The following is a 72,089-nucleotide window of genomic DNA, read 5'->3' on the forward strand; positions in this document are numbered from 1 at the left end:
ACCCTCCTCCGCTGTTAAATTGACCCCAGCTACGAGCTGGAAACGCTGCAACACTGGTGTGGGGAGACGTCAGCGGGCCGTGCTGAAGCTCATCAGCTTGGGGGCCAGACAGCACACTGCCTACAAAGTGAGTCATGCCATCCTCGATGAGACGGCAATGTGGTTTTTGCCACTGCACCTGGGCCCAGGCATGTTGTCATGTGTGATAATGGCCGTAACCTGGGATTGGCTCTGTAGCTTGGCAGCCTGCAACATATTCCATGCCTGGGCCACGTTTTTAACTCATTGCTGCTAATCTTTTGAAAAAGGTACCCCAATGTTCCTGAGCTACTGGTGAAAGTGTGGCGCTTGTGCGGATAGTTTTTAAAGTGTATAGTTGCCGCTGCTAGCCTCTATGCACTCCTACAACGCCTGTACCTGCTGGAACAACGGCTGTTGTGCGACGTCTCCACACTGCTGGCACTAAACATATCATGTGTTGAGCAGAGTGTGTGAGCAGCACAGACCTTTGATGTAGTTCCAACTCCAAAACCCTCGGGTTCGTCAAAGTCAACTCCCTCAGTTGCTCAACCATGAGTGGCCATGGGTGGCAGACTTATGTGAAATCCCATCCCATCCATTGCACTGGACACGAAACATTAGCATGCGCTCAGCACAACTTCGGATATGGCAGATGCGTTAAGCAGGGTGCAGGGTACAACACAGACCAGGCCCGAGCACCAGGAACAGGTGTTAGAAATACTGCAGCATCTGCCATTTCCTTCCAATTTTGGGGTTTTGGACCCGCCACCGACTTGTCTGGACCTAAGTGGGGATCATGAGACACAGTTGCCATCAAGGCAAGCTGTGGTCATGTGCGGTTTGCAGTAAGGGGGCAGTGCGCAATTGGAAGAGGAGTTGGTGGATGACGAGGCCACCGACCCCACATGGACAGGGGTGATGTCTAGGGGCTAAAGCAGTGTAGATGTAGAGGGAAGCTAAATCAACAAAAAACCTGGGTAGAAGCAAAGGCATAAACTGGGGTGATGTTTAGGGGTGAAAGCAGAGTAGATGTGGAGGGAAGCTAAGCAGCAAAAACAGTGGGTAGAAGCAAAGGCATGCAAAACTCTACCCTGTTGGAAGACTTATTCCTAGGTCTGGAACACGTTAATGGCCCCCCTGGACAAATTACTGCCACTCAGGGGCCTAGTGTCACCAGGAGGGACAAGTATAGGCGCATGTTGTGGGAATACCTGGCCGACACCAGCTCTGTCCTCTCCGATCCCTCTGTGCTCTACAGCCTAAACTTATTTTCTCATCTTTTTTTCTGAACTGCACATCTCTTGCCTGCTTCCTTTGGGATCTTAGAAATGGTGGTCCACTTCCACAGATGGTAACTTCAATAGACAGTGTAACGGGAGTAGCTGAGGGATCGCTGTCTTAACCACTTTTTGGCACAAAATTAACTTCCAAAGCCAAATATGGTGCAAGTATATGATGCAAGGACACCTACACACCTATCTCTGACACATTGGGGAGTTCACCCTCATGCGCCCTTTTGGCCTGCACCATCATGCGCCTCTTCCCAGCCACTCCACATTTCCCAAGCTTTTCATTGCAGGCAGAAGTACAATACAACCCACCCCCATGCCCAAGCCTGTAACAGCCTCATCGATAAACTGCTGGCCCTGGAGATGTTGGTGTTTGTTTATGCTTCTGGAGACCCAGGCCTTCCGTCAGCAGATGGCAGCTGGGGCACCTCCCTATGCTGGGCCTAGCCGTTACTACTTCTCTTGGTGTGCTGTCTCTGCCTTGCGCCTGCATGTGTCCCATAACATCAGTCGGGCCCAGAGCTCTGCGCTTTGCTGCAAGGTCCACTTGACCACCGACACATGGACAAGTGCCTGTGGTCAGGGATGCTGCTTATCTTTAATGACAGGCAGGGTGAATGTGGTGGAGTCTGTTCCCCGGGTGCAAACTGGGGTGGCCTATCTCCTCTCCCAGGCCAAAATTCATGGCAGGAGTAGACTGAAACCCTACGAAGCTGCAACCTCCACCCCAGCTACTAGCGGAAAACACTGTAACACTGGCATGGGGAGATGTCAGTAGGCCGTGCTGAAACTGATCAGCTTGGGGGACAGACAGCACAGTGCCTCCGAGGTCAGGGATGCCATCCTGGCTGAGATGGCATTTTTTTTTCCCTGCTACACCTGGGGCCTGGCATTTTTGCGCCTGTGATAATGGCTGGAACCTGGTAGCAGATCTGGAGCTTGCCAGACTCAAACACGGTCCACGCATGGCCCACGTTTTCCAACTTGTTGGTGCCATGTTTCTTTGAAACCTACACCATTGTGCCTGATATACAGGTCAAAGTGGGGCCATTTTCGTAAGTGAGAACTAGCCTCTGCTAGGCAGAAAACATTCAGAGCACACTCCTCTCATCTTCGCACCGTTGGCTGGCGGAGGAAGACGAGGGGGTTGGAGTGGCATCTGATGTCCCTATCCCACACGAGGCTAGAGGGTGCACTTCAGTGCATCCCATTGCTTCACCACAAATGGTGTGAAGGGGAGTGGAAAATGGAGGAAATGGAGAGTGACCCTTACAGTTGGGGCCAGCAAAGGCATGCCAAGTAACACACTGGCACACATGGCTGACTTCATCTTGGGTTGCTTTTCAACACATATTTCACATCATGAAGAACAAATAATACTGGATTTTTTCAAGCCTCGAACCCCGGTCTAGGTCTAATGTCTGTTCCTTTCTTATATTAGGGGAGAGGGAAAAAAAATTACTTCAGTGATACGTTTAGCGTACATAGACTGACTATTAATGTGTATCCCACTTAGTGTTGTTAGGGTTACACACCGTCACAACCTGGCTAAAGCTTCTATAGCTGTTAATAAAGTCAACATAACTTTACGGTATCCAAAAAGACAGCTGGTACCGACAGAGAGCAAGACAAATGTCACCCAAAGCTGTGAGCTCTGAACACCCACAGTGACTTTGGCGTCATCATCATTATAAGGGAGCGGGTGGTAATAAATAACTTGGCAGTGCCTAAAACCCAAAAAGCTTATACAACTATATTTACATTAAGATACACAAATGAAACTTTTCAGTAGCATGTCATGAGACAAGCTGATAAGCTCTTCCTTTGTGCAGTGCTATTTGAAAGTTAAACGCTGCCTTTATTTTAATTCTGGAGAAGGTGCAGACATTAGATTTAGAACATGTTGTCTTCATTGTCCAAATCCTCTATATAGGTAACGTGTTTTTCGGGCCGAGCTGTCTGGGAATGAGCTGGTGCAGCACTGACAACCTGGGTGAATATGGCAAGAGCCTGAGATGTAGGGTGAATGAATCCCCAAATTATTTGTGGAATTCCCAGTGAGACAATGGCACTGTATACCAGTATTAAAAATTGTGGGTGCACATAACCCCCATATATTCTTTGAATTCCCAGTGAGACAATGGCACTGTATACCAGTATTAAAAATTGTGGGTGCACATAACCCCCATATATTCTTTGAATTCCCAGTCAGACAATGGCACTGTATACCAGTATTAAAAATTGTGGGTGCACATAACCCCCATATATTCTTTGAATTCCCAGTGAGACAATGGCACTGTATACCAGTATTAAAAATTGTGGGTGCACATAACCCCCATATATTCTTTGAATTCCCAGTCAGACAATGGCACTGTATACCAGTATTAAAAATTGTGGGTGCACATAACCCCCATATATTCTTTGAATTCCCAGTCAGACAATGGCACTATATACCAGTAGTAAAAATTGTGGGTGCACATAACCCCCATATATTCTTTGAATTCCCAGTCAGACAATGGCACTGTATACCAGTAGTAAAAATTGTGGGTGCACGTAACCCCCATATATTCTTTGAATTCCCAGTCAGACAATGGCACTGTATACCAGTATTAAAAATTGTGGGTGCACGTCACCCCAATATATTCTTTGAATTCCCAGTCAGACAATGGCACTGTATACCAGTAGTAAAAATTGTGGGTGCACATAACCCCCATATATTCTTTGAATTCCCAGTCAGACAATGGCACTGTATACCAGTATTAAAAATTGTGGGTGCACATAACCCCCATATATTCTTTGAATTCCCAGTCAGACAATGGCACTATATACCAGTATTAAAAATTGTGGGTGCACATAACCCCCATATATTCTTTGAATTCCCAGTCAGACAATGGCACTGTATACCAGTATTAAAAATTGTGGGTGCACATAACCCCCATATATTCTTTGAATTCCCAGTGAGACAAAGGAACTGTATAGCAGTATTAAAAATTGTGGGTGCACGTAACCCCCATATATTCTTTGAATTCCCAGTCAGACAATGGCACTGTATACCAGTATTAAAAATTGTGGGTGCACATAACCCCCATATATTCTTTGAATTCCCAGTGAGACAAAGGAACTGTATAGCAGTATTAAAAATTGTGGGTGCACGTAACCCCCATATATTCTTTGAATTCCCAGTCAGACAATGGCACTGTATACCAGTATTAAAAATTGTGGGTGCACATAACCCCCATATATTCTTTGAATTCCCAGTCAGACAATGGCACTATATACCAGTAGTAAAAATTGTGGGTGCACGTAACCCCCATATATTCTTTGAATTCCCAGTCAGACAATGGCACTGTATACCAGTAGTAAAAATTGTGGGTGCACGTAACCCCCATATATTCTTTGAATTCCCAGTCAGACAATGGCACTGTATACCAGTATTAAAAATTGTGGGTGCACGTCACCCCAATATATTCTTTGAATTCCCAGTCAGACAATGGCACTGTATACCAGTATTAAAAATTGTGGGTGCACATAACCCCCATATATTCTTTGAATTCCCAGTGAGACAAAGGAACTGTATAGCAGTATTAAAAATTGTGGGTGCACGTAACCCCCATATATTCTTTGAATTCCCAGTCAGACAATGGCACTGTATACCAGTATTAAAAATTGTGGGTGCACGTAACCCCCATATATTCTTTGAATTCCCAGTCAGACAATGGCACTGTATACCAGTAGTAAAAATTGTGGGTGCACGTAACCCCCATATATTCTTTGAATTCCCAGTCAGACAATGGCACTATATACCAGTATTAAAAATTGTGGGTGCACATAACCCCCATATATTCTTTGAATTCCCAGTCAGACAATGGCACTGTATACCAGTAGTAAAAATTGTGGGTGCACATAACCCCCATATATTCTTTGAATTCCCAGTGAGACAATGGCACTGTATACCAGTAGTAAAAATTGTGGGTGCACTTAACCCCCATATATTCTTTGAATTCCCAGTGAGACAATGGCACTGTATACCAGTAGTAAAAATTGTGGGTGCACGTAACCCCCATATATTCTTTGAATTCCCAGTCAGACAATGGCACTATATACCAGTATTAAAAATTGTGGGTGCACGTAACCCCCATATATTCTTTGAATTCCCAGTGAGACAATGGCACTGTATACCAGTAGTAAAAATTGTGGGTGCACATAACCCCCATATATTCTTTGAATTCCCAGTCAGACAATGGCACTGTATACCAGTATTAAAAATTGTGGGTGCACATAACCCCCATATATTCTTTGAATTCCCAGTGAGACAATGGCACTGTATAGCAGTAGTAAAAATTGTGGGTGCACGTCACCCCCATATATTCTTTGAATTCCCAGTCAGACAATGGCACTATATACCAGTAGCAAAAATTGTGGGTGTATATAGCCCCAATTCTATTGCTAGGGGACTTGCAGGGTATTTCTGAGGTGAAGGTGGGGGGGCACACCGTTGGAACGGGGATTTGGGGTGTATATATGGGGTATACGGGAATACACTGTCAGTGTGTTCCATTCAGGATCCTGGGAAAGCTGGGTTGCGGCGATTGAGCCCGTCAGTGCCACGTTACACTGACAAGCTTCTCCCTGGAATTGAAGTTATATGTAAGCCCAATATATTCTTTGAATTCCCAGTCAGACAATGGCACTATATGGCAGTAGCAAAAATTGTGGGTGTATATAGCCCCAATCCTATTGCTAGGGGACTTGCAGGGTATTTCTGGGGTGAAGGTGGGGGGGCACACCGTTGGAACGGGTATCGGGGGTATATATCGGGTATACGGGAATACACTGACAGTGTATTCCATTCAGGATCCTGGGAAAGCTGGGTTGCGGCGATTGAGCCCGTCAGTGCCACGTTACACTGACAAGCTTCTCCCTGGAATTTAGCTCTTATAAGAGCTGTTGTGGTTGTCTTCTCCTTCCTATCTAGCCTGTCCCTGCCTACCCAGAATCTAACCCCTAGCTAACTGGACGGAAACCTCCGTCCTCGGTGAATTGCAAGCTCAGAATGACGCGAAGCTGGGCGGCGCTGTTCTTTTAAATTAGAGGTCACATGTTTTCGGCAGCCAATGGGTTTTGCCTACTTTTTTCAACGTCACCGGTGTCGTAGTTCCTGTCCCACCTACCCTGTGCTGTTATTGGAGCAAAAAAGGCGCCAGGGAAGGTGGGAGGGGAATCGAGTAATGGCGCACTTTACCACGCGGTGTTCGATTCGATTCGAACATGCCGAACAGCCTAATATCCGATCGAACATGAGTTCGATAGAACACTGTTCGCTCATCTCTAATTATTTTTTAAATAATTCATATACCAAAATATAAAGATACTAAATCATTAACGAAAATGTTTCATAGACAGGAAGAATATACAAACTTTTGGAAGTGCAAGCAATTCAGGCAATCTCTACAGATGGAGTAACTTCTTGGTTTTCTTACAAAACACAAATGATGTGGCCACCGTCTTATATATACTTTTTATCCTTATTGTATTATATCCTTATTATATATTTTGTACCAATCAGTAATTCCCTTAGTGAAATGTTGACTCTCCCAGCTCATTTCACAAATAGGCTTAGAGACCTTGTGTGATAAATCATCTATTTTCTCTTGGTCTAATTTTTAACTTCAGAAATTGAAGTCTGAAAAGCAATGAAAAGGTGATGGTTTATGTTTCAGGTTTTGGTGGTTCAGTCCAAAGATTTGTTTTGGATCTCGTATGTTTGTCATAAATCAGCATTAAAAGTGACTATATATATATATATATATATATATATATATATATATATATATATATATATATATATATATAGACAGTCCTATGAAAAAGTTTGTGCCCCCCTATTAATCTTAATCATTTTTAGTTCATTTCAGTCTGATATATCTAATAACTGATGGACACAGTAATATTTCAGGATTGAAAAATCAAACTTTTTGGCAAGGCACATCAGCTCGTTGTTCACAGACGGAAAAATGAAGCATACCTTGAAAAGAACACTGTCCCTACTGTGAAACATTGAGGAGGCTCTGTTATGTTCTGGGGCTGTTTTGCTGCATCTGGCACAGGGTGTCTTGAATCTGTGCAGGGTACAATGAAATCTCAAGACTATCAAGGGATTCTAGAGAGAAATGTGCTGCCCAGTGCCAGAAAGCTTGGTCTCAGTCGCAGGTCCTGGGTCTTGTAACAGGATAATGACCCAAAGCATACAGCTAAAAACACCCAAGAATGGCTACAAGGAAACATTGGACTATTCTGAAGTGACCTTCTATGAGCCCTGACCTAAATCCTATTGAGCATCTTTGGAAGGAGCTGAAACATGTCGTCTGGAGAAGGCCCCTTCAAACCCGAGACAACTGGAGCAGTTTGCTCATGAGGAGGCCAAAATACCTGCCAAGAGGGGAAGAAGTCTCATTGACAGTTACAGGAATCGTGTGATTGCAGCGATTGCCTTAAAAGGTTGTGCAACAAAATATTAAGTTATGGGAACCATCATTTCTGTCCAAGCCTGTGTCATGAGGTTTTATTTATTTTTTTTTAATTCTGTTGAAGTGAAAAGCAAAGTCTGACTTTCATTAGCTCATTTTTATAGAATTTTTATATATTATTGCTTTTGTCAGATTCAAGTTATTTTGTGACCATTGCGTATATATATATATATATATATATATATATATATATATATATATATATATATATTGTATTGTAGAGGCTGATGCTATAATTAAATGGATTACTGTGGAATTGCTTTAGAAAATTCGCCAATGTAATGAGTCACGTGTCTGCCATTGTGGTCTGACCAGACTTTTCCATTCCTCCAAAGGGCACTTAAGAATTGAAGGCTCATATACAATAAATAAAGGGATCACTTGCTGATGCTACAATTGTTCCTGCTGATGAATTTTGAGGCTTCCTCAAAGGGCTTGAGAGGTGACTGTTTTTAACCACATAAGAAATCTGAAATGTGAATACACTTTTCCAGCCATGAGCAGCACCTCCTTTAAACCCCTATATAGAGTAATAAAGCAGCATACCACCAAATTCCATACATGTGCCCAGGGGTGAACATGGGCTTTCTGTCGCCTGAAGCAGACGTCAGAATGCCCCCCCCCCCCGTGGAGGGGGCGGATCACAAGAAAGGGGCGGGGCCGAACGGAAGGGGCGGGACCGAGCGGAAAGGGGTGGGGTTGAGCGGAGCGCGCGACGTTCGCAGGCAGAGAGCAGGCAGGGAGAGGACCTGCTCTCTGCCTGAGTGTGAGGGTCAGCCACTGGAGCAGCGCTGCGTCCAGCAGGGCCGCCCCAATACACCGCTCGCTTCCCGTGTCGGGCTGCAGACACGGTGATGCTAAGCCAGTCCAGGACAGCTTGTCCTGGACTGGCTTAGGTCAGCAAAAATGCCGCCCTCCCGAGGCCCTGGCATAGCGCCGCCTGAAGCGGTCACTTCAGGTCGCCTCATGGGAGGTGCGGCGCTGCATGTGCCATATGGGGACAATGTTTTATTCGACATAGTGTAGCACCAGAAACAGAGATTCATTAGCTATAAAACCTCATAGTAGCACTTCATGAAACAAGGGAAGAACCATGGAAGGAACACTTTGTCCTGGTAAAAATGGAGGCAGAAAATGGTCCAGAGAGGAGGCTCCAGAGGAGGTAGAAGGCCCATCATGGTGTTGGAACTGGAACTGCACGAATGGGAAGGACTTAGCATCTGGCCTTCTTGTGTTTCTGGACTGTGGGTGCTGCCAATTAAAATGTAGGCCCAGTGGTTTGTGAAAGTCATTTATTACCATTGTCCATAACTGGTCCTCCAGAAGTGGATGGCAGTGTGCACCATTCTCGAACACATGTCAATATAAAACAGGGACAGCTTTTCTAAAGAAATAATGGTGGCTAGGTATGCTCATTTGAGGTTGAGAGCATGTCATCAATTGGCAAAATACAGCGGAATCCACTAACTGGTATGCCAGCAACTACACCACCAGTAACTTGATCATGTGTGAGTTAAGTTGCAGGACTGCCTATTGACTGGCCATATATTATTGTTGCCTGGATACATATTGCCTTAGTGGATGACTGTCAATGGAATGGAAAAAGAGCAACAGTCGCTAATATTGACGATGATAATAATGTCAACCATCTGCTAGATGTGGATGTGGCCTGCCTACAAGGAAGATCATGGGGAAAAGGAGTAGGAAAGTCTTGCTCACTTCCCCTGCCAGTGACACTGCGAAGTCTATCTTGCCAAATAAGCTGATTATGCCTATTCTTATGAGTTGTTCCTACATTTGTTTTTGCATAGCCATGGCTAGGTTTCTGCTAGCAGATCTTAAACATTGCAATAAATATAAGATTTTCCAATGTAGAAAAAAATTACAACATGGAAAATGACCACAAGTAGTTGCTGCTTCCAAAACCAGCAATGCCAATGTGTCTGCCACTGCCACCACCATTGCCACCACCTCACCCCAAATCTTCCCTTAGGTTTGTCCCAAGCAAGCTTTTTGGATGTTGGGGCTTCACATTGGCTAGAATCATTACCATCACCATTGCTACCACCCTCTTCATCTGATATTACGTTGTCAAACTTACCAGGTTCTATTTGCAAAATAATGAGCATCATTGGTGACATCATCATCTTTCCTGCTTTTTTCTAACATCTCATGGCCATGGGATTCCTGCACTCTCAGAATGTCCACCTCCAGATTTCCCCCTAGCTCCCCTACCAGAATGACTATGAGTAATAGTACCACACCCCCTGCCACTACTTCCTACACTACATACCAACAGTCATGCCCTCCTCTTCTGCTTCTGCCTCTTCTACTACCAAACAATGCTGACTGTTCTCATTCAACTGTTTTTGTCAGTGAGGAAGATGAGGAGGACATCATTAACAATACTGAAAGACACTGCAGTAAACTACATGTTACAACATTAGAGAAGGTAGAGGAACACACAGAAGCCTTATACATGATCACATCAATCTCAGATGCAATATCCTACTGTCACTGAGATGAGTGAACTAAGTAATCAAAAACTTCATATTCATTTTCAGGAAGTACAACAATCCTAAAGCTACTGGCAGCACCACCAAAACTAGAAGTAGTATTGCTGTTGCCACCCATATTTTTAGTCTCAGTACTTGCACAAGGGTTTCTTCTTTTCTCTCTTTTATCCTGTTACCATCCCTGTTTTCTTCAAGTAATTATTTGTTAACAAAAAACCCCTTAACCAACTGATATTTTTAATTCTACAACAGGGTCAGCATTTTTTTTTTTTTTTTTTTGCCATTATAACAGCACTTTGTATATACTGATTACCAAAAGAAAATCTTTAACAAATTAAGATTTTTCACACTAGTATAGTCTGTGTTAGTATTTTTCCATTACAACGGTAGTGTATATATATATTGGTTTAGAAAAAAAAATGTTATTAAAACAAGATTTTTCAGACTAACACAGGATACATCAGTGTTTTGCCGTTACAATGGCAGTTTATATGTATATTGGTTAACCCGAATAAACCCCTTAATTAATTACTAACTTTTCAGACAGCTTACTTTCATTACATAGTGCATGTGATTTTTCACTTTAATGTGGACATAGGGCTTGTTTTGTGCATAATGAGCTGCAAGTATTATAGGCATCTTATAATGGTGATATGGGGGCCTTCAATAAGGCTTCTTAATTATTCTGGTGCATCTTGTGCGAGTAAAGGAAATTATCAAGATTGCAGTAGGAAACACTAGTTTTAAATTCCCCGATTGACTTTCCTACATATACAAGATGCCTAGAAATCAATGGACTTTAAAAATGTGTATCTATGATATGTAAACTATTATTTTTCAATTAGGCTTGGAAGGTGAAATTTAAAAAAACAAAAAAACAAATATGAACCAGTTCTCCCAATACTATTCAGTCCTACTTCTCGGATGTCTTCTTATGGAATTCCACAATTCAGTGGAATTCTCACCAGTGGAATTCCTTGCTGGCTGTGACGTCCCGGGTCCCATTCACTTAGGTCAATGATTTGCCTTAGTGTCTGTGGCCTAAGCTAGGAACTCAGGGATATCACAGGTGAGGCACGGACTTCCACCAAAGAAAACAATGGAGCTGCAGGACCAGACCCTGCTGGCGGCACCAAAACACTGGTGACAGGGAAGTATGTTGTTGTTGTTTTTTTTTCCTCAACTCCCCAGGTCTAATAAAAAAAATAACATTTTAGCCTGGACAACTCCTTTAAGACTGAGATTTCATATTGCTGCAGAAGTTAGGACAAGTGAAGAATAGTTGCTGTAGAAGTTAAGACAAGTGTTATGGTCATCAGGGTTTATTATAAAAAAAATAAATAAAAATAAACCCTACGGAGCCCTCTGGGCTACTGACTGCTAAACAACCTGGTGTGAACAGAGTCTAACAGTTACTGTCACTGCCAGCTAAATAAAAGGACCAGGTGTGCTCTGTTACTGTTCACAGAGCCCTGTGCAGTCAGAGCAGCCACACAAATAAACTAACTGGCTAGCCAGCACTCCTGGACTAGCCAGAGACCAACAAACCCTGTGTGCTTCCAGCCACCCAACCCCCAATGCAGCTACAGCCTAACAACTGGTCAGTGTGAATATTGACAGACACACACACAAACCAGGCAGCATGCTGCCCAACTACAAATGGCATGGCTGACTCAGGGGATATTCTAACTAGGGCCACTAAGTGTTGTCAGGCTGGAACCCAAGCGCGCACGCGCACACACACACACACATATAAATTCAGGTTAGGATTTGAATTTGATCTTAGAGTGTCGGGCGTCCAGACCAGCCTCCTTATACAGGCAAGGGGCGGTCACCAGCAGACCAGCCTCACAATCCGAGCGTCCATTGGTCGACACACCAGTCCATCAATGAGTCGACCACGCCCGGCTGTTGTAAGGCAGGTTAACCCCTTTAACCCTGGATTGTGCAGAGGAACAGACAGTGACGCCCATCTCATGGCCGCAGTTACTGCACAATCCTAACAACAAGTAACAAAACTTTAGGGACTTCACCTCTTTGTCAAACTTTCACAATATATAGTTAAAATCCTCCTCCTCCTCCTATTACTACTACTACCAATAATAATGATAAAAACAACATTAATTCTTATATAAATTCCGCAAGTATTTGGGGTAACCTCAATGAATGGGGTTATATACTGGTCTACTGAAAAAATACACATGATGTGGTGACCTTCTTGTATATATTTTGTATCTCATTATAAATAATCCCCTTGGAAAACCTTTGCATCTCCCAACTGATTTTTTTAGATAGGTTTTGCCCTAAATCATTATCTATTCTCTATTGAGCTAATTTGCATCTCAAAGCCGGTGTTCATAAGCAGTAACATAATTTCTGGTCATTATATGATTATATTTTACATTTTTAATGTAATGTCTATAGTTTCCATTTCTGTTTGAGCTGGTGCGAGTCAAATAACTCTTACACTGCACACAGTGAGTAGAGGAGAATCTGCTCTTTAATTGTCTCTCTATTACTCAGGAACAACCATGATCCATAATATTGTCCCCCACAATTACAACGTCCAAGAGCACCCTGAAGACTCACCGATACAGGAAAGTCTACAAACTTCAATAATCCTTTGGCCAGGACACCACCATCTGGAAAGCTTCTAACCTCATCTCTGTTTTCTATTCTCCTTTCCTCATAGATTGTAAGCCCTTATGGGCAGGGCCTTCTATTCTACCTATCAGTTGGTTTTTGTGTATTTTGTTTTTTGGATGTAAACCCTCTTCAAATGTAAATGGTTTTTTGCCTTCCCCTGGATCAACACTGTAGGGATTGTAGGTTTATAGGTTGGACTTGATGGACTAATGTCTTTATCCAACCTCATCAACTATGTAACTATATAAAGCTCCATGGAATCAGTGGTACCCTAAAAATAAGTAATATAATAATAACTAGACATTCTGAAGCCATTTCAATCATTTATTTATGTTAGCCCAAGGAAAGGAAATTATAATGGAAATACTTATGTTATTAACTTCTTTAAAAAATGAGCCTGAATTTCATTGAATGGGATACTGTAGGTATAACCAAAACCTGGGCCCAAGCTTCAGCCCCATATTCTGCAGAGCTTCCATTTAAGAAGGGCTATTCCCAACACAGTATTTATACCTATAGTCATAGGCCATGACATCGATACATAATGGATGAGGATATATCAAGAATGGAGCCCTATCTGTTCCTAAAAGTCAATGGAGAGGGGTGTCTTTCTCCATTTACTTCTTAATAGTTGAAGATTCCTGCTCAGATCTTCCCATAACTCCTGTAGAAGTGAATGTAGAGTCCTATATGTAGCATCTCTCCATTGACTTTCAGGTAGAGATGGACCCTGTTCTTGAGATTAATAAGGGACCTTCATTTATCAAGTATTTATGGCATACCCTATAGCTATAGCCCTAACTACTAAGATGGGGATACCTCTTTAACGTTGCACTCATTTCATTGACTTTGGCTTCTTCTTCAGTTGATTCTTGATGGTGTTTTTCACGTCCTTGTTCCTCATACTATATATAAAAGGGTTCAACATCGGAGTCACTGTTGTATAAAGAATTGGCACTACCTTGTCTGTTTTATTTGAGAAATAAGTATATTTTTTTGAGTGTGGCTGTAGATACATGAACATAACCGTCCCATAGTAGAGGGTGACCACCGTGAGGTGCGAGGCACACGTGGAGAAGGTTTTCTGCCTCCCTTCTGAGGAGATGATCTTCAGAATATTGGAGATAATATGGACATAGGATATCAAAGTTAAGAGGAAGGAAATAATACCAATAATGGCTCCAGTGATATAGGTATATAACTCATTCAAAAAGGTATCTCCACACGACATTCGTATCAAAGCAGGCGTCTCGCAAAAGTAGTGGTTGATGTCGTGACAATTGCAAAATGGAAGTTGGAACGTGAGGATCACCTGAACAAAAGAATTTATAAATCCGACACTCCATGGCCCTACAGTTAAGTTATAACAGAATTTCTTGCTCATTATGGTGTTATAATGCAACGGTCTACAAATAGCGGCAAATCTATCGTAGGCCATGACCGCAAGTATCATACATTCTGTTGCACCCAATGCTAAAGAGAAGAACATCTGTGTCGCACATCCCCATAAGGAAATACTTCTGTCTTTGGCCAAGGTGTTCATTAGGAGGACAGGAACAATGGAGGAGGAGAAGAAGATGTCAATGATAGAGAGGTTGGTCAGAAAGAAGTACATGGGGGTGTGTAGTCTTGGATTGATCCTCACAGCAATGATCAGAAGAAGGTTCCCCGATATCGTCATTATATACATTATTAAAAATATAAGGAAGAAGACAACTTGTAGATGAAGGACTTTGGATAATCCAAGTAAGATGAACCTCTGTGAAGTAGTTTTGTTTAATTTTTCCATGGACTTTAAGTGGTTCCTGATTTGTAACGAGAAAAAAAAAAACCAAAATATAGTTTCTAACCTATTTACCAAAATGTAAGAGCTTGTCCACAAATAAGTTGGTGGATCAACCAATGTTCGATGCCTTGGTGGGTTTTTTTCAGTCTAGAAATAAACTATTTCAATGATACTATGGCAAAGAGGACACTGAGATGTATCTAGTAAAGATCTCCAATGGTCATCAATATGTAACACCAAGAATAGTTGCAACATCTAAACTAGAGACTTTTGGAATTTCTAATTTCAAATTAAACAAAATCTGTTAATGATAACATATTACATTATTAGAACAATTGTCATTTTAATGATACATTTAACTAAACAGAAGCAAAAAAATTCAATGTTTCACATTCCACTTACAATCCTTTGCTAGTGCGAGCAATTCGAGCAATCTCTACAGATGGAGAAACATCTTGGCTGTCTTACAAGTCACAAATGTCTTGGTGGCTTTCATATATATTATACACCGGTTAATCATGAATTCCCTTTGAGAAGTGTTGACTCTCCAAGCTCATTTCTCCAATGTCTTTGAAGACCTTGGGTGATAAATCATTATTTATTCTCCGTTGACCTAATTTTTTATGTTTACATTGTATTTGTATATTTATTGTAACAAAAAAAACGAAGATAAATTTGGAATGAAAATTAAGATTATGGATAGTTTTGTCCAGTTTTCTTTTATGTTTATGGAGTGACCCTAGCAGGTAATGAACCTTATTTACTTACCGACCCCCACTCCTGCTCACGGCCACCGGTGCTTCCCCTTCTGCAGAGGCGGTTGTGATCAGGAGCAGAGATTGGTAAGTGAGATTGTAGCCCCAAAACACTTTTCATACCCCGAGTATAATGATTGGAGGGCCTGGGGAGGGGAGGGAACATAGCAAAAACTGTTACTTACCTCTTCTGCGCTCCGGCAGTCTGCAGCCCCATTTGGTGACGTCCCAAACATCACGCAGGCCAGGCTGATGTTATTATGCGCCATGACACAGGCCTTGCTCATGTGACGTCTGGTCCAAGATTGAAGATGGCCAAAAGTAGCGGGGAGCGTGCCATAACCCAGGAGAGGTAAGTAACATGTTTTTTATGTTTGTATGATCCCCTAGATCTCCAATCATTATACTCTGAGGTCTACAAAGATAATAATAATAGATAATAGTGTGTGTAGGGGCCACTATGGCGCATAATAGTGTGTGTAGGGGCCACTATGGGGTACAATAGTGTGTGCGGGAATGCAGTTTGTGCAGAGGTGAGGGTGGAGGGGCATGTTAAATGTTTGCTTTAGGGCCAAGCCATTCCGATTTACACCACTGAGAGAAGGGCCATTCTTTTACAGCAATTTGTTGGGGACCACATTGCAAAGACAAAAAAAATGTTTTTTTTTTAAATTGTAGCATGTCAATTATAGCTATGTAAATGCTGGTATTTTCTGGATAATAGAGTCTAAGGCAGGTTTGAGTATTTTTTTTCCCCCTTGATTCTGATTTGTTTTCTGGGTGAAAAACTCTTGCATGCTCTGTATTTTTTTCGTCCATCGACTTTCTTGTAAAAAATGAAAAAACAAAGGAATAGATTTTAGAATAATGTTACCATTACAACCTGAGTTTAATTCTCAGTGGTCACTTATAATTCTATAAAACATGCTCCACTAGTCCTCCTGATTAGAGATGAGCGAGTAGTACTAGATCGAGTAGGTATTCTATCGAATACTACGGTATTCGAAATACTCGTACTCGATCGAGTACGACTCGCTATTTGAATGTAAAAGTTCCATGCAGAACCAGCATTGATTGGCCGAATGCTATGCAGTCGGCCAATCAATGCTGGTTCTTCTCCTACCTTTAGAAGTCTTCTCCGTGCAGCTTCCCCGCGGCGTCTTCCAGCTCTTCATTCACTCTGCCAGGCAGAGCCGGAAGACGCCGCGGGGACGCTGCAAGGAGAAGACTGCTCGGAGGATCCAGCCCGACCCTCACTCGTGGACTTGGTAAGTATAATTTGATCGAACGTTGCCTACCCCTAAAACAAGCATTTTCCCCCCCATAGACTATAATGGGGTTCGATATTCGATTCGAGTAGTCGAATATTGAGGGGCTACTCGAAATGAATATCGAACCTCGAACATTTTACTGCTCGTTCATCTCTACTCCTGATATAATTCTATAAAACATGCTCCACTAGTCTTCCTGATATAATTTTATAAACTGTGCTCCACTAGTTCTCCTATAATTCTTGAAACAGTACTCGGGAACAACACACACAAAAAAAAAACATAGAAAAAGGCAAATTTTACATAATTTTACCCAAAAATCCAAAAATAGGTTGAACAAAATTGTTGCTTGTTCAAACTCACTTATGTCAAGTAACAGGTGTGGGTAGCACAAAAATCACAAGTCTGAAAAAAGAGAAATGCTGACTCAATCTTTGCATTGTTTGCCACACTAAGCATGTAGAACAGAAAGAGGAGAAAAGAACTGTCCAGAGATTTGAGAACCAAAATTATGCAAAAATATCAACAATCTCAAGGTTACAAGTCCATCTCCAATGATCTTGATGTTCCTGGAAACATAATCCAGAAGTTTACAACCCATGGCACTGTAGCTAATCTCCCTGGTTGTGGACGGAAGAGAGAAATTGATGAAAGGTTGCAATGCAGGATAGTACGGATGGTGGATAAACAGCCCCATCACATTTCAAAGGAATTCAAGTTGTCCTGTAGCCTCAGTGCCAACTATCTGTCAACATTTTAATTAAATGAAAAGTTAATGGTAGAAGACTCAGGAGGAATCCACTGCTGACACAGAGACATTGAAAAACTAGACTGCAGTTTGCCACAATGCATGTGAGTAAGCCAAATTCCTTCTGGGAAAACATCTTGTGGACAGATGAGACCAAAATAGAGCTTTTTGGTAAAGCACATTATTCTCTTGTTTACTGATAACTGGGGTTGAGCCGATCTTGAGATTTCAGGGTCGATTTCAAAATCCGATTTCCGATCATTTTCCAGCCGAATAAGGTTCTGACAAAAAAAAAAAAACACCTATAACTACCTTCAAGAGCTTCAGAACGTTTCTAGAAGAAAAATTAATCAAAGACTTCACCAGCTATAAACAAGCAGTTCCCAGCTTCAAGAATGCTCTCACCTCTGCAAAACATCTACTTCACCACCCTTCTCCATCCTCTGGTTCCCCCTCTGACATCACTTATCTCAGCTGAAAACTTTGCCTCTTATTTAAAAAACAAAATTAATACCATCAGAGAAAGTTATCCTACAACCCTCACAACTACTCTATTCAACTGTTTTATTGTCTTCCTACATAACCTGCTTTTCCACCACCACCAATAAAGAGCTTTCTACCGTAACTAAGGTACCATCCCTCAACTTGTTCTCTCCAGCCAACTCTAGCTCCACCTTACCGCTTCTTGCTTCAAAACTCCTTGAGCGACATGTCCACCTTGAACTATCCTCCTATATTTCATAAAATGTACTTTTGACAGAATACACTCTGGTCTCTGACCCCATCACTAAACTAAAACTTCCCTAGTAACTACCAGAGCCAAAAGATAATACTCTGTTCTGCTCCTTCTAGATCTCTGCGCTACCTTTGATACAGATGATCATTCCCTCTTGATAGAAATTCTCTAATCTCTTGGCACCAAAGACTTGGTTCTCTCCTGGAACTCTTCATACCTCACCAAAAGCACATGTATCTTCTCCCACTAGAAGACCATCTCCTCATCTCACCCTCTCTCCTTAGATGTCCCTTAAGACTCTGTTCTAGAACCCATACTGTTCCCTATATATATTCCTGGCCTAGGCCAACTTTTAGAATTCCATTGTTTTCAATACCACTGTTATGCCGCCAACATTCAAACATATCTCTGGCTCAGACATTATGAGTCTGCTATCCAAAAATCCAGAATGCCTAGCAGACTTTGCCTACTTCTTCTCCTTCTGCTTTCGGTAGTTTAATATCTTCTGCTCACCTCATGCAGCCCCCACCTGAGCAATGTACGTTAATGGAGCCTCCATTATCCCAATAACACAAGTCTGTTGTCTTGGGATAACCTTTGATTTAGCCTTGACCTTATTGCATCACATCCAATCCCTCAACAGCTCCTGCTGCCTCCAACTCAAATCCATCTTTCAAATCCCTAAGACTATGCCGATACCCTTTTCTGTGGCCTTCCAGTAAATGTACCACTTGCACCACTCCAGTCTGTTGTTTACTTAATCCACCTCTCCTCTCGATTTTCACCAGTCTCTTCCCTTTGCCAATCCCTTCAATGACTACCTATCACCCAGAATCAGGTTTAAAATACCAAAACAAACATAAAAGCCCATCCACAACCTGTCCCCTCCATACATCTCTGACCTAATCTCCCGCTATCTCTGTAGACGTAATCATCAATCTTCAACTCCTCCTTCTTTGCTCTACCCATATCCACTCTTCACATAACCACCTCCAAGACTTCTCCTATATTCTGGAACGTACTACCATGATCAATAATACTGTCTCCCACAGTTAGAATCTCCAAGGGCACCCTGAAGACTTATTTCTTCAGGAAAACCTACAAACTTCAACAATCCTTCTGCCACCACACCACCATCGGAAAAGCTTCTACCTTCGTCTACTTTTTCCATCCCCCTTCCCTCATAGATCGTAATCTCTTATGGGCAAGTCCTCAAATTCTACCAATCTTGTTTTTTGAGTGCTTTGTGTTTTGTATAGAAAGCACCATGGAATCAATGATACTCTAAACATAAGTAATATAATAATGAGACAGTCTGAAGCCATTTTCGGTTATTTATTTCAGCCAAAGGAAAGTAGATCCTCAAGTAGATCCAGAATTTTCCATTCAGTTCCATTGGATGTGATACTGTATGTATAATCAAAACCTGGGCCCAAGCTTCAGCCCCATATTTCACAGCTTAAAAGAGCTCCCATTTAAGAAGGGGTATTCCCAACACAGTATGTATAGCTATATTCATAGGACAAACCATCAATACATAACTGATGGGAATATATCAAGAATGGAACCCTATCTGTTCCTAAAAGTCAATGGAGAGGGATGTCTTTTTCCATTTACTTGTAAATAGTTGAAGCTTCCTTCTCAGATCTTTTCTGTAGAAGTGAATGGAGGGAGTCTGATGTGTAGCACCTCACCCTTGACTTTCAGGAAGAGATGGGCCCTGCTCTAGAGATAAATATGAGACACTCATTTATCAAGTGTTTATGGCATATCCTATAGGTATACCCCTAGCTAAAGCCCTTGTGGGGAAGTTAGCTTGGTAGAGGCAGTGTTGCAGACCCAAACAGTCAAGGCAGAGACACAAAATGTGCAACAAACTAGTTTATTTACAAAAAAATAGGAAAATAAATAAACCTTGACTTCAGGTACAAAATGAGCAAAACAAAAAACAGCTTTAACTTCAGGCAAAAACAAAATTTAAAAAAACCTGCTCGTCTGAGCAACTAACTAAACAGAACTGATACCCTAACTATACATGTTACTTACTTCCAGCCACATACACAAAAAAAAAGATCACAATATAGTCTCATCGGACTCAGGGTTACAGGACAGACTCATCCGCCTCCTTTCACCTCATGGAACCCTGGATTACTCATGTAATGAGCCCAGGATCTACACCTGTGCTGAGGCCTACTCCAGATCTTCCTTGGACCAGACATATGTCACAAACCTGGGGCTGATATACTCCAGCATTCTGCCTGTCCACTTCTCACACTAATTTCATTGACATTACTTCCTCTTCAGTTGACTCATGATGGTGTCTTTCACGTCCTTGTTCCTTATACTATATATAAAAGGGTTCATCATCGGAGTTACTACTGTATAAAGGAGTGGCACTACTTTATCTATCTTAGTAGAGTAAGGCGTATATTTTTTTGAGTGTGGCCGTAGATACATGAACATAACAGTCCCATAGTAGAGGGTGACAACAATGAGGTGTGAGGCACACGTGGAGAAGGATTTCTGCCTTCCTTGTGAGGAGATGATCTTCAAAATGTTGGAGATAATATGGACATATGAGATCAACGTGAAGCAGAAGGAAAGCAAAGCAATAATGGCTCCTGTGATGTATATAGATAATTCATTATGGAAGGTATCTCCACAAGACATTTGTATGAAGGCAGGAACCTCACAGAAGTAGTGGTTGATGTCTCGACAATTACAGAATGGGAGTTGGAACGTAAGAGACACCTGAATAAGAGAGTTAATAAATCCGACACTCCATGACCCTACAGCTAGATAGATACACAACGTCTTGTTCATTATGGAGTTATAGTACAATGATCTACAAATGGCGGCAAATCTATCATAGGCCATGGCGGCAAGTATTATACATTCTGTTGCGCACATAGTTAAGGAGAAATACATCTGTGTCACACATCCCAGTAAGGAAATACTTCTGTCTTTGGCCAAGGCGTTCATTAGTAGGACAGGAACAATGGAGGAGGAGAAGCAGAGGTCAATGATAGAGAGGTTGGTCAGAAAAAAATACATCGGACTGTGTAGTCTTGGATTGATCCTCACAGCAATGATCAGAAGAAGGTTCCCAGATATCGTTATAAAATACATTATCAAAAATATGAGGAAAAAGATAACTTGTAGGTGAAGGACTTCAGATAACCCAAGTAAGATAAACCCTGTATGGGAAGTGGTTGTATTTAATTGGTCCATGACATTCAGGTGTGTCCTGATATATAATGGAAAAAAAGAATTAAGGAAATTCTAATTTTTGATCTACTTTCAAAAATGTTGAGTTGGGTTATGTTGGGGAGCTGAGACTGAAAGCAAGTGCACTGAACCCTCATCAGCCGCGCACTCTGCTCCGGATTAGGCCCAATGAATGGGCCTAGTCTGGAGGAGGGTTTGTCTTCAGGCTCAATCGCGAGGCGAAACAGCCTGAAGAATGAGCAAGTCGCTTCTTCTGGCTCTCGGAAAAAAACTCCTGACCAGCTCCCATTGATTTCAATGGGAGCCGTCTTTTTGGTCAGGATTTTGAGGCAGATATGGCCTCAAAATCCTGACCAAAAAAAATCTCCATGTGAACTTACCCTCAGTGTTTAACTTAAATAGGCTAAATATAGTCTCCATTATTACCCAAGTACCCTCTGCAACTAGTGTTGAGAAGAGTCAGGTATGATCCAGTAGCTCACCATCTAGTGATGGTTGGGTATTTGGGTGACTCTAGGCATAATTAGTAGTGTTGAGCGAATAGTATTCGAATACCTCCGCTCCCATAGGAATGCATGGGAGTGGCCGATCGCGAAGGGGTTAAGCGCTGGCTTCAATGCATTCCTATGGGAGCGAGGTATTTGAAACTAGGATTCGAATACTATTTGCTGAACACTAGTAATTAGGCTTCAAAAGTCCAAAAAGAATATGTTTTCGTTTTCTCACCCTGTTAAGGTCAGCCTGCTGTTTTTTGTCATGGCTAGTAAAAAGTAAGGGACATCCTTTTTTTCCAATTATCTATTTATTTAGAAGAAAAAACAATGGCATTGGCTTCCCCCAAAACTTTTCGGAATCGATCAAATACAATAAAGTAGCCAACCTCCTGGGCCTACCGGATTGGGAAACCCATGGTTTGGGGACTTTTCAAGACTAATAACACCAACCTGCATCATTCTCAGCTGAATCATCACTAGATAGTCAGATACTGGATCATAACTAGAGATGAGCGAACACTAAAGTGTCCGAGGTTCGAAATCCGATTCGAACAGCCGCACACTGTTCGACTGTTCGAACGGATTTCGAACCCCATTATAGTCTATGGGGGGAAATGCTCGTTTCAGGGGTAGGCAACATTCGATAAAATTATACTTACCAAGTCCACGAGTGACGGTCGGGCTGGATTCTGCTTGAAGTCTTCTCCCGGCGCAGGGTCCCCGCGTCCTCTTCCGGGTGGAATTCACTCTGCCTAGGCATCCGGCCTAGGCAGAGCCAACTGCGCATGCGCGTGCGGCTCTGCCCAGGCCCGACGCCTGAGCAGAGCCGACTGCGCATGCGCGTGTATGCTATGTATGCGTGTATGTTATGCGTGTATGCGTGTATGTTAGATGCGCAGTTGGCTCTGCCTAGGCCGGATGCCTAGGCAGAGTGAATTCCACCCAGAAGAAGACGCGGGGACGCAGCGCGGAGAAGACTTCAGAAAGGTAAGAGAAGAACCAGCGTTGATTGGCAGAGTGTATAGCTTTCTGCCAATCAACGCTGGTTCTGCATCGAACATTAAACTTCGAACAGCTAGTAGTGTTTTGATCGAGTACGAGTATTTTGAATACCGTAGTATTCGATCGAACACCTACTCGATCGAGTACTACTCGCTCATCTCTAATCATAAGAGATAAGATAAGATAAGATAATCCTTTAATAGTCCCACCTTGGGGAAATTTCATAACCAGTTCTTCCTGGCACCACTTAGACGTAATAGGGGCTTAGAGTTAGCGTACTTGATGGTTGACAATAAGTAACACCAAAATATCTAGTGTTTCACACAGCAACCATTAGTAAAGCAATAGTAAAAAAGTAAATAAATAAATAAGTAAATTATTGAAATAAAACAAATAACTATTTCATTAAAATTAAAACAAAGCCACTGCTGGTCATCGCCGTAGACCACATAATGGAATGTAGTCAAATGAGCAGATCTGAAAAGTGAATAGAAAGGCAAGCAAAGCAAGCATATTAGTAAAACATAGCTAAGCAATACAATTATCATACCTACCTATCCTATTCTGGTGTTGCCACCTCTCATGACATCTCGTTGGCTGCTCTACATCATGTAATAGGTTTACTAGAGTTCATTAGCCAACAGTAAGCCCCAAGATGAGCCAGGCTTCATCCTCCAGGGTGCAGGGACTCTTTCTCCTTCTGAAGGGGTCCTGTACGTACCTATCCTATATATGAGAATATTAGTTGTTAGATGAACCCCTTTAAGTATCCCCTACGATAATAATGAGTAGAATACTTAAGCAAAGCTCATTAAATACATGAATTCTGATAAACTGATCCATCAGAAATTATTCTTTGTCACCATTCTCAACAGGTGTATAGTAATTTCCGAAAGAAAGAAGAAATGAAAGAGGTCGTCCGGTTCTTCTTTGGCCTTGTTCCAATCTTCTCTTCTACTTTAACCCCTTAAGGACACAGCCCAAAAGTATGTTAAGGACCAGGCCTATTTTTTCAAAATTGACATGTGTCACTTTAAATGGCAATAACTTTGAGACGCTTTAACTTACACAAGTGATTTTGAGATTGTTTTCTCGTAAAACATTATACTTCATGTTAGTGGTAAACACTAATCAATATTTTTGTATTTATTTATTAAAAAAATAGGAAATTTGATGGAAATTTGGAAAAAAAATGCAATTTTCAAAATGTGAAATTTTCTGCTTTTCATGGAGATAGTTATACCACCCAAATATAGTAATAAATATTATCTCCCATATCTCTGATTTATATCGGCATCATCTTTTGATTGTATTTTAATTTATTTTGGACGTTACAAGGCTTACAAGTGTAACAGCGATTTTCCAGATTTACAAGAAATGTAACTATGTTTGTTTTTTTGTTTGTTTTACACACTTTATTTTATTTTTATTTTTTTAAACTTTTTTACATTTGTGCTGTAAGCACACTAGAACCAGCGATCAGAGAGGATCACATTCTATACTAACTATAGACTTGCAATACACGTGTATTGCAGTCTATAGAGGAAGCTAGCTATGCAGATGCATAGACTAGCTTTCTCTCGTCCCAGCATCCAAGCTCGCTCCGATGGGGGGAGGGATTAAGGAGCAGCGTGTAGCTGTAAATTACAGCTCACACAGACTCCTTATGCAGCCGGCAGCATGATTTATAGCCCGGCCAAACCCCTAGGGTGCCATGATCACTATGGATCATGGCACCTTAAGGGTTAAACAGGGGGGGGGGGTCGGTGCAATCACCGTCCCTGCTGCTACAGGGGAAGCCTGGCTGTCAGATACAGCCGGCCTCCCGTGGAGATCGCACGGGCTTTGCTTCTGAACCCGTGTGATCTCCATCACGTACAGGTACGTAGGAATGCGGGAACTAACCACATTCCCTGACGTACATTGTACGTGATTTAGCGTTAAGGGGTTAAACAGTCCATATTTATTTAAGGTTTCTCTATCATATGACATTTTTCTATTTTTGAGGATTTGAGATCTTCATACTGGTTTAACTCTTCAAAGATTCAAAGAGGTAGACCATGGGCGACTACGTCATTGTTTGTACCAGAAGATATTGGAGAAGATTATTAAAACAAAACTGTTCTAGTTGCCCATAAGAGCCAATCACAATGCCACTTTCATTTTTCCGGAACAGAATATTTTAGAAAATTTTTGTCTAGACCACCTTAATGGACGACTTAAATAACTCAAGTCACAATTTGAAGAAAGCTTATATGATGTTGATATATGATAGATATGTATCTTTGATCTTTATTGATGGGCTGTGATATAATTGTGCCCCAATTCCAAAATTTAGGACATCCATGCCCACATGAACCATACAGCAGCCACATCCATGTGAGACGTAGTAGCCAAAAGAAGTGTAAAAATCATATATAGCAACATTTTTATTAAGATTTCTCAAATACAACTCTTCTTATATAAACTCATACCACCTTTTATGAATTTTTTCGTTTCAAAAAGTTTATTAAAAAATATCACAAAAGCACGGCCGAAATTCCAAAATATCCCACACAGGGGGAAAGAACATATAGTATCAGGTTGGTTCATGTACAAAAGTAACGGTCTCCTAAACTGGAAATTGCATCTTGTAATGTTGGAATGAAAAATATAAGCTATTGTATGTCCAAATGATTTCTAAAAATCTTGTAATGATACATTTTTGTTGTCATTACTATAGAAATACAATTTTTTTCCTTTGGTAGCTAAAATCAAAATGAAATAAATCTGTTAAATTATTGCATTAAATTATTATAACACAATAAATTTGTGCTAGTAATATTTAGAGATGAGCGAACAGTAAAATGTTTGAGATTCGATATTCGTTTCGAGTAGCCCCTCAATATTCGACTACTCGAATCGAATATCGAACTCTATTATAGTCTATGGGGGGAAAATGCTCGTTTCAGGGGTAGGCAACGTTCGATCAAATTATACTTACCACGTCCACGAGTGAGGGTCGGGCTGGATCCTCCAAGAAGTCTTCTCTGTGCAGCGTCCCTGCGGCGTCTTCCAGCTCTGAATTCACTCTGCCAGGCATCGGGCCTGGGCAGAGCCGACTGCGCATGCCCACACTACAAGCAGACATGTACAGTCGGCTCTGCCCAGGCCCGATGTCTGGCAGAGTGAATGAAGAGCCAGAAGACGCGGCGGAGAAGACTTCTAAAGGTAGGAGAAGAACCAGCGTTGATTGGCCGACTGTATAGCATTCAGCCAATCAACGCTGGTTCTGCATCGAACATTTCCATTCGAATAGCGAGTGGTACTCGATCGAGTACGAGTATTTAGAATACCGTTCGGGGGATATTGTCACTCCTTAGGGAGAGACCACCATATAGGTGTGTGGAGACTTGTTAAGCCTTTAGCACTCCACTTTGCAAGGAACTATGGGAAGAATATGCAAATCCGCCTTCCATGATGTAATTAGGAAGACAGTTGCTGCCTCATTGTTGCAAACCAATAGAGGGCGCTCACTGGAATGTGCAAGCCTGTCTTAAGACAGGATTCCAGTGAAATAACCCAATAATGGCTGCTCCCTTTTAGAATTATTTAGAATACCATAGTATTCGATCAAATACCTACTCGATTGAGTACTACTCACTCATCTCTAGTAATATTATGTAGAACTAATGAAATTACTGAGTATTCAGTAAACGTGAAAAATCTAAAGAAAAATATTTAGCAAAAAAATTATTTCAAATAATGTAACTTCTACTTACAAACCATTCGGGAGCACGCAGAGCAAACACTAAGCATGAGGGCACCATCTTGGTTTTCTTGCACAACCTGTGCCATGTGGGGACCTTCTTATATATTTTATACCTCTTATTTATTAATTCCCATTGAAAATTGTTAAATTCCCAGTCTCATTTCACAAATAGGTTTGGAGACCTTTGTGATAATTCATCGTCTATTCTCTGCTGATCGAATCTGTAGGGTAATGTTGTATTTGTATTTTATGTAACACTAGTAGAATACCCGGCGGCTTTGCTCACGGAAAATATGTTAAATCATTAAGTAAAATTTTCAGTGACACCCTGAAATCGACATTTTGAGAGCGTTACAGTAATTTGTTTTTTACACTTTAAATTTTTATTATTTGGGCATTTTACTAATTTGTCGTAACATTGATGTGGGCAACTTTTTTTTTCGTTTCAACATTTTTATTGATTTATATATTCAAAACATATTACGTAGTATAAACTATTACAACTTTTTTAAACTAGTTTTTATCAAAAATAAAAATGTATGCACCTTATACAAAACATTTACACCAGGGGTGTAACTACTGGGATAGCAGCTGCCACAGGGCCCAGGACATTAGGGGGCCCGGTGACAGCAACTACCCCTGCATTTTTTTTTTTAATAGGCCGTTACTGGCTGGAGTTACTCCAGACGGTAACAGGCCCTATTTACTTACCGATCCTGGCAGCGGCACATGCACGTGTGTGATCCATGTGTATGTATGTGTGTGTGCATGCACGTGTGTGGTCTGTGTATATGTACGCGTGTGTGTGTTTATTTGTGTGTGTGCGCACACGTGAGATCCAAGTGTATGTATACGTGTGCACATGCATGTGTTTGGTCCGTGTATATGTATGCGTGTATGTGCGTGTGATTCATGTGTTCCTGAGTGCACGTGTCCATGCCTGCGGTAGTTGTGTATGAGTACACATGTGCTCTGTTCGTCCGTGTGTAGAGTGCATCCATCTGAGTGTCTTTGCATGTGTGTGTGTGGTATTTATGGTCTGGTGTTTGAGTTCTATGTGTGTCTAGAGTGGTCTGGTGTTTGGCATTTGTGTGGTGTTGTGCTTGTGGGTTGGTGTATGTGTGCTGTATGTGTGATGTTTATATGATGTTTGTGTGTTGTGTGTGGTGGTGCGGCCCCTATAGCAGCGACTCTTTGGCGCCCTCACTATAATCCGTCCCTGTCAGTCACAGCTGCTGTTTTCCCCTCAGCACTTTCTCTTTCACTTTTCCCCATTATATGTATAGGGCCTATCTTTGGGGGCACCAATCTCATGACGGGGGGACGCTAGAGAGATGTAACATTAAGTAATGTTAAGTTATGTAAGTATTCTGCTCCTGTGAGTGGAGAGGGGGTGAGCCAAATTTCACCCAAATCAGGCGAGAACTGTGGATTTGTATAGAGCAGACTACTACAGGATTTGAGTTTTATATATAGAATAATGAAATGGAGTAACAATTTGGAACCACAAGTAAGAATATCAACAATGGCAGATTCTAGCTGCTGTAAGTCTGTGTACGATGTCTACAATGCTATAAATATCCAACGATATAAAGTATATAAAGTCCAGATCAATGATAAGTAATTTTTGGTCTTGTCCTAAACCTTTTTCAAGCCCGATCTGAATAGATTATCATATGGTGGTGAGAAACACACAGCTATATGCATTACGTGAATAGATTGAATGACTCTCGGGCATCAAAAACAGATGAATGGTACGGAGCAGATGAAAGCGACATATTGTCCCATAGTATAATTGGTACGGGACAGTAATGAAGGTATGGACTCTTAATAGGTTAGATAACTATATTGTTAGGAATCCCTCTCCTGGTATAAGAGGCAGGCCCGTAAATCCGGCCAATACACGGACTAAGTTTTATGGCTGAAACTTGGTCGTGTGAATACAACCTAAGACTGTCACGGGACAGTTTTATGCTTCTTTTGTTTTTCATCCAATGATCAGAATTGGCTGCCCACCTTGGTTTTAGCCTAAATTTTCAAGACCATGAGCAAAAACAGTTGAGACAACCGTTCATTTTTTGATAAGAGTATAGAATCAATATACTACCTATTCTAAATAGGTGAGGAGTAGGTAGACTGCAAGGATGAGATAAGATGATATAAGATAAGATAATCCTTTAATAGTCCCACCAAGGGCAAATACAGTGTGTTATAGCTGAATGGATAATACAGTAATATATTACAAGTAAGAACACATACAAACTCAGAATAGCAGATAGAAAAGATACTAGGAGTCATAGGAACTAAAAGAAAAGAAGACTTCAGGATCATTTAGTTCTCTGTGCGGAGTGATCTCCACTTGGCCTGATGTTGATAATACAGCCTTACCGTGGTTGGGAGGAAGGACCTCCGATAGCTCCTTCTGACACTTGGGGTGAAGCAGTCGGTCACTGACAGTACTGCCCAGTGCTGTTACAGTCTCATACATGGGGTGGGATTTGTTCGCTCGCATGGAGGTCACCACGGATAGTATCCTTCTGTCACCCACCATCTGTGCTGGGTCCAGGGGCTCCCCAGGACAGAGTTGGCCCCTCTAACCAGCCTGTCAAGTCTATTCATGTGCCTGGTTGGTATGCTATTCTCCCAGCAGACTACTCCTAAGAAGATGGTTGATGCTACCACAGAGTTTACATAAAGGAAGTGCAGTGTGTGAAAGGGGTACAATGTTGGATTAGGGAACTTTACTTAACAAAGGCAAGTTTATTATAATGTAGTCATAATAAAATATCTTCCATTTGTAAATTCCATAATACAATAAGTAGAAACTAGGGTTGAGCGATCAGGATCAGGAAAGATCAGCTCCCGATCGGCAATCAAGCAAACTTCACGATCACGATCAGGGCCGTGATCGGCTGGAAAATGATTATAAATCAGATTTTAAAAACAATCCAGAAATCTCAAGACCGGCTCAACCCTACTTCAAAAACATAAAGTAACTAGGGTTGAGCAATCTGGATCGGGAAAGATCGAATCCTGATCAGCGATCAAGCAAATTTCACGATCGGGATCGTCTGGAAAATAATCGAAAATCGGATTTTAAAAACCATCCAGAAATCTCAAGATCGGTTCAACCCCAGTGGGAACCACCCTCAGAAACAAAGATGTTTATGCAAGTTATTCATGGAGCCTTTGAAGTCCTTGTTCCTCATACTGTAGATGAAGGGGTTCAACATTGGAGTGACAGTGGTGTAGAGAAGAGAAATGATCTTATCGATGTGATGATAATACGTGGAGTGTGGTCTGATATACATGAACATAATGGTCCCATAGTAGAGCGTTACGACAAGGAGGTGTGAGGCACATGTGGAGAACACTTTAAATCTTCTTGTGATAGAATGGATTTTCAAGATCGTGGTTACAATATGGACATACGAAATCACAGTCAAAAAGAAAGAGGACATAACAATGATGGCTGCCGAAATATATATTGTTATCTCATGGACTTTAGTGTCTGTGCAAGACATTAAGAGGAATGGAGGTATCTCACAGAAGTAGTGATTGACATGGTTGGATCCACAGAATGCAAGATTCAAGGTGGGGACCACGAGTATGAAGGAGTTTATAAAGCCAACACCCCATGACATGGCAACGAAACAAATGCAAAGCCCAGTATTCATGATGGATTTATAATACAGTGGCCTACAGATGGCGACAAATCTATCGTAAGCCATGACCGCGAGTAAAAGGCTTTCTGCTGCTCCGAGAACCATATGGACGTACATCTGGGCAGCACATTCGAGGAAGGAGATACTTTTGTCTGTAGACAGGGTGTTCATGAGTATTTTCGGAACTACCGTACATGAGAAACTGATGTCAATAACGGAGAGGTTACAGAGGAAGAAGTACATGGGGGTGTGTAATGATGGGGTCATTTTCACCACATAAATTAGGAGTGTGTTTACAGATAATGTAATTGTATACATGACTAAAAGCGCAAAAAAGTAGACAATCTGGAGATGAGGGTCATCCGACAGGCCAAGTAGGATGAAGTGGGTTGAAGCGGTTTGGTTTATGTGCTCCATTAAAAAAAAAAAAAAAAAAGAAATCAGAGAGATCAGCAAAATGAAAGATATTCAACAGCTCCACCACAGGACATAATATGTATTACAAGTTGACCACTGCTGAAATCAATGACCGATCCATGTAATGCATGGACATGTTGGGTCCTCCAGAAGCTATTTGTAACCAATGGCATGCAAATTCACAAATAGTTTGTTATGTTGTGACCCTGAGTTACAGCCTGTATTATCCCAGACCAGAATATACTGGTTTGCTGGTTATTAATTGAAACAGTCAACGATTTTGACAACGTTTTGGAATCACATGAAGCTTTATACATGTGAATGTAATGGTGCTATATGTAAGTGATTACAAAAGTAGAGTGAAAGGAGAAGTTTAGGGTCGAGAGACTCTAGCAGCCTGTTGGGTGCCTCTAGCTTGGATATAAGGTGAGGTATAGTCGGGGATGGAGTCATACAGGTTTTGTATGGTATTCTGTTGCACACTTCCCAACAAATGTTGAAGCTGGGCCTGTAGATCCTGTAGACTCATAGGTTGCCAAGGCTGGTTCCATTAACGATGGGTGATAAATCTGGTAACCTGGTAGATCAAAGAAGACGTGTTGTCTGGTGGAGACATTCCTGGGAAACCCTTTTGTCTAGGGGTGAGCATTATCCAGCTGAAAAATTCCAGTTGGACACCAGAGAGGCAACTCATACCCTGCACAAAACAATGAGTTCTTAATGACAATCTAATAATGATAATTAATAGAGATGAGCGAACAGTAAAATGTTCGAGATTCGATATTCGTTTCGAGTAGCCCCTCAATATTCGACTAATCGAAACGAATATCGAACCCTATTATAGTCTATGGGGGGATAATGCTCATTTCAGGGGTAGGCAACGTTCGATCAAATTACACTTACCAAGTCCACGAGTGAGGGTCGGGCTGGATCCTCCGAGCAGTCTTCTCCTTGCAGCGTCCCCGCGGCATCTTCCGGCTCTGAATTCACTCTGCCCGCACTACAAGCGGACATGCACAGTCGGCTCTGACCAGGCCCGATGCCTGGCAGAGTGAATGAAGAGCCGGAAGACACCGCGGGGAAGCTGCACGGAGAAGACTTCTAAAGGTAGGAGAAGAACCAGCGTTGATTGGCCGACTGTATAGCATTCGGCCAATATTATTTATATGGCACCAACATATTCAGCAGCACTTTTCAAATCATAGACCTCGTGTACAGAAAAAATAAGACATTACATTGTCCAGATGTTTGGGGATACTTCCAATGCCCGTACTAAACATAGATCGAAGTCAAAGGCAGTGGCTTTGTGCCTGTAGAGTGCCACTACAATGGAGCTTAGCACCACTACCAGGAAAGGATCTTCACAACTTATGGCCTGGCTCAAGGATAGAAAATTCAGCCTCGGGACTATTTTTCTTTTAGCTGTTTTTGAAAAACTCTGTTATACTTGTGAATAGCTTTATGAAGATTTGGTTAAGAACTTACCTAAGGAGTATCAGGAAGGTTTGACAAGATTGGCCCCTCGTAATGCTCATAATGTTGACGTTCTATTAGAAATTTGGTTGAGAATTATTACATGCTTAAAAAAAAATTAAAAATTAAAAAAAAAAATTAATGGTTGAAAGAGTTCTATTTCTTCCTTTCATGTAATTCATACTTTAAAAAGACATCAACATCCCATTGTGTATAGAAGTTGCCACCAAAGATGTAGAGGAGCCGCTGTTCCTTCTCTTTTATATCATTGATTGTCGGTCTCTGGAGTAATCTCTTTCATTATCCTGATATCTCTCCGGCTTTACTGATAATTGCTCTTTCCTTTTAGTTTCATTGTCTTCAAAAGAATAAATAGAAAAATGCAGGAGGAATATTCTACCAATATTAACTACTACTCTAGTGTATATAGAGACCAATGTCTTTTAGAGGACCTGCCACCGCTTCTGGCATATCTGTTTTAGTAAATCTGGTATTGCCCATGAATGGGGTTGAGCTGATCTTGAGATTTCAGGATCGTTTTTAAAATTCAATTTCTGATCATTTTCCATTCGAACCCGATCCCGATTCTAATTCCGATCCCAATACAAGTCAATGGGATTTTTTTCATAATCGAAGATCGGATTTTAAAAATGATCCTATTCACTATACAGCATGGAGTCTAAAAATTGAACGCTTTAATTATTAGACTCCACACTGTGTAGTGATTAAAAAAAAATCCTCTGGCTACTTAGTCCTCACTGGTGTCCACTTACTTGCACAGAAGCGCTGCCACTGGTCCGGTCCCCGCTGTTCTCGCTCCTCTTTTCGCCTCGATGCCCCTGCCTCCCAGGTTAGTGTTACAGACCTAGGAATAAGGCGAGGCTTGTGGCTTAGGAGAGTGTGGGTGGGTATAGGGCAGGCAAATGTGAGTACTCCCCTCCCAGTACCCGCCCACACTCTCCTAAGCCACAAGTCCTTCTTCCTTGGTCCTCAATAACTTTAAAATGGTGCATCTGAACAAGGCAAAAAATTTTGGAAATAATGTGTTTTGGAAAGACAAAACCAAAGCCGAGATGTTTGACCATAATTTAAGAAGGGTGAACCTCTTGATTTTAATTTTGTGAATATTAATGAGGTTTTTCATTTAGGACTGAACTTGTTTGGGGGTCTCTTTAGACCGTAGAACCCCTGGTGGTTCAGAAAATACTCAATCTCCCTCCCTTTGTCCTAATCTCCCTTCTATCATTTGGTCTCACTTCCCAGGTATATTTGTACTTCCTGGATGATGCCAGCAGACTTAAGACACTCTTTAAGCCTGTGATTGGTTCTCATTGGCCAAATGGAATGCTTTCATGTGGATACAATATTACTAAAAGGCATGTTAGGAGACGTGATACAGTAGATGCTTATTTTAAGACAGGGAAGCATGGCATAATAAAAGAAAAAAAAGAAAAGAAATGAAATATGTTAATAACCAACTATAAAAAAAATCAAAAAATATTTCAGCATTTAAAAAAAACTTAGTATTTTTTATTTTTACAATTATTTTGTACATTGTTAGTTTACAATTAAATATATTGAAACATCCCATAGTTTACATTTCAAGATAAATTAGAATCCTTAACTAGGCACATGTGGAAACGTCTGTACATACCTGCACATATACCAAAAAATAAAGGAACACAGACATCAAAGGGTCACTGATGGAAGGGAGAAAAAGTTACAATTAGAGATGAGCAAATTTTTAAAAATTTGATTTGGCCGATTCGCCAAATTTTCTGAATTTATCCAAATTAATTTGCAGTGAATCACGTTAACCCCTTCCTGACTTCTGACCTAATAATTTGCAGCTGCCGGGAAGGACTTTCCACAAGCCCCTATGGAAACATGTGTGTGAACCCTGCTTTGTGGGTATCAGCCGTATTTAACGGCTGAGACTGTCCTCTAACACCCCCTATCAGAGCTGAGCTCCAATCTCTGGTGTTAACCCCTGAGATGCTGCAGGCAAATGTTTTATTATATATTGGGGTCCTGATTGGCCTGGCCACATTTTTGTGGAGTGCCGCTGTTCCTATTTCGCAGCCTGGGGTCTTAAAGTTGATTAAAAATAAAAAAAATACTGATACTCACCTGTCCTGGGTATCTCTTCAACTCTGGAGCTCTTCAGGTCTGTGTCTTAGGTACTGCTCCCCAGATGTCACTGCTGATGCCTGGGATTGGGCCTCAGTGGTCACATGGGGTGCGATGACGTCATTACACTGGCACGCTCCATGTGACTGCTGGGGCCCAATCACAGGCCCCAATAGTGAGGCCTGGTGAGGAGGACCTCAGTCACCGGTTGGAAGAGCTCCAAAGTGGATGCTGAGCCCAGAACAGGAGAGTATCAATATTTTTTTTTAATTTTTACTCTTCTCCCGTGGTCTGGAATCTAATGAAAAGGGGTCCAGCGATTGCCAGGGCCATCTCCATTAGCAGCATGTATAGTGGTTGGGGAACCAGGCTTTCCCTGACCGGTAGCATGGTAGCATGGCAGAACCCCTTGGATGTCGCGGGATGTTTATGACAAATCTAATTTGACCTAAACTAGTTTTTAATTAATCAGATTGTCATTATGATAGGGGGCAGCCAGTTATGATGGACTATAGGTTTTAGGTCACTGATGTCTTGGTGATGAGTCATCATAAATTTATAGGTAGAGATGAGCAAATCAATTAAGATAGAACCAGTTTTCACAGAATTTTCAAAAAGTTGTGGGTTTGATGTTTGGAGTTTGCCACCCACAAAAAAATCTATCATACTATCGAATCTCCTCAGATCCAAGAATATAAGAAGCAAAGGCACTGGGAAATTGAGCAAAAATAAACTATTATACTCCCCTCTCCTGGGCATCCTGGTGGTATCAAGCAATCCTCCAGTATCTTCTTCTGGCCTCAGTCTGATGTCATTGGGACTGTTTTAGGACATCAGTGGTGACCACAGTGTATGTGACATCATCCAGAGGCTGGAAGATGTCTGAAGAGGAGGCCAGGGGACTGCTACATGCCACAAGGGTAACTAGGAGAGCTAAATCAAGGTGAATTTAATGGTTTGGTATTTTTCCTCACCTCCTTTGAACCTCCACTTATATACTTTGGGATCTAAGGATACTCCATAGAATAATGAAAACACTCTCAGTTTTTGCTGAACAAGTACTGCTTAAAGGGGTCCTATCATTAAAACTCATTTTTTTTCTGCCTGCTATGTAGAAATAGCCTTAAGAAAGGCTACTTGTTTCCTATCTTTAGATGTCTTCTCCGCGCCACTGTTCAGTATATAATCTGGTTTCATCAGTATGCAAATGAGTTCTCTCGCAGCAATGGGGGCGTCCCCAATTTTGCGAGAGAACTCTCCAGCGCCACCTCCATCTTCTTTGGGAATGGGTCCTGTTTGAGTCTTCCTCCAGTAGTGGCTTCAAACTTTTAGGCCTAGGGCAAAGCCAACTACGCACGCTCGTCGGCTACAAGAAAATGGCCACTTACACAGTATTGTTAGTGGCCATTTTATTGTGCCTGGCAGGCATGCGCAGTCAGCTGCCCGAGGCCTAGAAGTTTGAAGCCACCTTCGGAAGAAGATGCGAACAGGACCCATTCCTGAAGAAGATGGAGGTGGCGCTGGAAAGTTCTCTCGCAGCATTGTGGATGCCCCCAGTGCTGTTTAAGCACAAAGTACCGCCCCCAGGGCTGCGAGAGAACTCATTTGCATACCGACTAAAACTGGATTATATACCAAATGGCGGCGCGGAGAAGACCTCTAAAGGTAGGAGAAGAATAGCCTTTCTTAAGGCTATTCCAACGTGGTAGGCAGAAAAAAAAATTGAGTTTTAATGATAGGATCCCTTTAATCTCATGAATAGTCATTGAAATCATAAGGATCGGCACTCGTTAAAAAGACTGTATGAAAGGTTTAGACTTCTCAAAGTCATAGTCACATTTTTTTACGATGACCAAAATATAAAAGGTTTTGTAACGTGACCTGTTTATTTAGATTTTTTATGGAGCCTTTGAAGTCCTTGTTTCTCATACTATAGATGAACGGGTTCAACATTGGAGTCACCGCAGTATATAGAAGAGAAACAATCTTGTCTGTGTTTTGATAGTACATGGAGTAGGGTCGCAGATATATGAACATGATGGTCCCATAGTAGAGGGTCACAACAGTGAGGTGGGAGGCACATGTGGAGAAGACCTTATAACTTTCTGTCAGTGAATGGATTTTTAATATGGTGGTCATGATATGGATATACGAAATTAGAATAAAAAAGAAGAGACACATCACAATTGTCCCTGCCGAGATATATAACAATGCCTCATTGAGTCGAGTGTCGGCACATGCTATATGGAGAAGAGGAGGTATCTCGCAGAAGAAATGGTTGATATGATTCGCTCCACAAAATGGAAGCTTCAAGGTTGGGAGGACAAGTATTAAGGAATTTATAAAACCAATGCTCCATGACATGACCACTAGGCAAACGCAAAACTTATAAGTCATGATGGTCGTATAATGCAATGGCTTACAGATGGCCACAAATCGATCATAGGCCATGACAGCAAGTAGCATGCTTTCTGTAGCACCAAGGACCAAATGGATGTACATCTGGATGGCACATTCGAAAAAGGAGATACTTTTGTCAGTCGACAGGGTGTCCACCAGGACTTTTGGGACTATCGTACATGAGAAGCTAATGTCGATAACAGAGAGGTTGCTGAGGAAGAAGTACATGGGGGTGTGCAGTGATGGAGTCATGATCACCACGAAGATAAGGAGAATATTTCCTAGTACGGTGACCATATACATCAGCGAAAATGCAAAGAAACAGATAAACTGGTGGAGAGGGACATCCGATAAGCCAAGAAGGATGAAGTGAGATGGAGATGTTTGATTTGCGCGTTCCATTAATATTAGCCGATTCCTGGTAAAAGAATATAATGGACGGTTAAATATTTTTCATAGTTTTTTAGCTATTTTTGTTTTTCTCCTCCTACTGGTTTAGACAATAGAACAATAATACATTTCATACTTACACATACATTCAGAATTTAGATATTGTATCAGTTATCCAATTATGAGAAATGTATTTATGAAAATTTACAAAATACAAAACCAATTTTATAGGTCATCTCAGTGTTACACTGGCCCATCAAGACATGGACTACAAAGGGTCACCGGAGGAAGGAGCGCCATGGTATCTGGCTCAGAACAAGCAGGCTAGTCTTAGCTCCGCACACACATAAATAATCTTTGTGAGGGGCCACACTGTGGCTCAGTGATTAGCACTGCAGCCTTGCAGCACTGAAGTCCTTGGTTCGGTTCCTGTCAAGGGCAAAAAACCATCTGCAAGGAATTTGTATGTTCTCCCTATGTTTGCATGGATTTCCATCCCATACCTCAAAGACATACTGATAGGGAAAAATGTACATTGTGAGCTCTATGTGGGGCGCACACTCTACAAAAAAGAAAAAAATTAAATAAGCTTTGGGCATCCATGATCCTGATGGTAAAATACTTCAAAAACTCTCTACACAGATGAAGCCATCTTCAACTTGAATCTGATAACTTGCTGTAGAATCAAAAAATGTTGAATGCAATGGAGAAACATTGAGAGGCTGAGGCTGACTCTTGCTGAAAAATATTTTTTTTTTTTCTTGCAGATTTTACTGCAGTTTTTTGAACCAGAGCCAGTTGATTTGTCAGAAGAGAGAAATATTATGGCTAGGGATGAGCGATCGAGATAAGCTGGAAAATGATTGGAAATTGGATTTTAAAATCGGTCCTGAAATCTCAAGATTAGCTCAACCGTAATTATGGATTCCTTTTTCCATTTCTTACTTCAAAATTTTCTGTTTCCCTTAAGCCACCCCTGGTTTTGGCTCAATAAAAAAAAAAAAAAAAAAAAATCACAAAAAAAGCAGCTTTTGCACAACATATGGCCAAAGTGAATAGCAGCTGTTAACTAGACACATTGAAAGTCATGTTAAACCTGACTACATCAGTAGTATTCATTGTTATTAACAATATGGGGGTTTGGATCATATCAGAATTTAGAATATATTACCCAACATTTTTTATACTATAGAAGGGTATAGCATAATAAATTAATTTAAAAACCTATGTCACTACATAAAAAGTGAATAATAATTGCAGAGGTGATAGAAATTCAAGTCAAATGGGCAGCAGGGTGGCTCAGTGGTTAGCCTTTCAGTGCTGGAGTCCTGGGTTTGAATCCTGCCAAGAACATCTACAAGGAGTTTGTATGTCCTCCCTGTGTTTGTATGAGTTTCTGCCTACACTCCAAAGACATACTGATAGGAGAAAAAAAAAAAATAAATAAAAATAAAATGTTTTAAACAGATGCCAATACTAATCATAGTTGTAGCAGTAACAAGAATTGTAAAACTAAATAATTTTCTTTTAAGACTGTAAAATATTTTTTTGTAAATATTTAAAAAATTGGTTAAAATTTTTCTTTACAGCACAAACTATAAAATCTTTCTAAAATTACAGGTATAGCAAAATGTTACTGACATTAACCCTTTAACAATAATGTGGTACAGAATGATGACGTGATGATAAAAAAAATAGCTGTTAAGAATATTCAATATTTTACTAAATGTAGCATACTTTGGTAAAAAAAAAATGTTATTTATGGAACAAAATATAGAATGTTTTTAAAATTACAAAATCCATTTTTAAAAAATATTTTTAAAAAAGTGGATACAAAATGATGATGATAATAATAATAATAATAATAATAATAATAATAATAATAATATTTGTAGTATTAACAAATATTCTAATAAGATTGAATCATATTTTCCCAATGATTGTGTAAAATAAGTTTTTACCATATAAAATATAAAATTTTGAAAATTTAAAATACAGTTTTCAAAAATAAAATTGACAAAAAATTCATGTACAGATGTAGGTTAGGTTTTTCTAACCTTTGACGCACTAACAACGCTCTGATATCTTTTCAATGGCTTTTATTGTGTTCTCCGATAAGGTGTCACGCTGCAGTGGGATGTCACTACCAATTACACATTGCTACATCTGTATACGCTCTATAGTGTGTTACATATTATTACCTTTCATTTCATTCGCACTTCTGTGTCGGAATATTTTGAAAACCAGAATAATAGTGTCAGTCTGTTTATGTGCTATATAACTAGTGCCTTGGTCCCTGGGGGGAGGCGGCTTACTCTATGTAATGACTTAATTAGTCAATCTAGTAGCTATGTTATAATTACTGATAATTACTGATTCCCAGTGGCTCCTGGGTACTATTATTGTTTATTATACGGTATAGGCTTACAATATATCACCTGTATTTTTGATACGTACTTAATTATTTGCATTGATACTTACCTGAGATATTATAGAGGGCTCTAGCACTTCCGGATCCCATAAATAGTCCAAAGTCATTAAATCATGATCAGAATGTCCAACACCAACTAGAGATGGGACAACTTCATGAGATATATTTCATAAATATTCGCGAGGTTTGGCCTCTGCTTCGTGTCGTACCAAAGTTGTTCAGATACAACCAGAAGTGCCATTATTATACACTGGGGTATCATTAGACCCCAAGTATAATAGATAGAGGGACAGTGGTGGAGAAAAACAGCAAATACCAATAATCAACTTCCTAGGGATTTCTTCAAAACAGTCAAGATGGGGGGAATTTTTTACTGATTGTTAGGATTGTGCAGTAACTGCGGCCATGATCTGGGCATCGCTGTCTGTTCCTCTGCACAGTCCAGGGTTGCAAGGGTTAATCTGCCTTGCAGAAGCCGGGCGTGGTCGACTGGGTGATCGACATAGGAGTCGACCAATAGACGCTCGGATTGGGCAGCTGGGCTATTTGCTGGTGACCGCCCCTTGCCTATATAAGGGGGCTGGTCTGGACGCCCGGTGCTCTATGATCTCATTACAAACCTGAATTGATGTGTGTGTGTGTGCTTGGGTTCCTGCCTGGAATACTATTAGTTTGCCCTAGCTAGTAAATTACCCCTGAGGTAGCAATGCCACTGTTAGGCAGCATGCTGCCTTGTATGTGTGGTAAAAGTCTGTAGGGTCAGCTAGCAATACTTCCCAGACAGGGTGACTGGGAGTGGGCTTGGCAGTAGTTGCCTGGGTGGTTGGGTGGAACAACTACACACAGGGTTTACTTGGTCTCTGGCTAGTCCTGGAGTTCAGGCTAGCCAGTTTGTGTATTTGTGCGGCTGCTCTGACTGCACAGGTCTCTGTGAATGTTAACAGAGCAAACCTGGTCCTTTAATTTGGCTAGCAGTGACAGGAACTGTTAGTCAGTGTTCACACCAGGTTGGTTGCAGTTAGTGGCCCAGAGGGCTCCGTAGGGTTTTTAATAGTTTTTTTTAATAAACCCTGCTGACCATAACACTGATTTATTTGAGGTCCAACTGTCTGATATCCCACAAGCTATTCTATTCATTCCAAGTGTTCATTACATCCCTCAACCCAAAATCATTGACATCTGCCACCTCAAGGGATGTTATTTCTTGCTTTGATTTCTATTATTCCTGGAAAATTTGTCCGAGAGACTTATAGACATCTCAGTCTTTGCCAAATTGACTGTGGCAACTTTAGCCAGATGGTGGAAGTTTCAGGCGTCAACAAGGATTAACATGAGTCAAGAAGGAGTCAACATGATTATGAACAGGCCTTAAGGAAAGTTAAAGGGGTTGGCCACTTTCAGACCAATATTGACAAACAAATGTACAATAAAAAGATATACAATATTCCAATATACTTTCTGTATCAATTCTTCACAGTTTTCTAGATCTCTGCTCGCTGTTATTCATTCTGTTACTTCTAGAGGATAAAACTCTGACCATGGTCATGTGATTTACGGCCCATGGTCATGTGATTTACGGTCCATGGTCATGTGATGAGCACACAGGTGCCACTCGTTATAGTCACAGCACAGTAATCAGACATCTGCCTGGTAATCAGCTGTGCACCTGTGTGCTCATCACATGACCATGGACCGTAAATCACATGACCATGGGCCGTAAATCACATGACCATGGTCAGAGTTTTATCCTCTAGAAGTAACAGAATGAATGACAGCAAGCCGAAATCTAGAAAACCCTGAGGAATTGATACAGAAAGTATATTGGAAAATTGTATATCTTTTTATTGTACATTTGTTTGTCAATACTGGTCTGAAAGTGGCCAACCCCTTTAAGCTCGGGTTCAGACAGGGTTTTTTTGACCGGATTTAGAGGCGGAAGTTGCCTCAGAATCCCATCCAATAAACGGGTAGCCGCGAAAGGATGCTGGTGCAGTGCATACAGTGCACCGACACCCAGTCGCAGTATTCCACTCCGGATTAGGCCCAAACGGGCCTAGTCAGGAGGGAGTCATGCTGCGATTTCGCCTCAAAAAAGGATATGTCGCTTTTTTTGTTACGCGAGTGGGAACAAACTGCAGAAGGAAAAAGGAACCCATTGTATTCAATGGGAGGCGGTTTTTTGAGCCAGATTCTAACGCGGATTCTGTGTCAAAATTTGGCCCAAAAAACACTGTGTGAACCTGGCTTAATGGTGACATTACTAAGACCTGGTAAACTCAATGACTTGGGACCCATTTTCTAATTGATTGTAATTCTCAAATTGTACTCAATAATGACTGAATGCTTAGAAATGATCCTACCATCCCTGGCCCATCAAGACCAGATAGATTTTGTTACAGGCCATCTGTCCTCTGTTGGTACCCGCAGATTTGTCAATTTGCACACAGATTTTTTAACATAGAAACTAGGACTCAATAAAAGTTAAGTTTTATTTTACACAAATACCTGATAGCAGTGCTGGATTTCCTTCAAATTTGCTTTCATTTGACTTCATCTCAGCCAAGAGAGATTTCCTGGCACCGGTCTAGAGGTTCCACGATTCACGGCAACCATCAAACGGACAGAGTGAGTGCACAAGGTTTTTTACTTATTTTGAATTGCATGTCACTTCGGATGAGGGCTGTAGCTATCTTTCTAGTTTTAGGTATTTTCTATGTTTGGAATCTAGGGACAGGACAAAGTAGTATAATGGTGATGTGCTCACGCCCTTCGGCAATGGTATTCACATCTGATGTCTAGACCCTGTAGGATCACTAACTGCACAAGCTAGGTTGTCCCCTGTCTCCCCTGATTTTTACCTTAGTGATGGAACCTCTGGCTGTGGCAATCAGATCATTTATGAACATTAATGGCATCCAAAGAATCCGTCTCTTCTCAGAAAACGTAATTTTCACTCTTAATGATTAGAGATGAGCGAACACTAAAATATCCGAGGTTCGAAATCCGATTCGAACAGCCGCACATTGTTCAGCTGTTCGAACAGATTTCGAACCCCATTATAGTCTATGGGGGGAAATGCTCGTTTCAGGGGTAGGCAACATTCGATAAAATTATACTTACCAAGTCCACGAGTGACGGTCAGGCTGGATTCCCCTTGAAGTCTTCTCCCGGCGCAGCGTCCCCGCGGCGTCTTCTGGCTGGAATTCACTCTGCCTAGGCATCGGGGCCTAGGAAGAGCCGACTGCGCATGCGTGGTCGGCTCTGCCCAACCCGACACCTGAGCAGAGCTGATTGCGCATGCGAGGGCATGCCCGCGCATGCGCAGTCAGCTCTGCCTAGGCCGGATGCTTAGGGAGAGTGAATTCCAGCCGGAAGACGCTGCAGGGACGCTGCACGGAGAAGACTTCTAAAGGTAAGAGAAGAACCAGTGTTGATTGGCAATGTATAACATTCTGCCAATCAATGCTGGTTCTGCATCGAACCTTAAACTTCGAACAGCCAGTAGTGTTCGATCGAGTACGAGTATTTCGAATACCGTAGTATTCAATCGAACACCTACTCGATCGAACACTACTCGCTCATCTCTATTAATGATCCCTTACATAGTCTCTTTGCTACAATAAAATGGTTGGATCCTTTTTGAATGAGTGGCATTTATTTTTTAGGGTAATGCCAATATTCTATTATTCAGTTCTGGGCTTTGTGGTAGATATCTTCAACAGTGTGTTTGGATACAAAAACAATCTAAAGCAGCAAATATTCTGTAGCTCCCAGCCAATAAAGGCGGTTTAGGTCTCTTACAAGTGTCATACTATTATTATGCGGCTATATTAGACCAAACTACACATTGGAATTAACCAATAAATGTAAAACACAGATAGATATAAGAAATATCTAATAAACTCACACTTGAAGCTCAATATGGTGAATTGGGCATTCCATACCCTTAAAGGGGTTGGCCACTTTATAACTAACAGTCTGTAATGTGTAGCCCAAAGATAAATAATGAACTTTCTCATAGACATTAATTTTCAATTCTACACCTGTCCCTTTATTTTTGAAGCCACGCCCCCACTTCCCTGGCTCCGCCTGCTCTCTGACACTCCTCCTCTGACCACTGAGCTGGTGACATGGAGGGGCATCATGTGACCCAGATTGACAATGTCACGTGTCTGTGCCTGCCCTGCTCTTCTGCCTGGTCTTTCATTACTCAGCAAGGACCTTATGATGTCACAGTCACGACTCTAGTCTTGTTACTGGGTAGGCGTGTCTGTGATTGCAAGAAGGTCCTTGAACATGTACTGTATAAAAGTTGTATCCCATTGCAGTGGAGGAACATGCAGAGATGTGAGGTGCCTGGTGTATTGTGGGGATGTGAAAGATGTGGGCTGCACTGTGTAGTGTGGGTGAGATGTAGGTGCATGGTGTGGAGGGGAGGACAAATCTGGGGGAGAGATCTGGGCTGCATTGTGTAGTGGGGCAGATCTCAGGTGCATGGTGTACTATGGGGTAAGAGTTGTAAGGTGCATGTTGTAGTGTGGAGGTGGAGAGATGTGGGGTGCATTGTCTAATGGGGAGAGATATGGGGTGTACTGTGGAGGGGCAGATTTGGGGTGCATTGGGTAGTGTACTGTGGGGGGGGGGGGTAAAGATCTTGAGTGCATGGTGTACTATGGGGTAAGAGTTGTCGGGTGCGTGTTGTAGTGTGGAGGTGGAGAGATTGTATAATGTGGGGTGTAGTGTGTACTGTGGGGAGAGAGATGTGGGGTGCATGGTGTACTGTGGGGAGAGAGATGTGGGGCGCATGGTGTACTATGGAGGAGAGATGTGGGGTGCATACGGTAGTAGAGAGGCACATGGAGAGCTGGGGGGTGGTTGTGTGTGCTCCTTGCACTGAAGATACATTCAGGAAGGGGGGGCTTGGCGATGCACAAGAGGCTCATGAAGAATGGAGGAATCTTTCATATCTGTGTTAGGGCTAGTTCACACGGGGACATGGAGGCGGATTTTGACAGCGGAATCCACATCATAATCCGCCTCCATACAATGATAGTCTATGTAGAGGCTTTTTTTTTTTTTTTCACTAGCGTTTTTTTTACCCTAGACGAAAAAAGAAGCTACATAATCTTTCTTCAGGCTTGTTTTTACCTTGCGGTTTTTTGCATACAAATGCGTCGCGTTTTTTTTCTACAAAAAAACGTGCGATAAAAACGCAACGCGGTTTTTGCGGCCCGTTCTCTTTTAAGGGATGGGAAAACTTCCTGGCCTTGTTGGAAGCAGTTTTTATAAAAAATAAAGCTCCACAAAAACAGACCAAGGTCCAAAAAAACGCTTCCTAATTAGGAAGCGTTTTTTTTCCGGGGCCAAAATAAGCCACACGTAATTTACGTGTGAACTAAGCCTTAGGTTTCCATGAGAGGCAAACATTGGGCTTCGGCCATAAAAGACACATGGGGAGTTGTGTGAAACTTGTTTGGAGTGTTCTGGGCTGTGAAGTGCTTATTAACACTATGGGGGTGCACTAGAGAGATGTAGAATGCTTGTCTGGGGGTGCACAGGAAATATATGGCTATTGGTGAAATAACTGCTAGCAGTGCGGGGGTAGACATACAGGGGCTATCTGCGACAAGTTATCCCCTCCTCTGTGGGTATCTTGCAAGGGGGGTCATAAGAATTTGAACTTTTCTCTGGAATTTGGACTGGTGAGGACCTGGGTGTGTGTGTATATATATATATATATATATATATATATATATATATATATATATATACAGTCACTGGTGAGGACCTGGTCCTTCTGGGATTTGGCCATTTCACTGTGAGCTGGCTAAATACTACTTCAGTTCAGATCCTGACCACTAGGGGGGGAATAGGTCCTGACCAGTAATGGGAATTAGATCACACTGAGGTGGCTAATACTATAAGTGATAAGGACCAGGTCCTTACTGAGTATAGGATTTAGTCACAACCCTATTGTAATCAATGGTGTCCAGTGGCATTTTATTGATTAGTCCATTTGAATTTAGCGCTAAAAAAGGTGTTTTGGGGCTCCTTTCATATTGGATGAATCATAGCGGCCCTCAGCGGCTATTAGTTGTGCAGGACCCCTAGGATTCGTATTTTTCAGACTATAAGACGCACCCAGGTTTTAGAGGAGGAAAATAGGGAAAAAAAATTTTGAAGCAAAAACTGGTAAAATATTGAATATATGGGAGTTGTAGTTTTGCAACAGCTGCAAGGCCACATTGACAGGTGACCCTGCAGCTGTACGGGGACGCATAGAGTGTTTTTTTTTGCGGGGCCAGAAGTACTTTTTAGTTATACCATTTTGGGGAATGTCTATTGCTTAGATCACCTTTTATTGAAAAAAAAAAAACCGGTGGTTTATTATATATGATTTTCTACTTTTATATATATATATTCTAGGGACAGGAGGTGATTTATAACTTTTATTTATTTCATATTTTTATTATATATTTTTAAAGCTTTTTTTTTTTTTTTTAAACTATTTTATTCCCCCCCCCGGGGCTTGAACCTGCGGTCACTTGATTGCAAGTCCCATAGACGGCAATACAACTGTATTGCCGTCTATGGGACATTCTGTGTATTAGTATTACGGCTGGTCATAGACCCAGCCGCAATAGTAATATATAGCAGTGACAGGCCCGGGAGCCTCATTAGGCTCCCGGCTGTCACCCGAACAGGTCGGCTCCTGCGATATCGCCGCGCAGGAGCCGGCCTGCAACTTTACAGGTACGGGGCCGGTGGGGACCGGCCCCGGGGGAGAAGAGGCCGCTGATACAGACTGCAGACCCGGCATCCGCTGTACTAGAGAGGCGGATGCCGGGGAGAGATTGACGCCGGGGCCTGAGACATCGCTGCCCTGCATGAAGCCAGCGGCGGGGGGACGGAGGAGTTGCTGCTGGCTTCATGCAGGGCAGAGGAGCGCAGCGATGTCGCAGGCCCCGGCACCTGTAATGGCGTCTATCACTTGCCGGCTTCCGCCTCTCTATTACAGCGGATGCCAGGCGCCACATTCGGCCTATAAGACGCACCCTTCTTTTCTCCCCAAATTTGGGGGAAAAAAAGTGCGTCTTATAGTCCGAAAAATACGGTATTTGATCCCTTTGGCAAACAACACTTAATAGTTGGAGGCAAAACCCTTGTTGGTGCACACAACATTCAGACGTTGTTTGTAGTTGCTGATGAGGTTTGCGCACGTGTCAGGAATTTTAGTCCGCTCCTCTTTGCAGATCATCTCTAAATCATTAAGATTTTGAGGCTGTCGCTTGGCAACTTGGAGCTTCAGCTCCCTCCACAAGTTTTCTATGGGATTAAGGTCTGGAGACTGGCTAGGCCAATCCATGAACTTAATTTGCATCTTTTTAAGCCACTCCTTTGCTATCTTGGCTGTATGTTTTGGGTTATTTTCTTTCTGGAAGACCCAGCCATGACCCATTTTTAATATCCTGGCGGAGGGAAGGAGGTTGTCACTCAGGATTTTACGGTACATGGCTCCATCCATTCTCCCATTGATGTGGTGAAGTAGTCCAGTGCCCTTAGGGGAGAAACACCCCCAAAACACAAACTTTCCCCCTCCATTCTTGACTGTAGTGACGGTGTTCTATGGGTCATAGGCAGCATTTCTCTTCCTCTGAACGCAGTGAGTTGAGTTAATGCCAAAAAGCTCAATTGTTGTCTCCTATGACTACAGCACCGTGTCCCAATCACTCACATCGGTCAGATGAGACAAAAATGGAACTTGGAAAACAGTAATAAAGAATGTAAGAAAACAATTATGGAACTGATCATATTTTGTATTCTCTGCCCCCCCCCCCCCCCAAAAAAAAAAGCTAATCAATAATAAATGTATGCACCAAAATTGTTCCAAATTCATCTTGTTCCATAAAAAACAAGTACTCATATACCTAAATAGCTAATTTCTCTAGTATTGGCGACATTAATGATTTTGTGTCCTTTCATTCTACCCTTTCCCACCGATTTTTTCAATATCAATCATATATGTGGCCTAACCAACCAGAACAACTACATATATATATATATATATATATATATATATATATATATATATATATATATATATGACCCAATATTGACCCAACTCCAATATCTTCACCAATGGGAAAGTATAACCAATCAGTTATAGACCTTAGAACACATTGTTCTTTTTATGGCTTTTTTGACATCCTTATTCCTTATGCTGTAGATGATGGGATTCAACATTGGAGTGACCACTGTGTAGAGGATAGTTACTACCCTGTCCTGTTCAGGAGAATATGAATATGGTGGACGTAAATGCATGAACATGATGGCTCCATAGTAAAGAGAAACCACGGTGAGATGAGAGGCACATGTGGAGAAGGCTTTTTGTCGTTCTTTGGTAGAACGGATCTTTAGTATAGTCAGGGTGATATAAAAATAAGACAAGAGAATCAGCAGGAAAGAACCAAGGACTATTAACCCAACTGAAATGTACTTGGCTAACTCATTGTACCAAGTATCTCTACAGGAGAGATGGAAGAGAGGGGGCATTTCACAGAAAAAATGGCTGATACGGTTGGACTTGCAAAAAGGTAGTTGAAAGGTAAAAAACGTGAGTAGGAATGAGTTGAAGAAGCTCGCAATCCAACAACCACCGACGAGATACAAACAGAACTTTTTGTCCATAATAGTGTTATATCGCAATGGCCTACAGATAGCGATATACCTATCGTAGGACATGACGGCCAATAGCAAACATTCTGAACCTCCCAAAGCAAGATGAAAATATAACTGAGCTGTGCACCCAAAGAAGGAAATGCTCTTGTCCTTTGACAAAGTATTTACAAGAATTTTGGGAACAACGGTTGAGGAAAAGCAAATATCAATGACGGCCAAGTTGGTCAAAAGGAAGTACATCGGGGTCTGAAGTCTGATATTAAACTGAACCACAATAATCAATAGAAAGTTCCCCGAGAATGTCACCATGTACATGAAGAAAAAGAGCAAAGACAGAACAACCTGAAGATCAGGGGCATTAGAGAGTCCGAGAAGAATGAAACTTGTCATAACAGTTTGGGTTGAATTTTCCATTTACGAGTTTCCAAATCGTGGTTGTTAATTCTTTTTCATTATAAAATGTTGGCTTCTAAGTGTTTCTTATACTTCATAAAGACCAAATTCCACATGCGCTTTAGTCACCTTGTAGTTTTTTGGAATTCACAGTTGTTCCATGTTTACCAAAAAACCTCACATACAAAAATGTAGTCTGGTTAATCTACTTTTCCATAAAACATAGAATATATTGTAATGACTAAACAATTCAATATATGTGGCTGTTTATGTGAAAAGGGCCCACATTGTCGATATGGAGTTCTTGGTATCATTGTAACGGTTATGGTGTAACATTGTCCGAATTCTTAAAAGTCTCAACAAATTTGTAAACTTGACATATTTTTAAATAAAATTTTTGCATAAAACAAAATTGTGATTTTTTTACCCAAATATGTTTTGGACTATTTTCTCTATAATTAGTATCGACGATCTGGGCCCTTTTCACGTAAACAGCCACATATTACTATCTAATATGACATATTTTTAGATTTACATAGACAAGAGGAAACCTGGTCCTGGTGGTCATGTAACTGATCATGTAATTGTTGGGATTCTGGTGGCTGGAGATACTTGATAGAAGGGTCAACTAAACCAAGAATAGATCAAGATTTTACTCACATTCTTTAAGTTTATACACTTGGAGTTTTTATTGACTTATATTTGTGACAGAGATGGAATTGTAAAATCTTACATAGTGTATATACCCCATATAGTCTAAGTTTAATTTTTTGGACCTTTTTTTATCTATTTAACAGTTTAGACAGTATGTCATGCCATAAAGTAGAAAAGGGGCATATGGTAGATGATAGATAGATAGATAGATAGATAGATAGATAGATAGATAGAGTGTTGGCTAAAAGTATTGGCACCCCTGCAATTCTGTCAGATAACACTCATGTTCTTCCAGAAAATGATTGCAATCACAAATTCTTTGGTATTATTTTCTTCATGTAATTTGTCTTCAATGGAAATCCACAAAAATAATTGTCAAAAAGCCAAATTGGATATAATTCCACAGCAAACATAAAAAAGGGGTGCACAAAAGTATTGGCACTGTTTGAAAAATCATGTGATGCTTCTCTAATTTGTGTAATTAACAGCACCTGTTACTTACCCGAGGCACCTAACAGGTGGTGGCAATAACTAAATCACACTTGCAGCCAGTTGAAATGGATTAAAGTTGACTCAAACTCTGTCCTGTGTCCTTGTGTGTACCACATTGAGCATGGAGAAAAGAAAGACGACCAAAGAACTGTCCGAGGACTTGAGAAGCAAAATTGTGAGGAAGCATGAACAATCTCAAGGCTACAAGTCCATCTCCAAAGACCTGAATGTTCCTGTGTCTACCGTGCGCAGTGTCATCAAGAAGTTTAAAGCCCATGGCACTGTGGCTAACCTCCCTAGATGTGGACGGAAAAGAAACATTGACGAGAGATTTCAACGCAAGATTGTGCGGATGGTGGATAAAGAACCTCGACTAACATCCAAACAAGTTCAAGCTGCCCTGCAGTCCGAGGGTACAACAGTGTCAGCCCGTACTATCCAGTGTCAGCGTCTGAATGAGAAGGGACTGTATGGTAGGAGACCCAGGAAGACCCCACTTCTTACCCACAGACATAAAAAAGCCAGGCTGGAGTTTGCCAAAACTTACCTGAGAAAGCCAAAAACGTTCTGGAAGAATGTTCTCTGGTCAGATGAGACAAAAGTAGGAAAAGGCATCAACATAGAGTTTACAGGGAAAAAAAAAGAGGCCTTCAAAGAAAAGAAGACGCCCCCTACAGTCAGACATGGCGGAGGTTCCCTGATGGTTTGGGGTTGCTTTGCTGCCTCTGGCACTGGACTGCTTGACCGTGTGCATGGCATTATGAAGTCTGAAGACGACCAACACATTGTACAGCATAATGTAGGGCCCAGTGTGAGAAAGCTGGGTCTCCCTCAGAGGTCAGGGGTCTTCCAGCAGGACAATGACCCAAAATACACTTCAGGTCAGCACTAGAAAATGGTGGTGTGAGAAAGCCCTGGAGACTTGTAAAGTGGCAGCAATGAGTCCAGCCCTGAATCCCATAGAACACCTGTGGGGGAGGGGGAGAGATCTCTTGATGGCAGTTTGGAGAAGACCCCCTTCACATCTCAGGGGGGACCTGGAGCAGTTTGCTAAAGAAGAACGGTCTAAAATTCCAGCAGAGCCTTGTAAGAAACTCATTGCTGGTTAGCGGAAGCGGTTGTGCGCAGTTATTGTGTCTAAAGGTTGTGCTACCAAGTATTAGGCTGAGGGCGCCAATACTTCTGTCCGGACCATTTTTGGAGTTTTGTGTAAAATGATCAATGATTTGACTTTTTTTTTTTCATTCTCTTTTGTGTTTTTTCATTGCAAGCAAAATAAATGAAGATATTACCAAAGAGTTTGTGCTTGTAATCATTATCTGGGAGACAACTAGTATTATCTGACAGAATTGCAGGGGGGGGGGGGCAATACTTTTGGTCAACACTGTAGATAGATAGATATGAGATAGATAGATAGGAAAATCCATGTTGAACCCCTATTTTATACACTACTAAAATCTTAAAAAAAATTTGGTAGAGATGCAAAAAGTTGACTTTTTTTGTTATTTCTATTATTTGGCGCAAATAAAAATAAAAAAATTAAAATATGTCAGAAGACTAAAGCCTCATATAAAAAAAATCAAGGTTATATATAAAATGCAACTGTTAAGTCATAGTGAATTGATGTGGCTAAGAATAATAATATATCAAATTTATAAACCAACCTTTAAAATTGTAAAATGTCTTCTATGACTTGTAAGTTCATTTTACTTTATAAACCTGCTGTATTTTCTATCAGATCCATCCTATAAATATCACCTGATAGGTTCTGTACTGTAAATGAAGTAAATCCGAAGAACGGAGAAATCCCTGGGTTTAAATAATGTACAAGTGTCTTCTTATTCCCTATAGTGAGACTCACATTGTGCTCTAAGAGCTTAGAATTGGCAAAGTGATTCCCAGACCGATTAACATTCACAGTCTTTGGAGAAGAAACCTGTAAAAACACAAAACTGAGACTTTTTGACGTAAAGAAAATGTACAAAGAAGCTTAAAGTGCTTAAAGTGAATATCTACTGTTCCACTACTGTACCTGCACCATCTTGTTGTCATCAGGACTTTCTCTACCATTACAAAAGTAAAGGAACATGAAAGAAGTGTTGGACATGTTTTTAACATGGGACAAAGATGGAGGAGGATCTATTATTATTATTATTATTATTATTATTATTATTATTATTGTTTATTTATACAGCACCATTAATTCCATGGTGCTTTACATTATTATATTAATTCCATGGTGCTTTACATTATTATATTAATTCCATGGTGCTTTACATTTGGGGGTTACACACAATACACAGAATATACAGGTAGATATAATACTAACAGTGACCGACTGGCACAGTGGGGTAGAGGGCCCTGCCCGCGAGGGCTTACAATCTATGGGGGAAGGGGGTAGAGACAGAAGGAGAGGGGGAGACTGTACAGATGGCGGTGTGGTGATAGTGTTATTGGAGGTTGTAGGCCTTCCTGAATAGGGGAGTCTTCAGGGCCTTCTTGAAGCCTGTGATTGTGGGTGTCAGTCTTATGTGTCTTGGTAGGGAGTTCCAGAGTATGGGGGATGCACGGGAGAAATCTTGGAGACGGTTGTGTGAGGAGCGGATGAGAGCAGAGCGGAGTAGGAGGTCATTGGAGGATCTGAGGTTACGTGAGGGCAGGTAGCAGGAGATGAGGTCAGAGATATATGGAGGGGACAGGTTGTGGATGAGGTCAGAGATATATGGAGGGGACAGGTTGTGGATGGCTTTGTATGTAACGTTAGTAGCTTGAACTCAATTCGCTGGGCTATGGGTAGCCAGTGGAGGGACTGGCAGAGGGGAGCGGCCGATGAAGATCGGGGGGAGAGGTGAATTAAGTGAGCACGGCAGTTTAAGGTGGACTGGAGGGGGGCGAGGGTGTTAGCTGGGAGTCCATGGAGAAGGGTGTTACAGTAGTCTAGGCGGGAGATTATGAGGGCCTGGACGAGCATCTTTGTAGTTTCAGGGCTGAGGAAGGAGCGAATTTGATGGATGTTCTTGATTTGGAGGCGGCAGGAAATGTTGAGGGTTTAAATGTGTGACTTGAAGGATAGGTCACGGTCCAGTGTTATCCCAAGGCAATGGACCCGTAGGACAGGGGTAAGTGTGGTTCTGTTGACTTTGATAGATGGGTCAGGTGGAGGGGCCATATGTGGTGGGGCAAAGATGATGAACTCAGTTTTCTCCATGTTTAGTTTGAGAAAGCGGGAGGAGAGGAAGGAGGCTACAGCTGTTAAACAATCTGGAACTCTGGACAGCAGGGAGGTAATGTCTGGTACAGAGATGTATATTTGGGTGTCATCGGCACAGCAATGGTATTGAAAATCATGAGATTCTATGAGTTGGCCCAGGCCAAGCGTGTAGATGGAGAACAGGGGTCCTAGGACGGAGCCCTGGGGGACACCTACAGAGAGAGAGCGTGGTGAGGAGGTGATGTGCGAGTGGGAGACGCTGAATGTGCGGTTGGATCCATCCGTGTTTGTCCTTCTACTACTGCTAGTGTTGAGTGAATCAGTTTGCAACTAAATGGATTTCACCCAAATACACTGCTCAAAAAAATAAAGGGAACACTTAAGCAACACAATGTAACTCCAAGCAACATGGATTGACAATGAATTTCACGTGCTGTTGTGCAAATGGAATAGACAACAGATGGAAATTATTGGCAATTCTGGAGACACACACAATAAAGGAGGGTTCTGCAGGTGGGGAAAACAGACAACATCTCAGTACCAATGTTTTCTGGCTGATGTTTTGGTCACTTTTGAATGTTGGTTGTGCTTTCACACTTGTAGTAACATGAGACGGACTCCACAATCCACACAAGTGGCTCAGGTAATGCAGCTCATCCAGGATGGCACATCAATGAGAGCTGTAGCAAGAAGGCTAGCTGTGTCTTTCAGCATAGTGTCCAGAGGCTGGAGGCGCTACCAGGAGACGTGGAGGGGACTATAGCAGAGCAACAACCCAGCAGCAGGACCACTACCTCTGCCTTTGTGCAAGGAGGAACAGGAGGAGCGCTGCCAGAGCCCTGCAAAATGACCTCCAGCAGGCCACAGATGTGCATGTGTCTGCACAAGTGGTTAGAAACTGACTCCATGAGGATGGTATGAGGGCCAGCCGTAACACCAATGTTAAATCCTATCATCTATAGCATAAGGAATAAGGATGTGATAGGAACCCTAAAAACAAAACTGGCAATAAAAGACCCTGTGAAATGGATATCCTTCCAGACACGCGGATCACAAGGTCCTTCATAATCAAACTATAGAGCTGATTATATGCTCCTGAAGACCACCATATATAACCTATTACATATAAGATATTATGTGACCTTTCTACTGTATGTTTAAGGGAAGTCTACCACCCCCTACTCATATTAAAGTAAATATATATATATATATATATATATATATATATATATACACACCGTATATACTCAAATATAAGCTGAGTTTTTTAGCACAGCTTTTGTGCTGAAAAAGTCCGCCTCAGCTTATACTTGGGTCATTACGGTAATTCAGCAATATCATAGTTACAGACCCAGCATCTGGACCCAGCATACATACACTGGGGCGGATGCCGGGCCGCAGTATCGCCACGCTGCTGGCAGGAGTGTGGCGATGCTGCTCATTTCAAACTGCAGAAGTACTTACAGTACTTCTGCTAGCAGGCCCGGAATGCAGACCTGCACCTCCACTGTTAAAGCAGTAATGCTGGAGCTCATGAGCTCTGGCATCTCCGCTGTAAGAGTTACAGCAGAGATGCCCTATGCGGGCAGTACTGAAAGCCTCGGAGGGGAACCGTTGCAGTGAAGCTGCCATGCCCCTGGAGAGAGGAGGGAGCAGATGCGACCGCTCTCTCAAGGGCGGCCCTGAAGCGCTGAGGGACATCCCCTGCCGCTGGCAGGAGCGCTGAGGCCAGACCTGAAAGAAGACCTCGGCCACAGTTCCCCTTCAGGTCCAGCAGGCTGAGGTTCTCATTCAGGTCCGCCCCTCAGCACTCCTGTCAGGGATTCCCCTCAGCGCTTCTGTAAAGGCTCCCTGGCCTGCAGTGCTTTTCTTTTGCAGGCTGCTCTATGCAGCCTGCAAAAGAAATGACAATTTTCGCAATGTATTGCAATGCATTAGCATTGCAATGCATTGCATTAGTGATCAGACCCCCTGGAGTTCAAGACCCCTAGGGGGTCTAATAAATGCAAAAAAATACAAATAAATAAATAAAGTATTAAAATTCTAATCCTCCCCCTTTCCCTAGAACACATATAATTAATAATTGATACTGTGAAACACATACACGTTAGGTATCCCTGTGTCCAAAAACACCCACTCTACAAATCTATAAAAATATTTTTCCTGTATGGTAAATGCAGTAGCGGGAAAAAAAAGTTGTCTAACTGCCCCTTCCCTGAGAGAGTTTTTTTTCCCCTGCTTGGAATTCAGTCTGACTACAGCCAGGCAGAATATAGGGTATCTGAAGTGCTCCTATTCCATCAGGAAGGGGTTAATAGGAGCACTGCAGATACCCTATATTCAGCCAGGCTGAATTCCAAGTGAGGGGGAAAAACCCAATCCCTCAAGCTCAGGGAAGGGGCAGACAGACAACCAAAACACCCCCTCCCCTTCCCCAGCAACTACTGCACCCAAAAACTCCAACCATTTTAATTTTTGAAATTTTCCAGTAGCTGCTGCATTTCCCCCCCTCGGCTTATACTCGAGTCAATAAGTTTTCCCAGTTTTTTTAGGTAAAATTAGGGGCCTTGGCTTATACTCGGGTCGGCTTATATTCGAGTATATACAGTATATATATATATTTATTTATTTGGTTTTTGTATTATTCATTGATTGGCATAACACGTGCACAATATGAGGGCATGGGGGCTTCACTGGGCTCCTACCTCCATGACAATAGCCACACTGTAATTGTATCATGATATTGGGGGATAGAGTCAAAGATAGAGCGCCCTCCAGGAAACTACACAGATGCCATGGACACAACTAACTGCTGTATCTGAGGGGTTAAACTACCTTCACCGTATCCAACATGTCAGAAATTTGTCTATGAATTCTTCAGTTAAGAAATTTAATTTTTCACCAAAAAGGAATTATTGTTCCCCTGAAAATCTCTAAATCTGGGTTTTTAATCATCACATCCATTTGTAATTGAATGTCTTTCTCTGTATTTCAACTGCCAGCTAATGGCTATCAAATTGAAGGCGTCTTGTAAAATTTTCTACTTAGCTGAAATACTCATCATTACAACTAGGAGCTCATGTAGTTGGCCTTGCAGTGATACCATCTCACCTTTGTGGGCTTTGAGCCATTTCTACTAATCCTTCTGAAACCTTTTCCTAACCACCAGACACCACTGACACCACGACTGACCAACCTGGATAGGAGGGGAGAGGTTACTACTCAAAGTCCCAACTGACAACCAAGGGTGGTGTTCCGGATCTTCCCAGTGCCATCTTGCAGAGGCTGCATTGTACCCTTCATTGTACCCTTCATTGTAGACTGTCAGTGTACTACCAATACAACAGCCATCCTCTACGCATACCAACCAGGCACAGTACAGCCGGCCAGCCATTCGGGACTGTGAGAGATAGGATACAGCCTAAATCTGCCAGGTTAATCTGGGAGAGAATGAGTCCAGAGAATAGGTCACATCTATCGCCTTGAAGAACTGGCCCATTGGAAAACAAGTTCTCATCAAAAATTCACCAAAGCTTGGGACTATAGATGAGCAAATAAGAAAACAAAAAAAATTGATTGTCAGTTTGCCACACTTTCCGACATGATTCGATCCAAATTCATTTGTGGCGAATCGCATAAAAAAACTGACTGCAGAGAGTCTGTATAGTGGTGTAGAACATTGTGCCTTGCAGTAACACACATGGGGAGTCTGCTGTGCTAGTGAAACAATACAGTGAGTCAGTATGACACGCACATGACAGGCTTTGCTCTTAGAACCGCTGCACACTTCACTTATTTGGCCATTTATGGGGCCAAAACTGACCAACTAACTCAAGTGTGAACTCAGCCTTACAGGTCAATGTTAGTGCCAGGTATAAAGCCCCATGGAGAGGTCCAAGGCAGATGGAGAACTTCTGGTTTTGGCCTAGGGGCAGGCTGGAGACTATTTAAGGAGACCTCTGGCTCCAGACCACCGCTGGTTATTCAGTTGTACCCAGTGCTCTGGTAGAAAGCGTTTTCCTGTTATAAGATTGCCTGTGTTTTTGACCCCTTGCTTTGACCTCTGACCCTGCCTTTGCCTCCTGATCTTGCACTGTGCCTGCTCCTGTTTATGACCCCCGCTTGCCTCTAGACCTCTGGTTCCTGAACACCATTTTGCACTTTGCTACCACTCCTGTGACTGAGTTGGATTGCCTGAAGTTCCCTTTGGATTTCCCTTTGTACTTCATTGCCCTCTTGCAGATGACCTGGACGGCACAACTACGCTTTACTTTCAGCTGCCACCTGCTGACCATCCGCATCAGCCTTATGGATCCTTGGACCTTCACCGCAACCTCAAACATCTGCTTTTAAGAGATCTCAGTGTCTGGTTAACCATGATTTGTGGTGCGTTGTGTATTTGGCGTTTTCCCACCCATACCGCTCCACCCAGTAGTGCAGCCAAGTCCTTCCCCACCATCTGAGGCTCCGGTGAACACCATTGTGGGGTTGGAGTTGGTGTGGTCCAGGGGGTGTTGGACACGCGGCACAGTGTTGACCATTTAAATTGATGTATCTGGTACTGGTTCTCACTTTGGCTCTGAACTGCATCTGTTATCCTAACAATATCTACTTCTGGCTGCATGTGTGATTACAGATGGGATATTATTCACAGACAACATTGCACCTTCACTGCGTGTCCTCATAGATTTCTCGTTTCCTTTGTCATTCCTGCATAGTAGACGCTGGAATGGATGTCTACCCGTCCTATATTTGCAGTTCATCGTTCCTGGATCTCTTATGTGATGGTTATTTGGGCTTTTCTCAGCTGTTTGCTATTGTACAGTCACTCCTGGCAGTATGACAGAAGAGTAATCAGTAATGGATAGGGGATGGGGCAGACATGTCAGAAACCTGAGAAAAAAAAAAAAAAAGTGGTGCAGCCATAATGTTGAGAGAAGTTAAAAAAGGGTGACCTGGCGCTCGTCTGGTGGAAATAGTAGACTCCAGTCAGGAGACCACCAGGCCAATTGCAGCTCTTACCCGGACACCGTCCCACATAGTGGGTGGTGAAAAAATGGAAAGGATATATAGAAAAACCGGGAACTGGTAGAGCGCTAAAGGCAGCAAAATCCGTAATAGACTTGAAAAATAAAAATGACGATATGCAAGGTTAAGATGAATTGGTTCAGTTTTATTACTCCAAGGACATGAACAACAGCTTAAAACGGCTACGCGTTTTGACACCGGGCGGGTGTCTTCTTCAACCCAAGCAGGAAGTGTCCAGCAATAGAGATGAGCGAACAGTGTTCTATCGAACTCATGTTCGATCGGATATTAGGCTGTTCGGCATGTTCGAATCGAATCGAACACCGCGTGGTAAAGTGCGCCATTACTCGATTCCCCTCCCACCTTCCCTGGCGCCTTTTTTGCTCCAATAACAGCGCTGGGTAGGTGGGACAGGAACTACGACACCGGTGACGTTGAAAAAAGTAGGCAAAACCCATTGGCTGCCGAAAACATGTGACCTCTAATTTAAAAGAACAGCGACGCCCAGCTTCGCGTCATTCTGAGCTTGCAATTCACCGAGGACGGAGGTTTCCGTCCAGCTAGCTAGGGCTTAGATTCTGGGTAGGCAGGGACAGGCTAGGATAGGAAGGAGAAGACAACCAACAGCTCTTGTAAGAGCTAAATTCCAGGGAGAAGCTTGTCAGTGTAACGTGGCACTGACGGGCTCAATCGCCGCAACCCAGCTTTCCCAGGATCCTGAATGGAATACACTGTCAGTGTATTCCCGTATACCCGATATATACCCCGATACCCGTTCCAACGGTGTGCCCTCCCACCTTCACCCCAGAAATACCCTGCAAGTCCCCTAGCAATAGAATTGGGGCTATATACACCCACAATTTTTACTACTGGTATACAGTGCCATTGTCTGACTGGGAATTCAAAGAATATATTGGGAATACAAATACCCTCATTTCTTGCTACTGCCATATAGTGCCAGTGTCTGACTGGGAATTCAAAGAATATATTGGGGTTACGTGCACCCACAATTTTTACTACTGGTATACAGTGCCATTGTCTGACTGGGAATTCAAAGAGTATATTGGGAATACAAATACCCTCATTTCTTGCTACTGCCATATAGTGCCAGTTTCTGACTGGGAATTCAAAGAATATATTGGGGTTACGTGCACCCACAATTTTTACTACTGGTATACAGTGCCATTGTCTGACTGGGAATTCAAAGAATATATTGGGGTTATAAATACCCTCATTTCTTGCTACTGCCATATAGTGCCAGTTTCTGACTGGTAATTCAAAGAATATATTGGGGTTACGTGCACCCACAATTTTTACTACTGGTATACAGTGCCATTGTCTGACTGGGAATTCAAAGAGTATATTGGGAATACAAATACCCTCATTTCTTGCTACTGCCATATAGTGCCAGTTTCTGACTGGTAATTCAAAGAATATATTGGGGTTACGTGCACCCACAATTTTTACTACTGGTATACAGTGCCATTGTCTGACTGGGAATTCAAAGAATATATTGGGGTTATAAATACCCTCATTTCTTGCTACTGCCATATAGTGCCAGTTTCTGACTGGTAATTCAAAGAATATATTGGGGTTACGTGCACCCACAATTTTTACTACTGGTATACAGTGCCATTGTCTGACTGGGAATTCAAAGAGTATATTGGGAATACAAATACCCTCATTTCTTGCTACTGCCATATAGTGCCAGTTTCTGACTGGGAATTCAAAGAATATATTGGGGTTACGTGCACCCACAATTTTTACTACTGGTATACAGTGCCATTGTCTGACTGGGAATTCAAAGAGTATATTGGGAATACAAATACCCTCATTTCTTGCTACTGCCATATAGTGCCAGTTTCTGACTGGGAATTCAAAGAATATATTGGGGTTACGTGCACCCACAATTTTTACTACTGGTATACAGTGCCATTGTCTGACTGGGAATTCAAAGAATATATTGGGGTTATAAATACCCTCATTTCTTGCTACTGCCATATAGTGCCAGTTTCTGACTGGTAATTCAAAGAATATATTGGGGTTACGTGCACCCACAATTTTTACTACTGGTATACAGTGCCATTGTCTGACTGGGAATTCAAAGAGTATATTGGGAATACAAATACCCTCATTTCTTGCTACTGCCATATAGTGCCAGTTTCTGACTGGGAATTCAAAGAATATATTGGGGTTACGTGCACCCACAATTTTTACTACTGGTATACAGTGCCATTGTCTGACTGGGAATTCAAAGAATATATTGGGGTCATAAATACCCTCATTTCTTGCTACTGCCATATAGTGCCAGTTTCTGACTGGGAATTCAAAGAATATATTGGGGTTACGTGCACCCACAATTTTTACTACTGGTATACAGTGCCATTGTCTGACTGGGAATTCAAAGAATATATTGGGGTTATAAATACCCTCATTTCTTGCTACTGCCATATAGTGCCAGTTTCTGACTGGTAATTCAAAGAATATATTGGGGTTACGTGCACCCACAATTTTTACTACTGGTATACAGTGCCATTGTCTGACTGGGAATTCAAAGAATATATTGGGGTTATAAATACCCTCATTTCTTGCTACTGCCATATAGTGCCAGTTTCTGACTGGTAATTCAAAGAATATATTGGGGTTACGTGCACCCACAATTTTTACTACTGGTATACAGTGCCATTGTCTGACTGGGAATTCAAAGAATATATTGGGGTTATAAATACCCTCATTTCTTGCTACTGCCATATAGTGCCAGTTTCTGACTGGTAATTCAAAGAATATATTGGGGTTACGTGCACCCACAATTTTTACTACTGGTATACAGTGCCATTGTCTGACTGGGAATTCAAAGAATATATTGGGAATACAAATACCCTCATTTCTTGCTACTGCCATATAGTGCCAGTGTCTGACTGGGAATTCAAAGAATATATTGGGGTTACGTGCACCCACAATTTTTACTACTGGTATACAGTGCCATTGTCTGACTGGGAATTCAAAAAGTATATTAGGAATACAAATACCCTCATTTCTTGCTACTGCCATATAGTGCCAGTTTCTGACTGGGAATTCAAAGAATATATTGGGGTTACGTGCACCCACAATTTTTACTACTGGTATACAGTGCCATTGTCTGACTGGGAATTCAAAGAATATATTGGGGTTATAAATACCCTCATTTCTTGCTACTGCCATATAGTGCCAGTTTCTGACTGGGAATTCAAAGAATATATTGGGGTTACGTGCACCCACAATTTTTACTACTGGTATACAGTGCCATTGTCTGACTGGGAATTCAAAGAGTATATTGGGAATACAAATACCCTCATTTCTTGCTACTGCCATATAGTGCCAGTTTCTGACTGGGAATTCAAAGAATATATTGGGGTTACGTGCACCCACAATTTTTACTACTGGTATACAGTGCCATTGTCTGACTGGGAATTCAAAGAATATATTGGGGTTATAAATACCCTCATTTCTTGCTACTGCCATATAGTGCCAGTTTCTGACTGGGAATTCAAAGAATATATTGGGGTTACGTGCACCCACAATTTTTACTACTGGTATACAGTGCCATTGTCTGACTGGGAATTCAAAGAGTATATTGGGAATACAAATACCCTCATTTCTTGCTACTGCCATATAGTGCCAGTTTCTGACTGGGAATTCAAAGAATATATTGGGGTTACGTGCACCCACAATTTTTACTACTGGTATACAGTGCCATTGTCTGACTGGGAATTCAAAGAATATATTGGGGTTATAAATACCCTCATTTCTTGCTACTGCCATATAGTGCCAGTTTCTGACTGGTAATTCAAAGAATATATTGGGGTTACGTGCACCCACAATTTTTACTACTGGTATACAGTGCCATTGTCTGACTGGGAATTCAAAGAGTATATTGGGAATACAAATACCCTCATTTCTTGCTACTGCCATATAGTGCCAGTTTCTGACTGGGAATTCAAAGAATATATTGGGGTTACGTGCACCCACAATTTTTACTACTGGTATACAGTGCCATTGTCTGACTGGGAATTCAAAGAATATATTGGGGTTATAAATACCCTCATTTCTTGCTACTGCCATATAGTGCCAGTTTCTGACTGGTAATTCAAAGAATATATTGGGGTTACGTGCACCCACAATTTTTACTACTGGTATACAGTGCCATTGTCTGACTGGGAATTCAAAGAGTATATTGGGAATACAAATACCCTCATTTCTTGCTACTGCCATATAGTGCCAGTTTCTGACTGGGAATTCAAAGAATATATTGGGGTTACGTGCACCCACAATTTTTACTACTGGTATACAGTGCCATTGTCTGACTGGGAATTCAAAGAGTATATTGGGAATACAAATACCCTCATTTCTTGCTACTGCCATATAGTGCCAGTTTCTGACTGGGAATTCAAAGAATATATTGGGGTTACGTGCACCCACAATTTTTACTACTGGTATACAGTGCCAATTTCTAACTAGGAATTCAAAATGCGCAAGGCTCCCGGAAAGGGACGTGGACGAGGCCGTGGGCGAGGTCGGGGGAATGGTTCTGGGGAGCAAGGTAGCAGTGAAGCCACAGGGCGTCCCGTGCCTACTCCTGTGGGGCAGCAAGCATTGCGCCACTCCACAGTGCCAGGGTTGCTTGCCACATTAACTAAACTGCAGGGTACAAACCTTAGTAGGCCCGAGAACCAGGAACAGGTCTTGCAATGGCTGTCAGAGAACGCTTACAGCACATTGTCCAGCAGCCAGTCAGACTCTGCCTCCTCTCCTCCTATTACCCAACAGTCTTGTCTTCCTTCCTCCCAAAATTCCGAAGCTTTACAGAACAATAACCCAAACTGTCCCTGCTCCCCAGAGCTGTTCTCCGCTCCTTTCATTGTCCCTCAACCTGCCTCTCCACGTCACGATTCCACGAACCTAACAGAGGAGCATCTGTATCCAGATGCTCAAACACTAGAGTCTCCTCCATCTCCGTTCGATTTGGTGGTGGATGACCAGCAACCCACCCTCATCGACGATGATGTGACGCAGTTGCCGTCAGGGCATCCAGTTGACCGGCGCATTGTGCGGGAGGAGGAGATGAGACAGGAGTTGGAAGAGGAAGTGGTGGATGATGAGGACACTGACCCGACCTGGACAGGGGGGATGTCAAGCGGGGAAAGTAGTGTGGATGTTGAGGCAGGTGCAGCACCAAAAAGGGTAGCTAGAGGCAGAGGCAGAGGTCAGCAGCTTAGGCGAAGCCAGGCCACACCCGGAATCTCCCAAGATGTTCCAGTTCGTACCCAGCCCCGAAAAACTCCCACCTCGAGGGCACGTTTCTCGAAGGTGTGGAGTTTTTTCAAGGAATGCGCCGAGGACAGATATAGTGTTGTCTGCACAATTTGCCTCTCGAAATTGATTAGGGGCTCTGAGAAGAGCAACCTGTCCACCACTTCAATGCGCCGTCATTTGGAATCCAAGCACTGGAATCAGTGGCAGGCAGCAACGGCAGGACAAAGGCCGACTGCCGTTCACGCCACTGCCACTGCCTCTGCCTCTGCCTCTGCCACTGCCACTGCTGACTGTGCTGGCGATGCACTCCAGAGGACGAGCCAGGACACCACTTCATCTGCCTCCGCCACTTTGTTGACTTCTACCTCATCCTCCCCTGGTCCTGTCTTATCTCCTTCTCCTGCACCATCAAAGGCACCATCAGGCGTTTCTTTACAACAACCCACCATCTCTCAGACATTGGAGCGGCGGCAGAAATACACTGCTAACCACCCACACGCGCAAGCCTTGAACGCCAACATCGCTAAACTGCTGGCCCAGGAGATGTTGGCGTTCCGGCTTGTTGAAACTCCCGCCTTCCTGGACCTGATGGCAACTGCGGCACCTCGCTATGCCGTCCCTAGCCGTCACTACTTCTCCCGGTGTGCCGTCCCCGCCTTGCACCAGCACGTGTCACTCAACATCAGGCGGGCCCTTAGTTCCGCGCTTTGCACAAAGGTCCACTTGACCACCGACGCGTGGACAAGTGCATGCGGACAGGGACGCTACATTTCACTGACGGCACACTGGGTGAATGTAGTTGAGGCTGGGACTGCTTCCCAAACTGGCCCGGTGTACCTCGTCTCCCCGCCTAACATTCCTGGCAGGGACACGAGAAGAACACCCCCCTCCTCCTCCTCCTCTACCGCCTCCTCCTCCGCCACCGCCTCCTCCTCCGCCACCGCCTCCTCCTCCGCTGTTAGATTGACCCCAGCTACGAGTTGGAAACGTTGCAGCACTGGCGTTGGTAGACGTCAGCAGGCTGTGCTGAAGCTGATCAGCTTGGGGGACAGACAGCACACTGCCTCCGAGGTGAGGGATGCCCTCCTCGATGAGACGGCAATATGGTTTGAGCCGCTGCACCTGGGCCCAGGCATGGTCGTTTGTGATAACGGCCGGAACCTGGTAGCAGCTCTGGAGCTTGCCGGACTCCAACATGTTCCATGCCTGGCCCACGTCTTCAACCTAGTGGTGCAACGTTTCCTAAAGAGCTACCCCAATGTTCCAGAGCTACTGGTGAAAGTGCGGCGCATGTGCGCCCACTTTCGCAAGTCGACAGTAGCCGCTGCTAGCTTAAAATCTCTCCAGCAACGCCTGCATGTGCCACAACACCGGCTTTTGTGCGACGTCCCCACACGCTGGAACTCAACGTTTCAGATGTTGAATAGAGTGGTTGAGCAGCAGAGACCTTTGATGGAATACCAGCTACAAAACCCTAGGGTGCCACAAAGTCAGCTGCCTCAGTTTCACATCCATGAGTGGCCATGGATGAGAGACCTTTGTGACATCCTACGGGTCTTTGAGGAGTCCACAAGGAGGGTGAGCTCTGAGGATGCGATGGTGAGCCTTACAATCCCGCTCTTGTGTGTTCTGAGAGAATCCCTGATTGACATCAGGGATAACTCAGATCACACAGAGGAGTTAGGGATAGCATCCGATCCGTCACAGCTGGAGAGTAGGTCCACACATCTGTCCGCTTCACTGCGTTTAATGGAGGAGGAGGAGGAGGAGGAGGAGGAAGAAGAGTTGTCCGATGATGTGATGGTGATACAGGAGGCTTCCGGGCAACTTCGAATCGTCCCATTGTTGCAGCGCGGATGGGTAGACATGGAGGATGAGGAGGAAATGGAGATTGAACTTTCCGGTGGGGCCAGAGGAGTCATGCCAACTAACACTGTGGCAGACATGGCTGAGTTCATGTTGGGGTGCTTTACAACCGACAAGCGTATTGTCAAAATCATGGAGGACAACCAGTACTGGATCTTTGCTATCCTTGACCCCCGGTATAAAAACAACATCTCGTCTTTTATTCCGGTAGAGGGGAGGGCCAATCGCATCAATGCTTGCCACAGGCAATTGGTGCAGAATATGATGGAGATGTTTCCAGCATGTGACGTTGGCGGCAGGGAGGGCAGTTCCTCCAGTAGGCAACCAAGTTCTCACCGGTCCACACAAACGAGGGGCACACTGTCTAAGGTCTGGGACACCTTGATGGCACCCCCTCGCCAAAGTGCCGCCACGGAGGGTCCTAGTGTCACCAGGCGTGAGAAGTATAGGCGCATGTTGCGGGAATACCTTTCCGACCACAGCCCTGTCCTCTCCGACCCCTCTGCGCCCTACACGTATTGGGTGTTGAAGTTGGACCTGTGGCTTGAACTTGCCCTATATGCCTTGGAGGTGCTGTCCTGTCCTGCCGCCAGCGTCCTATCTGAGAGGGTGTTCAGTGCAGCCGGTGGCATCATCACTGACAAGCGCACCCGTCTGTCAGCTGAGAGTGCCGACCGGCTCACTTTGATAAAAATGAACCACCACTGGGTAGAGCCGTCATTTTTGTGCCCACCTGTGTAAAGCACCCCAACATGAAACTCCATGTCTGTACTCAACCTCTCCAATTCCTCCGCATCCTCATACTCATCCACCATAAGCGTTGCACAATTCTGCTAATACTAGGCTCCCTCCACCCTGATTTCCCCCAACTCTGCTGGTTAGAGGCTCCCTCCACCCTGATTTCCACCAACTCTGCTGGTTAGAGGCTCCCTCCACCATGAATTTGCCCAAACTGGGCTGTTTAGAGGCTCCCTCCACCATGAATTGGTCCAAACTGGGGTGGTTAGAGGCTCCCTCCACCATGAATTGGTCCAAACTGGGGTGGTTAGAGGCTCCCTCCACCATTAATTGGTCCAAACTGGGCTGGTTAGAGGCTCCCTCCACAATTAATTGGTCCAAACTGGGCTAATTAGAGGCTCCCTCCACCATGAATTGGTCCAAACTGGGTTTTTTAGAGGCTCCCTCCACCATTAATTGGTCCAAACTGGGCTGGTTAGAGGCTCCCTCCACAATTAATTGGTCCAAACTGGGCTAATTAGAGGCTCCCTCCACCATGAATTGGTCCAAACTGGGTTTTTTAGAGGCTCCCTCCACCATGAATTTGCCCAAACTGGGCTGTTTAGAGGCTCCCTCCACCATGAATTGGTCCAAACTGGGCTGGTTAGAGGCTCCCTCCACCATGAATTTCCCAAAACTTGGCTGTTTAGAGGCTCCCTCCACCATGAATTTGCCCAAACTGGGCTGTTTAGAGGCTCCCTCCACCATTAATTGGTCCAAACTGGGCTGGTTAGAGGCTCCCTCCACCATGAATTTGCCCAAACTGGGGTGGTTAGAGGCTCCCTCCACCATTAATTGGTCCAAACTGGGCTGGTTAGAGGCTCCCTCCACCATGAATTTCCCAAAACTTGGCTGTTTAGAGGCTCCCTCCACCATTAATTGGTCCAAACTGGGCTGGTTAGTGGCTCCCTCCACCATGAATTTGCCCAAACTGGGCTGTTTAGAGGCTCCCTCCACCATTAATTGGTCCAAACTGGGCTGGTTAGAGGCTCCCTCCACCATGAATTTGCCCAAACTGGGCTGTTTAGAGGCTCCCTCCACCATGAATTGGTCCAAACTGGGGTGGTTAGAGGCTCCCTCCACCATGAATTGGTCCAAACTGGGGTGGTTAGAGGCTCCCTCCACCATTAATTGGTCCAAACTGGGCTGGTTAGAGGCTCCCTCCACAATTAATTGGTCCAAACTGGGCTAATTAGAGGCTCCCTCCACCATGAATTGGTCCAAACTGGGTTTTTTAGAGGCTCCCTCCACCATTAATTGGTCCAAACTGGGCTGGTTAGAGGCTCCCTCCACAATTAATTGGTCCAAACTGGGCTAATTAGAGGCTCCCTCCACCATGAATTGGTCCAAACTGGGTTTTTTAGAGGCTCCCTCCACCATGAATTTGCCCAAACTGGGCTGTTTAGAGGCTCCCTCCACCATGAATTGGTCCAAACTGGGCTGGTTAGAGGCTCCCTCCACCATGAATTTCCCAAAACTTGGCTGTTTAGAGGCTCCCTCCACCATTAATTGGTCCAAACTGGGCTGGTTAGAGGCTCCCTCCACCATTAATTGGTCCAAACTGGGCTGGTTAGAGGCTCCCTCCACCATTAATTGGTCCAAACTGGGCTGGTTAGAGGCTCCCTCCACCATGAATTTCCCAAAACTTGGCTGTTTAGAGGCTCCCTCCACCATTAATTGGTCCAAACTGGGCTGGTTAGAGGCTCCCTCCACCATGAATTTGCCCAAACTGGGCTGTTTAGAGGCTCCCTCCACCATGAATTTGCCCAAACTGGGCTGTTTAGAGGCTCCCTCCACCATGAATTGGTCCAAACTGGGCTGGTTAGAGGCTCCCTCCACCATGAATTTCCCAAAACTTGGCTGTTTAGAGGCTCCCTCCACCATTAATTGGTCCAAACTGGGCTGGTTAGAGGCTCCCTCCACCATGAATTTGCCCAAACTGGGGTGGTTAGAGGCTCCCTCCACCATTAATTGGTCCAAACTGGGCTGGTTAGAGGCTCCCTCCACAATTAATTGGTCCAAACTGGGCTAATTAGAGGCTCCCTCCACCATGAATTGGTCCAAACTGGGTTTTTTAGAGGCTCCCTCCACCATGAATTTCCCAAAACTTGGCTGTTTAGAGGCTCCCTCCACCATGAATTGGTCCAAACTGGGCTGGTTAGAGGCTCCCTCCACCATGAATTTCCCAAAACTTGGCTGTTTAGAGGCTCCCTCCACCATTAATTGGTCCAAACTGGGCTGGTTAGAGGCTCCCTCCACCATGAATTTGCCCAAACTGGGCTGTTTAGAGGCTCCCTCCACCATGAATTGGTCCAAACTGGGCTGGTTAGAGGCTCCCTCCACCATGAATTTCCCAAAACTTGGCTGTTTAGAGGCTCCCTCCACCATTAATTGGTCCAAACTGGGCTGGTTAGAGGCTCCCTCCACCATGAATTGGTCCAAACTGGGGTGGTTAGAGGCTCCCTCCACCATTAATTGGTCCAAACTGGGCTGGTTAGAGGCTCCCTCCACAATTAATTGGTCCAAACTGGGCTAATTAGAGGCTCCCTCCACCATGAATTGGTCCAAACTGGGTTTTTTAGAGGCTCCCTCCACCATGAATTTGCCCAAACTGGGCTGTTTAGAGGCTCCCTCCACCATGAATTGGTCCAAACTGGGCTGGTTAGAGGCTCCCTCCACCATGAATTTCCCAAAACTTGGCTGTTTAGAGGCTCCCTCCACCATTAATTGGTCCAAACTGGGCTGGTTAGAGGCTCCCTCCACCATTAATTGGTCCAAACTGGGCTGGTTAGAGGCTCCCTCCACCATGAATTTGCCCAAACTGGGCTGGTTAGAGGCTCCCTCCACCATGAATTTCCCAAAACTTGGCTGTTTAGAGGCTCCCTCCACCATTAATTGGTCCAAACTGGGCTGGTTAGAGGCTCCCTCCACCATGAATTTGCCCAAACTGGGGTGGTTAGAGGCTCCCTCCACCATTAATTGGTCCAAACTGGGCTGGTTAGAGGCTCCCTCCACAATTAATTGGTCCAAACTGGGCTAATTAGAGGCTCCCTCCACCATGAATTGGTCCAAACTGGGTTTTTTAGAGGCTCCCTCCACCATGAATTTGCCCAAACTGGGCTGTTTAGAGGCTCCCTCCACCATGAATTGGTCCAAACTGGGCTGGTTAGAGGCTCCCTCCACCATGAATTTCCCAAAACTTGGCTGTTTAGAGGCTCCCTCCACCATTAATTGGTCCAAACTGGGCTGGTTAGAGGCTCCCTCCACCATTAATTGGTCCAAACTGGGCTGGTTAGAGGCTCCCTCCACCATTAATTGGTCCAAACTGGGCTGGTTAGAGGCTCCCTCCACCATTAATTGGTCCAAACTGGGCTGTTTAGAGGCTCCCTCCACCATTAATTGGTCCAAACTGGGCTGGTTAGAGGCTCCCTCCACCATGAATTTGCCCAAACTGGGCTGTTTAGAGGCTCCCTCCACCATGAATTGGTCCAAACTGGGCTGGTTAGAGGCTCCCTCCACCATGAATTTCCCAAAACTTGGCTGTTTAGAGGCTCCCTCCACCATTAATTGGTCCAAACTGGGCTGGTTAGAGGCTCCCTCCACCATGAATTGGTCCAAACTGGGGTTTTTAGAGGCTCCCTCCACCATGAATTGGTCCAAACTGGGGTTTTTAGAGTCTCCCTCCACCATGAATTGGTCCAAACTGGGGTTTTTAGAGTCTCCCTCCACCATGAATTGGTCCAAACTGGGGTTTTTAGAGGCTCCCTCCACCATGAATTTGCCCAAACTCTGCTGGTTAGAGGCTCAATCCACCCTGATTTTCAAAACAAATGTTGGTGCCAACCTCAACTTACTACAAGGGCCAAATTCACTGCTGGTGACAAGCTCTCCTCACTGCAAGTGCCAAATACACATGTTTCAAGGTGTTTTCCTACTGTCAGAGAGGTGGTATTGAGTGTGTAAAGTGTGTAGTTGTTAGGCTGTGATGTTGGGGTAATAGAGGGTCTTTGGTGTGTTAGATGCCCCCAGACATGCTTCCCCTGCTGTCCCAGTGTCATTCCAGAGGTGTTGGCATCATTTCCTGGGGTGTCATAGTGGACTTGGTGACCCTCCAGACACGGATTTGGGTTTCCCCCTTAACGAGTATCTGTTCCCCATAGACTATAATGGGGTTCGAAACCCGTTCGAACACACGAACATTGAGCGGCTGTTCGAATCGAATTTCGAACCTCGAACATTTTAGTGTTCGCTCATCTCTATCCAGCAACAGCCTTAGAACCAAGTCATAATGTGATTGCTTGCAGCAGAAAAACTGATGGGGCTCCATGTATGAAGGCTTATACTGTACAGTCATACAGCAGATTGTCCGGCAAGAACCTGGACACGTTCCAACTTTTCAGGGAAACTCGGGCACCCTTTCAATGACACAATTATTGGTGACAGTAGGTCATAGATAAATGTATTAGTATAAAGTTACAATGTATTGGAGCTTCAGGAATAACTGAGCCACTACATAATGCTAATGGCCAGCATATCCCTATATAAGGATAGATATTGTTTCTTTAAATAACTAACATTTTTTAACAAACAAAGTTTTAAATTCACAAGAACAAACTTCTTGGTGTTAGAAATTATCTATAATTCCATAGGGGTCTGCACTATAGGGAACCTGAGACTTTCAGCTCAGCGTGTACGCCCATACACAGCTCTCTATAAAGCTCCTTGTAAAGATCTGTCTTATATTTGACATTCTCTGTGAGGGGGATTCAAGTACGAGGAGGTCAGTCATGAAGATATTATGGGAGTGTTAATTCATCTTAAGACATGTCAGCATGGACACATATACTGTACATGCTATATTGTAGGATGGATGGATGGATGGATGGATGGATGGATGGATGGATGGATGGATAGATAGATAGATAGATAGATAGATAGATAGATAGATAGATAGATAGATAGATAGATAGATAGATAGATAGGAGATAGATAGATAGATAGATAGATAGATAGATAGATAGATAGATAGATAGATAGATAGATAGATAATGTTTGTATCAGTTTTAGTTTTCGGATAAGTCACTGCCCTAATATCATTGTTCCTAAGCATAATGTAGTGTCATCCTGAGATATATACAGATCTGGAAACATAAGTCTAATAGATACAAAGTGATGACTATAATTCACTAAGGAATTCAATGAACGTTACTCTGTGTGCAGATCAGTACGTGACATAAAATAAAGACTAAAATAAGAAATTTGCACCACCTCTGCTTTTTAAAATAATATTAATATTTAAAGGAATTGTCCACCTATTATTTTTTAGAGAATTTAGAACTTAGAACTTTCTTATTTCCATTAGTCTCATGCCACCGTTTCTCGGTCTGGGGTTGGTGTCTTTCATTTCTGCTCCTGCATGGCCTTGTGGCCGTTACACACACTGCTTGTTGCTCTTTTTTTCGCTCCCACCCTATCACTTTATTTTATTATTAGATGTTTATAGATTTTTTTAGATATTTATTTTTATCTTTAGATATTTCTAGATGTTTCTGTACAAAATGTTGCCATTTGGGGTGGCTTAAAGGGCCATTGGTGGAGCAGAAAAAACAGAGACCAGTAGAAGACCAGACAGCTCTAGAATAAGATTACCAGGCGATCGATAGTCAGAATTCCTTTCTCTTTGTAATATTCTAAAATCTTAAAAATAAAATAAACCTACTGGACAACCCCTTTAAATATGTTTTGCAAAATGGTTCTTTAGGCTACCAGTAATCTTGCAAGAAACAAATTCTATGTAATAATAATGTGAGATAAACAAAAACAGGCATCTAACCTTACAGTGCAAAGTGACCAAAAAAATCTGGTGTTAAAATTTTCAAATTTCAATTTTTGTTAATGCATGTCTCTGTTCTTTATGGTCTTTATATTCATTATTTTTTGATATTTGGTAAAAAGAAAAAAAAAAAGAAAAAATCTAATATATGTGTAATTAAGTAGAAAAAACCCCAGTGTGGCACAAAA

General features: G+C 42.7%; 4 protein-coding genes across 4 annotated transcripts; all 4 read right to left on the reverse strand.

Annotated features, from left to right (window-relative positions):
- Nucleotides 1–13,834: 13,834 nt before the first annotated feature.
- Nucleotides 13,835–14,788, reverse strand: LOC142213406 (olfactory receptor 5V1-like). Its single transcript, XM_075281721.1, has one exon. The coding sequence runs from the start codon at nt 14,786–14,788 to the stop codon at nt 13,835–13,837; it is 954 nt and encodes a 317-aa protein (XP_075137822.1).
- A 5,796-nt stretch (nt 14,789–20,584) lies between these two features.
- LOC142213407 (olfactory receptor 5V1-like) lies at nt 20,585–21,526 on the reverse strand. The gene has a single exon (XM_075281722.1). It carries the CDS (start codon nt 21,524–21,526, stop codon nt 20,585–20,587), a length of 942 nt encoding a protein of 313 aa, XP_075137823.1.
- A 14,762-nt stretch (nt 21,527–36,288) lies between these two features.
- Nucleotides 36,289–37,257, reverse strand: LOC142213408 (olfactory receptor 1f45-like). The gene has a single exon (XM_075281723.1). It carries the CDS (start codon nt 37,255–37,257, stop codon nt 36,289–36,291), a length of 969 nt encoding a protein of 322 aa, XP_075137824.1.
- A 10,576-nt stretch (nt 37,258–47,833) lies between these two features.
- LOC142213032 (olfactory receptor 5V1-like) lies at nt 47,834–48,769 on the reverse strand. The gene has a single exon (XM_075281176.1). It carries the CDS (start codon nt 48,767–48,769, stop codon nt 47,834–47,836), a length of 936 nt encoding a protein of 311 aa, XP_075137277.1.
- Between the last annotated feature and the right edge of the window lie 23,320 nt (nt 48,770–72,089).

The sequence above is a fragment of the Leptodactylus fuscus genome, chromosome 7 (assembly GCF_031893055.1).
Source record: "Leptodactylus fuscus isolate aLepFus1 chromosome 7, aLepFus1.hap2, whole genome shotgun sequence".
Classification (NCBI taxonomy): Eukaryota; Metazoa; Chordata; class Amphibia; order Anura; family Leptodactylidae; genus Leptodactylus; species Leptodactylus fuscus.

Excerpts from the sequence above, each read along its gene's own strand:
- LOC142213406 (XM_075281721.1), bottom strand. The coding sequence starts at position 14,788 with ATGGAAAAATTAAACAAAACTACTTCACAGAGGTTCATCTTACTTGGA.
- LOC142213407 (XM_075281722.1), bottom strand. The coding sequence starts at position 21,526 with ATGGACCAATTAAATACAACCACTTCCCATACAGGGTTTATCTTACTT.
- LOC142213408 (XM_075281723.1), bottom strand. The coding sequence starts at position 37,257 with ATGGAACGCGCAAATCAAACATCTCCATCTCACTTCATCCTTCTTGGC.
- LOC142213032 (XM_075281176.1), bottom strand. The coding sequence starts at position 48,769 with ATGGAAAATTCAACCCAAACTGTTATGACAAGTTTCATTCTTCTCGGA.